This window comes from Rhinolophus hipposideros, assembly GCF_964194185.1.
Source record: "Rhinolophus hipposideros genome assembly, chromosome: 14".
In the NCBI taxonomy this organism is placed as follows: domain Eukaryota; kingdom Metazoa; phylum Chordata; class Mammalia; order Chiroptera; family Rhinolophidae; genus Rhinolophus; species Rhinolophus hipposideros.
In genome coordinates, this window is record NC_138060.1 from 63,981,863 (window position 1) to 64,053,951 (window position 72,089).

Here is a 72,089-nt window from a genome sequence, read left to right on the forward strand (position 1 = left end):
TCCCTGGGTTCCTCTTAGTTCTTGATCTTGGCAAGCATGGCCCTCCTTGTTTGGGATTGTCAGTCTTTTCAGAGCTGGAAGTCGAGACGAGCTGGTCTCATGGTTCTTAACGTGGGGTCCATGATGGCTTTGGGGAGCTTAATTTGCAAATATAACACACACACACACACACACACACACACACATTTTGGGGGATATATGGGCTGTGAGGAAGGCTCATAGCATTCATCATATTCTTACTGAATCTGTAATTCAAACAATTTTAAGAACTCCTGATCTAATTGAGATTCCCTCATTTCAAGGCACCTTGTAAATGCACAAAATGATGATTAGCCTTCACTTTAAACAAGCACCACATTTGTTGTGTGGAGTGTGCCAGGGGGTGCAGTGAGCAGTCACTGCTTTCCTATACCTTACAATATATGATTCATTTATTTATCAAGCAATTGAAAATTAAAAACGACATGGCATCCTGGGGCTCTTTGAACTGGGAATACAGAGGTAAGAGACACAGTTTCTGTGGTGAGTGACATCATGGTGTCGATGCAGAGCCGTGACCACACAGGTGTGTGTGACAATCCTCAGGGACTCATATGCCCCCCGCTTCCCAGACCACACGTGAGAAAACTACCAAAAGTCTGTGGAATCGGCTTGTGAATTGGGAAACTGACGTGACAATTTCATGTATTCTGCAACAGTACACAATCCACGTGTTTTTCCTCAAGAGGGAAAATGAAAACAGACCAAGCACCCCTGGGAAAGTTTGTGGTGGAGCTGGCAGTGTCCCAGGATTGGGGAAAACAGCCTCGTTCATCAAAAGAGTTCCCAAATTTGCCTGTCCATTACAATGCCCGGGCGAGCTTTTTCTTCTTAAATACTTGTCAGAGTAATTCACGCACACAGTTATAAATACCAAATCGCAGTCGAGGAAAAATGGTAGCCCTTGCGCCAACATTTTCCACTCCCTGGTCTTGCTTGAGCAGCTTTTCAGAGCATATGGGCCTCCCAGATCTCAAACCTAGACCCTTCCCTGATCCGCGAATTGTCTGGATGATTGGGGAAGGTCCCAGGCCTTTGTGTTGTGCTGGGGCAGCCCGGTAGCCTAGGTTTCCTGTGGACTAGCCCTGGCTGGCTGACGAGATTCACCCGGTTTGGGACCTTTCTACTCACCTAGACACTGCCAGCCTTTAATGCCCATAGTGAAAGTGCCGTGAACATGCTGTAGATGTGGCCTAAGCAAGGAGCGGTCACTTCAGTCATCTTCAGGGTCAACTTCCGGAACAAGGTGACATTTAAATGCCCCTGGATGAATAGGCCAGGTTTTGAAGCATAACCTGCTCTTCCCATCCTGGGAGGCCGGTGTTCATTGCTGGTCAGGTTATCCTCTGGAGGGTGACATGGTCACAACACACATTGCGTTTCTGGCCAGGTCTTCTTAAACATCTTCGGAAAGTTCTGGAGATTGAGATGGATTTCAATTTCTTCTCTCTCTCGACTACTCCAATGGATTTTCTGTTTACTCATATGCCTTACTCCAGTATACACCAGGCTTATCGATGGTTGCCTCCAGATGAAGGGAACATGAGATCAAAGGGCAAAGCATCCTCCCACTGCTGTGTTTCCTTGGAACAAGACTCACTGCCTTGCACAGTACAGTGAACCCAAAGGAAAGGATGCTTGTGACTAACTTGACCTATTCTCTTAACAATCTCTGAGTATTAATCTCATTATGTGATTCTCATGCCATACAGGAGGACGGGCGCTTTTAAAGGTCAGCAAGTGAATGTACTAAAACAGTCTCTGATTTATGTATCAGGTGAAAATTCAAGAAATGCAAGCTTTTTCTGTTTTCTAGGGACTTTATTCTCCTCTTCCCTCTTCCTATGCTGTTACTTTGACCTTAATGTGTACAGATTACTAATAATCTCAGTTCCTGGAATGCTTTGTGATCTTCAACAAAATGAAAACTCTTTTTGTTTTTTCCTTATAGTGGGAGTTTTTCCTTATCTGAGGGAATCCCTCAGCTTTGAGAACAATCTATACTATTCTTGGCTGAAAGAACAATAAAACTAAATATTATATGAATAATAAAATAATTTGAAATCCTTGGGAGAAATGTACTACATACAGTAGTGTCACAATTTTTCAATGGAGAATGAAGTGCAAGAGTTAGGTCAAGTCAAGGAATGGTGTAAAGAGTTACATAAGAGTATAGGAATAGAAAAATAGGAAATAGTTTATACACTGTAGGAGAAAGAAATATGCTTCTTCTTTATTTGAGTAGGAAAGGAAGCAAAGGACAGGAGATTTCAAAGTGCATTGATTTTTCATACTGGACAAAATGCTAACGTGCTTTGAAAATTGAAATAGACAAACGATGGCCGTCTAGGTTGGGAAGGAGGAAGTTACATAAGGGACAGAGTAAGGGGACGTTTTCTGACTCCTTTTAAAAATGATGTTCCAAGAAAGTTCGGTTGGGGGAAAAGAGGGAAACACCATCGGCCTTGAGAAGTCCTGCATTCATCAGATGTATACGTAGGACCTCTATTACACTGTGTTCGAAGTAGCGTCTCAATTTTGGGAGAAGCGGTGAGGTGATCGTTCTAGAAGGGGAAAGCCAGATGGGCAAGTTCATGTCCAGGTATCCTATGCAGAACTAAGTCAACTGCAATGGAAATTAGGATATATTCCAAACCAAGGCCGAGGGTCAGGATTAGAATTATGATATAGAGTCAAGGGTTTAGTCAGACGGGAACAGTAGCCTAGCACAAGCTGAGAGAAATAAGAGATTTTAGGAATCCCCAGGGGTATTTATGACTCACTCATACTGGGTTCCTGCAGAGGATGTGTGGTCCTTTGGAGTGGCTGAGTGGCTAAAAGAGAACCGTGCTTGGCATTGAGGTCCGCAGAGCGAGTGCACATGTTCAGATAGCCGCCATGAGCCCTGTCGTCTGCTGTCTGGTGTGGGCTGGCGTCATTGCAGAAGTGGCGCGTAGCATTTTTTAGGAAACAGTGGAGACCTCAGTAGTTGAAAGAGGGAATGTTTTACTTGTCAACCTAACTTTGATAACTAGAAATCATGAAAGCCAATTGTGCAATTAGACTTACTCTGCAATAGTTTGTCAAATGACTAGACCTGTTTCTTTGAGGAAGATAATACTAAAATCAGTGGCGTGCTGGTAAATGAACAACAACTGGCTTTCCAAAAAAAACACACAAGAAAACCCAGGTGTGCAAAGTGTGCATGTACTCACGTACACAAAATTAAACATTTTCCTGAAGTAAAGCACACGTAGCACACAATTTACAATTAATAATAAAATTAATTTATTAATTTTAAGGGTTCTTTCTTGTAAATTCCACACAGCCAGAATGCTGCCCTCGGTTTTCTTCCAAATTCTTACATCCGTAGCCAGCTGTGCCTGCAGCTGATGAGTGAGTGTAGTTCCGACATGAATGTTGGTTGATATTTTCATTTACCACGATGAGTGATATGAAACCGAAACACTGAGGACATGCTGGAAATTGACTCTTTCATCAATGATGTCAGCAATTTCTTTGCTGAATTGGATAGTACTTTCCAAATACTGGCAGACGAGTCCTTCAGCTTTTTGTGCTACTCACAGTGCAATGACTATTGCACAGTAAATTTTTGTTTAATCTGTATTATTAATAGTTTCAACAAAACAAGAAAGCAAGCCCTGATTCACAGCATTTGCTGATTTCTCTGGTATAAATACTCTCATCACCATGCTCAACTGCCAGGTACCAGTGTGGATTACTGCACATGACGTTGGGAAGAGACAGCCATTAGCACACTGTGATATAATAAATCCAGCGTACATGGAAAAGGCACATAAATAGCCTCAAAAGCATCAGACCAGCTGGCTACAAACTTAAGGGTTCCCACGACCTCCGGTGTCATCATTCCCCAGATCAACTCACACAAATGAGGAAAGCGCTCTACTTAGGGTTAGAGTTTGATTATAGCAAAAAGATACAAATCAGAACCAGCCAAAGGAAGAAATGCATAAGGTCAAGTCTGGGTGGTGTCCAAACATGAAGCTTCTGTTGTCCTTTCCTTGGGGAATCCTGGATGGCATTACCTCTTCCCAACTAGGATGTGTGACAATGCTCAAAACCCTCAGTATTCCCAACCAGGGAAGCCCACCTGAGCTTTTGGTGTCCCGAGTTTTTGTTGAGGCTGGATCACGTACTGCTCACATGGCTGACATTTAGTCTGCAGCCTCTCCTGGTGATTCAGGCTATTCCTTTAGTGTCCAGTTGCTCCAGAGGTTGGGACTTACATGGCATATCTCAAAGCTTCCGTCCTTCATCGCTGTTTAAGACTGTGCAGTGGTTAAAGCCCCAGGCAAACGAAGACACTTCTATCAGGCAGGACGTTCCAAGGATCTCGCCCTCCAGTAACTGAGGGCAAAGGCCAGACCTCTCTTTGGATAAATTTAATTTTTCAGTAAACAGATTTTAATAAGGATTATGTTGAAGCTGTAGATCAATTTGGATTGTATTGTCATCATAACAATATTAAGTTTTCTAAACCATGAACACAGAACAGAGTCTCTTTCCATTTACTTAGGTCTTTCGTTTCTTTTTGCCATGTTTTGTCACTTTTATTGCACAAGTCTTATACTTCTTTTGTTAAATTTATTCCTAAGTATTTTATTCTTTTTGATGGTATTACAAATGCAAGTTTTTCTTAATTTTATTTTAGGATTATTCATTTCTAGTGTACCAACATGCAATTTTCTGTATATTGAACTTGTATCCTGCAACCTTGCTGAGCTCGTTTTTTAGTTCTAACTGTGTGTGTGTGTGTGTGTGTGTGTGTGTGTTTATTCCTTAGGATTTTCTATATGCAATATAAATGACATCCTCATTTGCAGATAGAAAGGATAGTTTTACTTCCTTTCCAGTTTGGATCTTTTTATTTTTATTCTTTTCTTGCCTAGTTGCCCTGGCTAGACCTCTAGTACAATGTTGACTAGAAGTGGTGAGAGCAAATATCCTTGTCTTGTTCCTGACGTTAGGGGCAAAGTTTTAGTCTTTCGTCAGTAAGTATGATGTTACGTAGATGTGGAATTTTCATAGATGCCATTTCGTCAGGTTAAGAAAGTTCCCGTATATCTTTTCCTTGCTGAATATTTTCATACCTTCAATTTTAATAAGGCTGTGTTTAATAATAATAAGATTACAAAATTCCGAATCGTGTAACATTTGGCACTCTTGAGCCAGTACAAGCCAGCTCTAGCACCTGATGGTAAAGTTGACCCTTTCGCTTCCTTTACCATTGCCATCTCTAGTTACGGCAAACACTGGTCTCCTCGGTGTCAGCTGAATGAGTGCCAATATGGCTATAATGCTGACGAATACCTTTCAAATAGAACTACATGAAAGCATTCATTTCTGTAATAAAAATCAGTTACCACACATTTTTTTGAAAACACAATATATATTGTGTTAAATAAGAAGCTTGCTCTGAGACTATAGTCTTTCAGGTGCCTCGTATATCAATTTATGTAATTTAGTGAGATGTTTACTATGTACAATGAACATTTATTATCTAGAAGTCTGGCTGTCCTAACTCAAGTTTAATTTACAAAATACGCTATCTGTGAACATCATATCTGTTTCATCAGTGAAGTTTCTGTGGTTTTGAAAGTATTAACCACACAGCAATACTTGTAATAAGAATAAAAGCATTAGTGCTATATCTATGGAAAATACCTTATTAAAAACCACATTTCAAGGTGCACTGTCATTTTGCCTCATTACATGTGCAATTAAGTAAGAAACAATGAGAAAAAAAAAGTTTGCTACTCTCTTTTACCTCAGTCACCTTTAGGAAGTTTAATTAATTTAAGAAATTTGCAGAGGAAGTAAATTTAAATATGAAACTCTGTCATGTAGTCTGAAAGCATATTAGTGGAACTCCATACTGGTTTATACTTGCTATTATTTCCATGGAAATGGGGGGAAAATGGCATCAAGGAAGTGAGAATTGGTCATTTACAGTCTTGACTTAATCACTGTTTTCCGTGGCTAGATTTTATTATACCATCAATTTAATGATGTGAATTTGTTAGACAAAGGCATTTGGGAGTTAGTCATATTTCCTTGATCTAGCTTTTCAAGATATGTTCAGTTATTGAGACATTTGCTGCCTTTTTGTATTCTTACTGAAACTAAGTCACCCTTTTAGGCACATAGAAGGGCCGTTGGGGGAAATTCATTGATCCCTCTTAGAATTTGCAGTAGGGAAGAGAACTTTGGTCAGAGTCAGATGTGAACCCCAGAATTAAAGAAGTCAGATATCAAAAATCCTCAGTTAAAGGATTTTGAGATGCTAAAGATGGCTCAGGAGGGTTGACAGACTCAAAAAAATTTTATAATTATAATACTGTCAACAAGAAAAGGCATTAGTACCTGAAGAAAAGGGACGAACTGCAAAGAGTGCTCTCTGATCAGTTTAGGCATATTGGGACAAGGTGGATACATTTTGGGGATGTCTTTCCATCTTACAGGAATGTCCTTAGCCTTTTCTCATATCCATGAACAGGGCTTCCTTGTAATCCTCTTCACACAATGTGATTTTGCCTCTTGGGAAGAGCAAGTTGGAACTGGGAAGGGAATCTGATCCAACCATTCTTAGATTCCTTTTCCCCAGATGTTGATTTGTGAAGGAATGAATCTCTCAATGTATCTGGAACTGTAACACAGGAATGTGGGATTTCTGGGCAGCCATCTTTTCTCTGCCATAGAAAGCCAGACAGAAGGAAAGAAACATATATATGTAAAGGGAAGATGAGAAAGGGAGGAAAGCATATGCTCTTCAGAATGTCCTAAGGGCTTTTCGACATAAGATGGAACACTCATCACTGTTTGCATTTTGTTTAATGCTCAGTTGTAAACATCTTATTTATGTAGAAAACGATTTTTGTTGAGCAACATTTAGATATTGATTACAAATTTTGATTAAAGTCCTTCAAACAATTTAAACTGTAGTTACTAAGTTAGTGTGGCTGATTCTTTTCTTTACTTTAAATTCAGCACAAGAAATAACATAATCTAATGATTGTAGATCTTCTTAATACCCCTATACCAGGAATAGTTGCAAAATACTAATACCTTCTAATTAACATTGTTTCTTATTTTTTGGCCTCATCTCTTTTTATGGTTTCATCAACTACAGTTTCTTAGGGTTTCAGAAGTTCAAATCAGACTCAAGCTGTTTTTGTAATCTTACCAGAACAAAAGTAAAAGAACATTATTCCAGACAAAGTGGGGTGCAAGTTTTGTGCTTTTAATGGATTGAATCTTATAGACAAAGGTCATTCAGAATTAAGTCACAGGTCATTAGGTCAAACAACTGTAGCTTTTAAATCTTTTCATTGAAACATAGCATACATTCAGAAAACTACACAAATCATGAGTGTCCAGGCCAATTGCTTTTCACAAATTGACCACACTCATGTAGCCAGCATCCAGGCAAGAGACAACACACCTCTGGGAGTCCCCCACCAGCTATATCTCCGAGTTAACAATTGTAGTTCTTTTTAAAGCCCTTGCCGTCTGATGCCAATATCTTGATCACTCACAGGTCTTCTTTCATTGTCTATTTTTCCTTTGATTATAAGTGATATGATCTTGCTTTTTCCGTGTCTAGTAATTTCTGATAGTTCAATGGTCCAGTGCCAATTCTCTCATTCTCTGAAACCAACTGGGTATCTTATGATTCAGTTCAATTCTGACACTACCTGGAGTCAGTGCAGGCCCACAGGTCAAGGTCTCAGTCTCATAAGACTGCCTGTACTTCAGACACCAGTCCTCAGGCTCCCCATGCTTCTGCCCAGCTGACTACAAATTTGGGGGTTCCCATGACTCCCCTCAGGTATGATAATTTGTTAGAATGACTCACAGAACTTGGAAAGTGCTGTACTTATGATTATAGTTTATTATGATGGATGTGAATGAACAGTCAAATGAAGCACAGGGCAAAGTTTGGGTCAGGGGGGCACAGAGCGTCCATGCCCTCTCTGGGGGAGCCACCGCTAAAACATGGCTGTGTTCGCTACCCCAGAAGCTCTCCCAAACTTCCTGTTCCGAGCTCTTTTTTTTTACTGAGGTGTTATTATATAGGCAGGATAGACGACACCATCAGCCTTGGTGACTGAGTTTAATCACCAAGCTCTGACCCCTGGATGTCAGGATGGGGCTGAAATTTCCAACCCTCTCATTGCCTGGTTGGCTAGAAGCTATCTGGGGGCCATACCTTGAGTCTCCTCATTGGCGTAAACTCCTGTGGTCAAAAGGGGCCCGTTACGCATAACAAAAGACACTCCTATCACCTAGGGAATTCCACAGGTTTTATGAGCTCTGTGTCAGAATGGGACAGTGGTGCAAAAATAAAACATACATATTTTTATGACAGCACAGATGGTATTAGGAAGGCCATGCACAGTAGACCCCAAAAGACTAGGTGCTGCTCCCTTCCCCATGTGGGTAGAGGGCTGATCGCCTCAGTCCACACAGTCTTTTCTGAGTCTGGGCTGGGTCACAGTTTGGGGAAGACTCTCTGTTCGGCTGGTTCACCCATGTGTCTAGAGTGGCATTAATTTGAGTGCTTAACGGGTCTTTGTTTCCCCTGCCCAGAAAGACTGTGGGAAGTTCTGTTTTCAACTGAACCCTTTAGCTTCCTGCCCCATGCAGCTTCAACATTTTACAGATGTCTTGAGGGAGAGATACACCATGTGTTTCGGGACTCTCACGTATCCAATTTTATCATTCTAGCTCCACAGAAATATCCGAACTTCTGCTGCTTTCTGTTTTTTCCACGGTGGCCTTCTGCCAAGGGCCAAGCCTGGATTCTCAGCTTCTCGGTGAGCTGAGCTGATAAGTGCCGTCTGTGAAAGTGGCCATGGAGCTCAGGGTCAATTCATCACTCCTCCTGGGATTTTCATCTCTGCCTGTTTTGTTTGCAATCTCGCTCCTCCTGGTGGTTTTTCATTTCCTAAGCACTGCAGGATTTCACTCTGCCTTTTAGAGATTGTGACCTTGCTCTTTAGCTTTCCATACAAACCTCAGAAGTCAACAAGTATTATTGAGATGCATTTAGGCCCCTTAATTCTCCAGTTTCCCACTCCAGCCCTGTGCAACTGCTAAAAAATGATGTTACTTTCTTTCCCCCCAACAACAACTCTGTCTAGGCCAAACCTGGACGCTTAGTGGGTGCTCAGAATCAGCATACGCCCCCAGGGGAAAATCTATGCCCCACTCTTTAATTCACCTCTAACTAGTTCTCTTCTAGCTGGAATTGTAGTCCTTCTACTCCTTATTGGCCCTATGGTTTCATATGATTTATCTTGCTTTTTATTCGTTGCTGTCAGCAGGAGTGTTGGCCTAACACGACCTATTACACACAACCTAGAAGCAGAAATCCAGGCTGCAAAACTCTTTTTTCAGAAAAGTGCCACTGGTTCGTCACGGAACTCTTTTATCCCCATTTTTCCTACAGATTTTGATTTTTTGAGATTTGATTTATTTTTTTGACAAATGATCTGTTCTTTATTTTATATGGCATGTTTATAACTCATTGTATTGCCACTGATACACAGAGGGTGCCAAAAAATGCATACATGTTTTAAGAACTGAAATAAAGTGTTAAAATTGTAGTACAATGAATGACGCCAGCATTCATTTGGTTAACGCCATCTTTTGAGCGAACGTTATACTAGACATTGCTACCGTAATTCAATTCAACTTCGAAAAGTAATACATAGATAACAGCTCTTAGAATGTGTATACATATTTTTGGCACCCTGGTATTGTTAGATATGAAATGTGTATTTCTCATTACAATTTATTATAATTAGTACAATTTATTATAACTAGAGGTTCCATTCCCTGGGAGGTCAAGATATGATTATGTGCCCTTTTCTTGCTTCTTTCGGACATTTGGAACATAAATTGTTGCCAGAGCTAATCAACAGCAAGGTTTTCATTCCAGTTGGTCTTAAGGATAAACCACGTGGGTTAGTTTTTCCTGTTCTCGGTATAGATGTGACTTTCTCTAGTGCTGTTTGGCTCACATGTGTTAGTTCACTTTTTCCTGCTGATACACAGAGAAACTGGTATCACATATTTATATTCTATGGACAGACATATGCTTAACAGGAGCACAAAAATCCATCATCTGTAGTACTTCTTTCCTACTTGTTAAGATCAAAAGTTCATCAATCTATTATATTCACTCTAGATTTGTATCACTGCATCCTGGTATTCTTTCCATTAATTTTCCCCTTTTGAGCATCATTATGGGCTTATGGCCAATTATAGGCTTATACATCCTGCTTGTTTCAAATAATTATTATGATTTGCTCAAATAGACCCAGCTTGGTCAGTGAACGACCTAAATTGGCTCCTTTGTCCTCTGGAATTCTTGGCACAGTCCTTACTTTTTGGAAACAATGGATTTCTAAACCCATTGTAAGCTTGTTTTTCCCCAAGACATGGAATCGATTACCCTCCAGTAAGTGTTTGTGACATCTGGGGAAGAATACTAGAGATCAAAGTCTGAGTACACCTGACATGGAAGATGGATAAGAGTGCTGCTGTTTTCATTGAATCACTCTTGGTAGTGACAGGATGGAAGAATTTTGTTTTTATGATTATGAGTTGAAACACATCTTTTCAATTTAACTTATTGTTGTTTCCTACTTATACCATGAGCTTTATCAACAACTAATACTTTTGCCCTCTTTGAAATCTCATACTCTTTCTTCCTGAGAAGTGGTTGTATTCATACCCTTGTTTGGACAGGCCTATCTTTTTATGCTTTTTTTTAAAAATTAGTTTCAGGTGTACAAAACAATGTAATAGTTAGACATTTACACGTAAAGATGTTGTAGGGTGTCAGATGGGCACTTGTCTTATTAGGGAGACCACTTCATGGATGGTGTAGATGCCTGACCACTGCGGTGTACACCTGAAGCTGATGCTGAGTAAAACTGAATGTCAACTATAATTTAGTACATATATAGTCACAGGATGTGGAGTGCAGCACAGGGAATAGAGTCAAAGGTATTGTAACAGCTGTATACGATGTCAGAGGGGTAGTACATTGGGGGTGGAGGGTTATCACTTTGTGGGGGGTGTAAATGTCTAGCTATCCCTTTATTCTTAAATCCTCTTGCTCGAATGAGCTCAGGGGAGCTTCTGCTTCTTGCAGCCAAAGGTCGTAACTAACAGGCTTATTAACTAAGGAGGAACATAATGAGTCTGGCAGCTAGACAGACTAGAGGCTAAGAGTTATGGAAATCTGAAAATAAAAAGAAGTTCTGACGATAAAATGAACAAAATTCTCTTTATAGTTTTGTTTAGAAAAAGAAGATCAAGGGAGGGACTTCCAATGGTGTAACACTACAGGAAAACAGGAAAAGCTCAAGTAACAGAGAAAAGAGAAAAAGCTGTCAGGGAATCTTTTCTTAAACTTGAATAAGTAGAACATTCATGTAGAAGAAAGTGGAAATCCACAGGGACACTTCATTTTAACTGAGTTTAAAATTCTCTGGGATGGAGAAATTTGTCCATGGGCACAAAGAAATGGCTGGACTGTTGTCAGAGGTCTTTGAGGGGTCCCCAGACACAGAGAGACACTAGCAACAGCAGAGAAGTGTCTATAGTTGTGAGTTTTTTAAGTTGAAAGAGATTGATCGGCACGACACTGATTGTAGGTGTGACTGTAGAAGATGTAATTCTAGGAACGGTTCGTTCCTGCTTAGAAAAGGTGGCACGAGGGACTGGCATGGGTTTAATACTAAGTGCCCATTACAGAAGACCCTTCTAGCTCTGTTTCCTTGGACAGAGTTACAGAATATGTTACAGCAGACTATGGGCACTGGGGTTTCAGCAAGGCAGTTGATATGACTCATGACATTCTTATTCAGAAGGAGAAAGGTGGTGGGTTAATGGTGAAAAGCAGGTAGATTTGTAACTGGTTGAAAGCTGTACCCATGAGTGTTGATGTGTGCAGTGATATCTATTAGAATAATCAGTTGGAAGAATGAAAGCAACATTTCTTTAGGGCCCCATAAAGATAACACAGCCCAGTGCTTTTTTGATCCCATTATACCAGTGTTATCCAATAGAACTTTCTGTGATGATGGAAATGATGGTCTATGCTCCCAGTACAGTAATCATTGGACAGTTTTCTGAGCTTTTGGAATGTGGTCAGTGCAACTGAGGCACTGGGTTTATTTTATTTTTAATCATTTTAAATGAAAATAGCATGTGGCTAAGCGGGTACTGTATTATATAACAGACTTATAGTGTCTCCAAATTTTTAATGAAACACATGCAAAGTACAAGTATATATTTTTTATTAAGAGGTTTTTAAAAGATTCATCTTATAGAATCATAAAATGGTTTTACTGAGAGGATCTTCAACTATTTACATCTGTTTACAGCTGAGAAAAATGAGGCCCAAATGGATTTAATGATTTATTCAGAATCATACAATTAGTCACTGAACAGGGACTCAAACCAAGATCCTTTGAAGCTCCCTCAGTGCATTTTTCACGTGTGCCACATTATAGAAAATAGCCTTTCATGGGTTTATAAGTATGTCTTAGATACTGACTACCAGCGGCCAAGCAATAAAAATGTTTCCTTCTGATTTTTAAAAAAGTGTTAGGTAAAAATAAGTAGTCTTCTCAAGTCAATACATCGACTCTTTGTTGATACGGAATTTTAAAGCTAGGACTTGAGGTTGTGTTTCTCAGTGGTGAAGGCCATTGCTAAGTAATAGTAGCTTCCGATGAACAAGTGTGCATCCTTTCAGGGAAGACTATTTTTAGGCCCCTGAACATCAGAGTTGATTTTCTCTCTTTTTTTCCCCCTCCACTCAATTAAAAAATATATTATTCAGGACGGTAGCACTGTGCTAATGTATTTCTGGGAAAAGGAAGAGGTGACCTGCTGCTGTGTAAAATTGTAGCAAGAAATCAACGGGGAAGGGATTAGAACAATTAAAATCTTACATTCACAAAGGGAAGAAATGAAGTCTGATTAATAAGATTTACAGTCAACATTTACAGGAAAGGAGAACAACACCGTTTCAAATATTATTTGTATCAAACTGGACTCCATATCTCCTCCCACTCCCAAAATATAGAATTCCTTCTTCTAATATAGACTTGAATGTGTGTATATTTGTGCAATTGCAGTCTTGATGTCATTTTAAGGCAAATCTGTGTATTCTATGTCCCCAAATGCAGGGAGGTGATGTGCAAGAGCTAATTTGCTCATATGGGGGACGATTATTTTTCAGAGAAAAAAAAAACCCAAAAAGAAATTGATGTCATTTTTGACTCTGGATATTGGTATATGCCAATGTTTTATTTATCAGGTAGGAGTTGCAGATATTCTGGTAAAAATAAAGGAGGGAGGGAGCGATTTTATTTTAGAAAAGGAGCTGAATCTGAAAAGCACCAGGGAGATGCAAAGATGGGGAAAGCATTTGTGCCCCAGAGAAGTCAGCGCCTGTGTCCCTGTGGCCTGGCCACTGTCTGTGGTGCCTGGGTGCAGGCACCTCCCTCTCTGGTCCCTACTCCCCTCGTCCCGTGTGTCCTGTGGACCAGAAAGACCCCTCAGAGACTGTGTATTCCAATTGCTCTTTGTATAGAGGAAAGAGAGGTGCAATGAGTCGAAGAGACTTTCCTATGTCTGCATAGAATGTTAGGACAAAGCTGGGACCAGGCAGAGGTCTCCCAGCTCCCAGCGCAGGATTCTCTTCTCTCTACCGTGCTTCTGCTGATCTTCAAAGTTTGAAAGTGGCTCAATTCTAGCTTCCAACCATCTGATCAATATGGCAGGTATGCAAGTACAGTACACGTGTTTCACTCTGCGCCTTGTCAGACATTACATTGAAGTAGAAGAAAAGATGTTTCAGAGCCAGTGATTTGCTTCCTACAGATAAAATTGAAAACAAAACAACCCCTTTCCCCGTCATCACCACTAAGTAAACTTTTTGGATGCCACTTAGCCGATCCCTCTCATTCTGCTCTTCAGTAATGTTCGTTGTGTCCACTGTATGCAGAATATGGAGCGTAGCTCTGAAGGAGCCAGGCTGCGAGTGAAGACATCGTGCTAGCAGAGCCAGTCTCTGCTGTGTGGTGGTACATCTGCCCTCCCTCCGGTGACCCCCAGCCTCACGCGGAAGGTCGAGGTCCCACTCGTCCCTGTGATAGTGCCTTCTTTTCTTCGTAGCTCTGATCTTATCTGAATGTATCTTCTTTCTAGTCTTGTCTTCTGTGTATCTTCCTCCATATTACCGAAGTCCATGAAAACAAGGATCATCTGTGTCTTACCCACAGAGTAAAACCTGGTACAGAGGAGATGCTCGACACGCATTGGTCAAATGAAAGCGCTTGTTCGGGGAGCACACGTGCTTCCCCCGTGCCTGAGGCACAGATGTTCCGGCATCAGCCAAGCCCGCCTCCTGTCGTGGGCAGTGGTCCCCAGATGCTCCCCTCTGTGACACGCAGTTTCCCCTTTCCTCTGGGGTTCTTGCCGACCACTTAACCACGGTGGTAACCACTTTAGTTCCTCCCAGCAGGTATAAGTAGCTTTGAACTCGGGACAGATTGAGGTCTTGATAAGGACGTCAGATTCCTAAGGCCAGTTTCCTTCATCGTCATGTCCAGTGTTAGCTTTTCTCAGATCAGTAGGCATGAACTTTTTTCTTATTAAGATAAAATTCACGTAACAAAAAATTAACCATTTTAAGATGAGCATATCAGTGATGCTGCCACTTCTATCTATTTCTGAAACATTTTCATCACCCCCAAATAAAACCATGTATTTATTCAGTTAGTTCCCATTCCCCGCATACCCGCCCCCTGGCCACCACTTATCATTTTTCTGTCTCTCTGGATTTGCCTATTGCATATAAATGGAATCAGACAATATGTGGCCTTTTGTCTGGCTTGCTGCACTGCGCGTATTGTTTTTGAGGTTCCTCCGTATTTTAGCAGGTGTAAGTACTTGTCTCTTTTTATGACGGACTAAAACTCCATTGAATGGATTGTTTATCCACATATCTGTTGGTGGACACGGTTGTTTCCATGTTGTGCTGTTGTGAGTCTTGCTCCTACGAGCATACGTACAAGGACAAGTATTTGTTTGAGTTCCTGGTTTTAATTCTTCTGAGTCTATACCTTGAAATGGAATTGCTGGGTCCCACGGCAACTCTGTGTTTAAGTTTTTGAGGAGCTTGGTGTTTACTTTTAAAATTATGTGTGTAGGCTAGAAGGAGCCTGACAGGTGGTTCTTGGCTGGAAAACGATCTACCTTAAGTTGACATCGCTAACTCTACTAATTAAAAACACCTACAATTTTTAAATGATGATTATCCTTGCCAAAAAACCCCAAACAAAACAAAACAAAACAAAACAAGTAACACCCCCTGCCCTCCGCCAAATAGCTGCAGTGCCCATTATTAGAAGAGTAAGTGAGATCCAAGAGTTATACATGGAATGTACCATATGATAAGGGTTAATGTACCATCATTTCCATCTTTTGTTATTTATTGGCTACTTGACTTTGGAGAGTCATTTAATCATCTGGCCTCAATTGTTTTATTGTTAAAAAAATAATGTGATTCATGGAAGTGGGGGCCTAGAAATAAAAGTAGATGTGTGGAATCTAGAAATTTAGTGATGGCTGGAGAAACTCCTCCGCGGCCAAGTCCTGTTCCTTGAACATGTGAGCGCTCACCTCCCACAGAGCTGTGTAACGGCCCCCAGCCAGTGCTGCCACCGAGTTCGTTGGCCCGGGCTGAAGCCTGGTCCCAGTTTTCCCTCCCCTAAGGAAATCCTTCTAGTTCAGTTATTTCCTACTTGCTAACAGTGATTGATTCTCCAGGACCAGCTGGGGACTGGGCTCAGCCTCTGAGAAACGTACAGGACACCCCGTGTCCCCACAATAATCCTGCGTTTTACCAGCGAGGAAACCGAAGTTCATGGAGTCTTGGCAGTTTGCCCCTGGCCATACAATTAGTAAATGGTGGAACCAAAATTGGAAATCAAGTGTGTCTGACACCCAACTGTGGACTTCTCCTGACACCACAGTTGGGGACCTTGCTCAAGGCGGGTGGGGGGCAGTGTGGAACCAGCGGCCTGCTCAGTTTCCTTCTCCATCATGGCTGTGCCCCACCCCAAGGGACAGTGTTAGTGGCAACCGTACAGCCTGTGGGGACCCAAGAAATAAGGAGGAAGCTGCTTGACGACACGCTGCCTGCGCTCATGCTCCATGCGGCCATTCCTCTTAAGTTTTGTGTTTAGCCCTTGGCTAAACATGTTGAGAACTTAGTGGTGTGTGTGTGTGTGTGTGCGCATGTGTGTGTCCTCTTCCTGCAGCGCAGAGCCTGACATCTCAGCTAGGTCTTGAAGATTAGGGTGGGTTTCTAGTTGAAGAAGTTGAGGAGGGCATTCCAGGCAGTGTGAACAGAACGGAGTGATGAGAGGGCCTGAGGCATTTGGGGGCCAGCGGGGACTCCCCTGGGTGGCAGAGGTTGTGTGTATGTTAAAGCAACACTGACTGGAGTGTGGGTTGTGCTCAGATTGGGAAGGACTCTGAGGCCGGGAAGAGAAAATTGTGCTGATAACGAGCCCTTGAAAGGCTTTAGGCAGGAGGAAGATGTGATCCCTTGAAAGGCTTTAGGCAGGAGGAAGATGTGATCAGGTTTGGTTTTCAGGAGAGTAACGGGCAATAATGTGGAGGGTGGATTGGCATGGAGGACAGTAGTACCTGCAGAGAAACAACAGGCTTAAGATAAGCAGTGACGGTGGGGCTGAAGGGGGCCGGCCAGATGTAAAGCATTTTCTGATGTGAAGGTGAAGGGAGGAGTTGAGAAGACACGGTTTCTAACCTGGTTAAATCATTAAGCTGGACGAAAAATGGAGCAGATGGAGGAGATTTGGGTTTTGGAGGTGGAGGGAAATGGGAAAATAATGAGGTCAGTGTTTTTAGCATGTCGGGTAGAAATATAGACAGTTGGAAATACAGCTCATGAGATGGAGATTTGGCAGCCACTGGCTTACAGGTTGGCAACTGAAACTGGGCCGTGTGGTCACCCAGCAGTGTGCGGGGTACGAGGGGGATAACTCGATACTGAACCCTAAGGGGCATCGAAGTTTAATGTAATGCAGAAGAAAATCAACAATGGTGATGTGAGCTAAGAGCAGGAGAACTGCCGGAGAATGCCGTCCTAGCAGTTACGGGGGGACTGGGGGTGCTGACGTGCATGTCGGGCGTAGTTCTCCACGCGCCTGAGGACTGAAAATAGTGCAGTGGATTTAGCATTTAGAAGAGCAAGGTTGACTTAGGAAACATAGTTACTATGGGTGTTAAGGAATAAATTAGAAGTGACAGAAAGGATACAACAAGTATAAATAATACTTTAAACTTAATTTCTGTTGTTTTTCAAGGCAACATGTGTGCACATTTGAAAAAAATCAAGTACTACTAAAAGGCTCAGAGGGAAAAAACGGCAGACCCTCTTTGTGGAACTAGTACTAAACGTTGGACTTCCTGGATTCATTTTCTAATTTCTTTAACTTTTCTCTTTTATTTCCATTTCTTTGATTTTTTTTGTGGTGGGGGCGTGTTCAATTTTCTGGAAATTTCCTTGACTGAATCATTAAACTCTTATGTTGCACTTTAAATGTGGATGAATGATCACACTTTAAATCTATAAGGCTCTCCTTTGTTCTCTGATGTTTTTCTTTCATATTACCCTGTTCTTGTTTGCACATACACAATTTTCTTTTATCCTTCTGAGGAAGGAGAGGTTAGGCCAGAAGTCATGGTGCTCAGAATTCCAAAGAGAATTCAGGAGACCATTTCTGTGCCTTGTTGGGAGAGGCTGGTCCTGTTTCCTCGTGCAAATGGAATTCTCCTGGGCTGTCCTACCAGGCAGCCATTGTCCTGACATGATTGAATATTAAGGGTGGGCACCATTTAGGCTCCAGCTGAGAATTCTGCTACAAAGACACATATACATGCTCTGTTTTGTGTGCTGAACAAAATTTACACCCGTCCCAGACTCTTGGTGGGAGCTGTGTCTACTTGGGCACAGTGGGATGATTAGAAAGGCATAGCTGTTGTCAGATCCCAACTTGAATGTCACTTAGAACCAAGCAGTGCCTGGGAGTGAGATCTGAAAACCTGATTGGCTTCATATATCTATTTCTATTTCAGAGCAGAAAACCAAAGTGAAAATCTGGGTAGAAGTTCATGTTTAAGTTACGTTTTTTGATTTCTAACTCCATGCTCCACATTTTCCCAGGGAATTATCACACTAATATCATGAGTTAGGTATTTCTATCCTCATCGTTATAAAGCAATTGAGACTCAGAGACGTAGTGAATCCTTCCCAATGGAGAGTGGCTAGTAGGATAACCCAGGCCTTCTGACTCCAGTCCAAACCCCTATCTGCTTAACCACCTATTTGTTCCCAAAGCAAAAAAGAACGAGAACCAAGAAAGTCAGTTGCAGAAAACATGAGGAAGAAGCTGCCCTTAACTCTCCACTCACCTCTTTTAATTTTTTGAATATTAAATAGCATGTATCAATATTTTAATTTCTCCCCTGGAATAATTTGTCATTTGGTCCTATGTGGTCTTTTCATGTACATTTGTTTCACTCTGTAACCCTTCTCTTGTTTGAAAGATGGAAAGGGGAGGACCACAGATCTGTTAACCTTTGCTTTAGTTAACTTCCCACAGGTAGACTTTGACTTTTCCATTATTACAAGGCAAGAAAGATAGCATCATTGTAGAAAAACTAGACAGTATAAATAAAAATTAAAAAATTTAAAAACACAATCCATAATTCCTCTGCTTAGAGACAATCACAATTTCCAGACTTCCTTTTTTCCCCCCAGGGATAAAATTTAAGAATGGAGCCATACTATATACGGTTCCATAAAATGTTGTGAACATCTTGTGTTAGTAGATGGTGAGCTGTACCATTGCTTTTAATGACTGAAGAATTTTCCCTTGTATGATAAGTAAAGCTTTGTTTTGTTCACCCAGCATTCATAGGTTTCCTTTGTGTTTGCCATCCCACGTCCCTGACCTTATTTGCCTTCCAAGTAAGTAGTGACAGATTGGGACTCACGATTTTATAACTGCTAATCTCATGAGGCCTCGAACTGACTTGATAGAAATTGCTGGAGGTGTCCAGTGAGAAGTAAACAGTTGTGTAGTACTTATTTTCAGCATGAGACCCTAAGTGAAGACACTAGATAAAAAGTAATTCAAACACAGACCAAAGAGGCTCTGAGTGAAAAGCAAGGGTCACTGCTTTATTGCTTTTCATATAAAAAAGGGAATAAGAAGGAAAGACGCTCAGGGACAAAGGACAAATGAATTTGACTTGCTCACCCTTGAGAAATTTGGGATTTGAGTGATGAATCTTAAATACCTCCAGAGAATTGCTGAATTCACAATTTAATAGATCAAGCTGGGATGTAGGAGAATGAAAACCAAAGGCTTCCTCCTACCTCCATGAAATATATATATCCACACACACACACATACATATTTTTAAATTTTAGGTCATTTATGGGAAAACTTTGCAGGAAACCAACTACATGTGCTAGTGGTTGGAAACTGCTCACTCTGAGCACAGGAGAAAGGCAAACACCGGGGCGAGAGCAGCGTGGTCATGTTTCTGTGAGCCATTTGGGAGATGTGGTCCCGACACTGCGTAGTGAAGAGATGTGACTCACTTTGTGAAGGATCACATTAGCCACCGGTAGATCTGGTTCAGTCCCTGCTCTGCAAGCACTTTCCCTATTGTCTTGCACACGTCCCTGAACCGTTTTGTGTCTCAGGAGCTTCGTCTACACATGGTGTTAACTCGGGTCTGATTCACCTTGTAGCCATTGCAGGAACCAGGTGACATAATGAGTTTAAAGACACTTGGAAAAGGACCAAGCTCTGCAGATAAGGGGTTCACAAAAAGTAAGACTCACTTTCATTTACTCGTCATCAGTCACGTGCCTGGTTTTCTTGTTCCCAGAACACAATTTTTTTATGAGTTTCAGGTGTAGAAAACAAGGCAATAGTTAGACATTTCACCCCTCACAAAGTGATAACCTCCCCCAACCTACTACCCCTCTGACATCGTATGGAGCTGTTACAATTCTGTCGACTCTATTCCCTGTGCTGTCCTCCACATCCTGTAGGACTATATATATATATAAAATTATAGTTGACATTCAATATCAGCGTCAGCTTCAGGTGTACAGCACAGTTCTCAGCCATCCACACCGTCCATGACGTGGACTCCCTAGTGAGACAAGTGTCCAGGGCACAATTTCTAGGCACCGGAGCTGTTTCCCTTGACAGGGCCGTCCACTAGGAGACCTGCCAGCTCAAATAGGAAATCTGCCCAGAGGTAGATTTTTTAGCAGTATCTTTTTAAAATACAGCTTTATATCTAGAAAATCAGCATCAGGGCAGGAGACTAAAACATACGATCATGTCACTCAAAAATTAGACTCAAACTTGGAAACCATGTAGTTAGCCAAAAGAAAAACCATCCGGGAAATATAAACCACCCTCTTACCTAGTCCTGGGACTAGATAATTTCTCCCCACAAAAAGGCTGCGTATTTCAAATAAGTGGAAAAGATTTTAGAGAGGCAGTAGTTGTTCTTGTTTGTGAATGGAACTCTCTCTGTGCCGCTTCCTTCCCGTGTGTGTGTGTGTGTGTGTGTGTGCGCGCGCGCATGAGATGCATGTGGACAAATAGTTCAGTGAGGCTTGCAACTTCTGAAATTCTTGAAAGCTGTATTATTTCTTAGACCAAATTTTTGTTAGTAAACTGCTTTCCCAAATATTGCTACGTCTTGTGAAGTTAAAGCTCCCAGCTTAGTGCTTCTTACCCAGAGTAACTCCAGACCTGCTGCTGAAGTGCTTTCACTCCACTGCAGGTCTCATTAATCCTTATGTTGGCTGCTTAAGGCATCTGTAAAACATGAGAATATGGTGTGAACCGTCGTTCACACTCGTGCCATCCCGGGGCTGGACAATGAGGGCTGCACGCTAAGAACTCTGAACTCATGTGAACACTTAGACTTTATCTTTGATAAAACTGGGCTATTCTAGCATCTTCAGTTGGGAAATGACACTGTGAATGCAGAGGTCCTTTTATTACATGGGAGTCTAGACTCATTTCCCCTTTCTTTTGTCCCGGGAGTTTATCCTGTAGATTACCAGGAGGTGACAGAAAACATAAAAGCCTTGATTTCTGCCACTGAGAGCTCCGCATGGCACCTAACTCACCCCAAAGACTTAATGGCTTTCCGCGATGTGAGTACTTTTCTTTCTATTCAGTGGTAATATTTGTACTCGATTAACAAGTTCAGTACTGTCATGGAAAAGCTTGATCATGGTTTTAGGCCTTGGGACCCTCAATTTATATGTGGAACGTCTCCCAGCTCCTACCTAAGAAATGATCTTAAAAAATTCCCACCAACAATCAGCAGGTGAAGTTGGATCTGGGGAACGTCCATGCGGCATCTTTCAGAGAAGGAATAATGTTGAATCTGTTTGCCTCGGCTCTATAGGACATTTTGTAAAGTCCATATTCCAGAAGTCTAAAGAGGGCAGATGTTCTTTGTTCATCATCTCACCTTGGTGGGAGGCATTTGCACCTGCGGGGTAACTTTCAGTGGTTTGTTCCCACCCTGCTATTCCATGTCAAGGTCACGATGACCTTTTTCCGGACTATGATCTGGGAGTGGTGGTAGATCTTAGTGGTCCCACATAGAGAGACTGAGTTGTTGTTGTTGTTGTTGTTTTTAAGTAGGAAATCTTTCAGACAAACCTTTCTTAGTATTATTAATTTTAAAATCCTCTCTTTTTAATCAACTTTATGAAATACACCTTCTCAATCAGTGATGAGAACTAGAAGGAAATAAGTGGATGTGGGGTCAGAAGACCCCATGCTGCCACAAGCATTAGAAATTGTAAACTTTTATGAAGATTCACGTTCAATTAATATTTGATTGATTGAAGAAAGATCACTGCCACTTCTGTGGGCCAGCAGGCACTGTAATAGCCTTGACAATGCTTGCATTTGTGGGTAAACGTCTGCAGCTTTCAATGCATGAAAGCACAGGTTGCCGTCACTTTATGGAAGAGGGGAGAGGATAATAAGGAATCGAGCTGGTTGTTCTGCTTTCTCCAGCTGTTCCTCCTCCTGCTGGTTACAGCTCTGCCCCTCCTGGCCCCTCTCCCTTCCCAGCCCCCGAGATTAGCCTCTTCTTACCCAGACTGACTCCAAATCACTAAGGCAGCTTGATGAACAAGTTCAACTACAGGAGTCGTTAATCTTTATCTTGGTCACTTAAGATTTCTCTGTAAAGCACAGCCCAGTTTAAGCAAAATCCAAGAGGAAAACTGTAAATTGAAAAGACGTACTAGAAGAAGCTGAAGACAAACAACTCAGCATCTTCTAATGCCTCGTTGACAGTTTCCTCTCACCTTTTTAGTAACCATTATCCATTCTATCTATTCTTGACACATGCTGACTCTTTTATTGGAAAGGCCCAGGTACACTAACTAATGCTAACATGTAAATAGACAACAGATAGCATCATCTGTTATCCCTCCCACCCTCTGCGTGTGTGCACAGAAGGGGGTATGAAAAGACACATGTTTTGTTCCATCCACCAGTCACATGCACCAGAGTACGGACCTGGGGTTCTGCTCCCACTTGTGAGTTTTTATAGTACACTGGTCCCTTGCTTGCTTGGTGTGCATTTTGATTTGATTTCTTCACTAGAAGTACTGAAAGAGTCTAAGGCAAGTCTTAACTCGAGTGACTAGTAATTGCAGCATAGATCTGTTTGTCTCCAGTTAGACATGAAGACTAAAATGAGGAATGAGGACCGCATACATCTCCCTGGAAGGGCACTGTTTTCTTGTGTGCTCGTATCTTCCCTGTCTCTTACCTATGTGCACTCGTACTTTCTGTAACTATCCCCATAATATCAGGCCCACTTTCTGACCTACGTTTCCCTTAACTCTGTTATAACTATGCTCCAGGATCTCTTGCAAGTAAATTTTAATGAATGAATAATAACCTAGGGTGGTACCTTTCAAACAGTTTTTTTTTTAATTTTTATTTATTTATTTTTTTACCTTTCAAACAGTTTTGACCATGCCCCACAGTAAAACATATAGTTTATATTGTACTTGGTATACATATACTATAGATGTACTCACACATAATTAGATAGGAATAAAAGTTTCCTCAGACAATTCTTACCCTCACAAGGCATGATGCACTCTGAATTTTCTGGTCCATCTTATTTCTTATTTCATGTCATCCTATTTTCTTTCTTAACCAATTCATTAAAAAATAAAAAAAAAACACCTGCTGGCTTTGAGCAAATAAAATATTTCCTCTATGGATTGCAACCTGTGGTTTAAAAACCACCGTTCTAGCCTTTGATGTACTATTGTTTGCTCCCATACTGTTGGGCATTTGGGGAATTTTCAGTTGTTTGTCTCCCTTCCATCCATTCCTGACCTTTCTTTCCTTCTCTTGTTGTTATCGCAGAACATACCCATAGCTCATGAGTTTAGTAGTTTGCTTTGTTGAGTTATTCCCAACAATGGAATTACTAGGTCAGAGATTTTAAAAAGTGTGGTCCATTGTATTTGCACTTCAGTAAGGCATAATGTATTCTCACAGAGGGCTGAAGACCTAATCATGGAGTGTCAGGTTGTTCTGACAGGTGGTCAGAAGGCAGGTGGGATATACAACACAGAGGTCTCTACTTACAAAGATCCATTAACACCTACTAAGCGCTAGGCAGTAGTATCGTGGGGACAGGATCGGAGGCAGAGGCCCTGGATATGAGTCTCACGTTGTTATCTGACAGTGACAGTGGCAGCTCAGTGCCAGCTCCTCTCTGGGCTGTTAGGAGGAGTAAATAAAATAGTCCGTCACTGCACAGTGTTCTTGTTTATTATTACTGCCTCTTTCCCTAAGGCACGCGCTGTGCACGGCTCTCCCAAGCAAGATTCTGTTTCTCATTTAATCAGCTGGGGCATCAGCACATTCCTAATTGCTGGCCTCATTAGAAACGAGGTGGCCTTGTGCAAAGAGGGGCGGAAAATCTGGCAAATTGTCATTCCTGGGCAGCTTATTCCACGTCGACAGAATGAGGGTGACCTCAACTCAGGTTTTAGTGCCACCAGACGCTCTAGCTTCTGTCACCCATCCATGAAGCTCCTTGTTGTCCCTTTGGGGTACTGACCGGTAGAGCTGACAGAAGGATGAAACTGAGGAGAGAACAGAACAGAAAACAAAGGGAAACCCACAAAGCTCCCTAGGTAATTTTGTCCTTCCTTTCTGAATGGAATGGAGTAATGTCAGGATTTTTTTTCTTTCTCATATTTTGCCTCTGTTCTAAAACCATCGTGGAAAAATATAGTTTACCTGGTGGCATAGCTTTATAGTTAAGATTCTAATCCATAGGGCCCGTGTTTATCTAGAGTGAGTCCTAATCGATTTTACCTCCTGGAGTCACTGGGGACTCCTGAGGCAAGTTGGACATCCACAGTTAGCTGAAGAATAGATCTCTTTGCCTCAAATCAGGGAAGCCTTATTGAGAGGACAAATTAATTGTACGAGGTCCAGTCAATGCCTGACTTCTCCTGGGCTGACTGGTTTGTAGGTGATCCAGCTTCTACTTTTCCCCCCTCCTGCAAGGTACTAGTTATTTATTTGTCAGTGACTTTACTCTTTGTTTTCAATGGAAAAATGACTTTAAAAAAAGGATACACTAAAGAAAGTTGAACTTTCCTGCTTGTTAGATCATTCTGCTAAAAATTAGTAATTGTAGGGGAGTTTTAGGGCGGTGAAAATGCTCCGTATGACACTGTAATGATGGAAACACGTATATTTGTCCAAACCCATAGAATGTCATGTAAGCTATGGACTCCGGGTAATGATGATGTGTCAATGTAGGGTCACCAATGTGACAGATGTGTCATGTGTTGGATGGTGACAGTGGGGGGGGGGCTGTGTGGGTGTGTGTGGGGCACATGGGAAATCCCTGTATCTCTCTCTCAAGGTTGCTGTGAACGTAAAACTGCTCTTTAAACAAGTGTTTAAAAAGTTAGTTGTAGCAGAGATTGAAACTATTACTTAAAATGAGGCATTTGTGAATTTTGGTTATGACTTAAAGGGTAGGTGTAAAGAGTCAGGGAAATAAGATTACGTGAAATAATGATTGCAAGATTCCTGGTTTAGGGCCTGGTGAACAGTACTATTCTCAGCCGCTTGCTGAAAAAATATATAGCTGCTGCAAACGGAAATACCTTTATCTCCGTTTCTCCTTTGTTATTTTCTTTATGACTACTGCTAAATCCATTTTATCATCCAATCGTATAGTACCTCAAAGTCAAGGCATCTAAGCTCATTGCTTTTTCTTCAGACTTAGCCACATCCTAGAGAAATTTTCCTAAGGAGAGTTATTCAAGGAGATTCGCTGAAATCTTGTTTGTTGTAGTGAAAAATCCATCAATAGACGAACACACATAGAAAGTATGACACACTCATTTGATGGCTTATTGCCTAACTGTTAAATTTGTAATATGAATAGATCTCCAAAACATAATTTTGACTAAAAGTCTCGTTACCAAATGATGGAAATAGTAAATACAACACATTAAATTTTATAATTGTAGAATTATGAATAATAATGTTCTTGAGCTAGGATATAAATATAGGTATGTAAAGTATAAAAGTGGTTTGTAAGGATACATGTTAAATTCATGATAGAGATTTCTCTGGGAAATGGGGCTAGCAGAACAAAACTGGAGTGTAGAATGGCGGGTACTTCAATTTTATCTGTATTGTCTTATTTCTTTATAATAAAAACGGACTTGTAGTCCCTCAAACAAACAGACATTGCAATGAAAAGACAGATAATCACAGTAACATAAAAACTCATGACTTCCTTTATTAGTGCCCCTATTTCTATCAGTATTATCTTACCTGGGCTCAAAAATCTAAGAATGATTTTTGATATTCTTCTGTTCTATTACCTGCACCAGCCTTTCATATATCCAGGTATGTTCCTTCTTTTAGAGTGTATGCCAGATATGGACCTTTTCTTATGTTTTTAATATTACTATTTTAATTCACAAACTTATCACCTGGGTCAGTAAGGCTCCCTGCAGGAAACAGATGGAGCACTTAAGTTGTGTGATTGAGGAAAGTTTTAAAAAGGGACACTTCCTAAATGTGTGAGCATGGAAAAAGCAACAGGGTTGGTTAAGGCTGGTAACAGGAAAATCATACCTCACGCTACCCTTAGACATGAACGGTTAATGGTGGAAACTATTTCAGTGAGAGAGAAAGAGGTTGAGAATTACCCAGAGTCCTCTGTGGTTAGTAGAGGACACCCCCAGCCTTAGGGGCCCAGCAGTGAGCTGTCTGGGGAATACAGGTCCTGTATTCTTTCTGAATACAGGTCCTCTCCTTTCTGATCTCCTGGTGCTACATTCCTCTCTTAACCTCTGTGGGAAGCCAGGTGCATTGCTGCAGGTGAGCAGCTGGGCATGGAGTGGGGAGGAGGGGAAGGGTGGGGAGTGGGCCTGGAATCCAGTGTGCTGTCTCATCTTCTCATGACTGGGCTCCTGGAAACATGGATGCAGGATGTATAGACACAAGCTTAGGTTAACCAAAGTAAATTTTGCTCTGAGGTAAACTCTGTGTTATTAAAATGAAGAGTCCGTGAGGGAGTTAAAGGGTCTGTTTCTGCTTTTCTGGCTTTCTTAAGCAGCAGCGACCGCTTCCTGACTGTGTGGCCTTGATAAAGAGGCCAGCATGTCTCCCAGTTGTCTTATCTGTGGGGTGGACATAATCATAGGGGTTTTCTAAGGATGAAATTACACAATTTATGTTCAGCTCTTAATGATGCCTAATAATGTATCCATTAAATATTAGGCTTTATTCTCAATTGTGATGAAAATTATTCTCCAAGTCCAAGAAAGTCATGCTGTGCTATTCAAATCAGCCGTCACTAATTACCAGTGGCAAGTACAAGAAGTGAGGTAGAGTATCAGAGAGCATTCTGGGACTGGCCACCCTTTCCTTTGCTTTCCAAGTCTCCACTTTGAATTAAAGCAAAAACCCCCACAAACAAAAACAAACAAACAAACAAACAAACAAACAAACAGACAACAACCCAAAACAGCCCCCTTCCCCTCCAAAAGCCTTCTCTGAGTTCTGCCCCACAGGCCTTTCTCTCTGAGTCTCTAGAGCACCACGTTTAGAAGCCAAGTACCAGACCGTGTGGTTATAGCCCACCTCACAGCGGTCTCGCGGTGTACACAAAGTAGGCATTTCTGTCTACCCAGGAGATCAGAAGCTTTCTGAGGACAAAATCTTTCCTTTTTTAAAAAAAACATTTATAGGGCTCCGACGCGGCTCAGACACTTTGTATGCACCATCTTATTTGATCTTCACAATAGCACCGTGAAGAGTAGAATACAATTATCTCTGTTTTACGGATGAAGAAATTTGAGCCCAGGGAAGTAGAGTTACTTCCCTAAGGTTATATTGCTGCTAACATTGACTTTCGTCTTTGGCGCCAAACCCTAGACTGGGACCCCACACCACCTCTCGTGGTATCTCACGGGGGAGGGAGTGGGGAGTGTACAGCGACAGGGAAAGTCTGCGACTGCTTGTTTCCATCCAGCTCCTGATGTGGAAGGTAGACTAGTCAAGTCATGTGACTGTCCCGGGCAGACTCATCGTTCCTGTGCCATCTAGTGACTCATGGAGAATAGGTTGGATTTTGTGTTTGCTGAGGACGGTCGTGGCCAAAGTCTGCTTCACTGTCACCACTGGGTTAAAAAAATCCATTTTCTGGGTTTCTAGTGCATGAGATGTGAAGTGAATGCCACAAATCTGCTTAATGAGTCTTGAATGTGAATGGTGTACTGGTGTATTTAAGACAAATTGCAATTGTCAGAAATTCCTTTGTGGCTTCCTCTGAGGCCTGCAAATGGAGGGCAGTTAACTCTGGTTCTCTGGCAGTTTAAATCCTTACAATTTTTTTTTTCTTTTGATGTGAACCCACGAAGGATGAATTATCTGCAGAATGCTTCTTGGTGGTTGGAGGAAATATTCTAAAATCCTTTGCTCACATGTAGCTAACATGTTCAAGCAATTGCCAGTAAAAGAGCTACTGTACGTACAAATATGGCAATATTTATTACAGAAAACACTAGTGTATGTTTGGGGCCCCAGAAAGCTGTCAGAGGAAACAACTTCCTTTGCCTTCAAAGGCCATTCAGCACAGCATTGCCACGTAAAGGATGTTTCTGGAATCTGCAGAGAGAAGAATACAAGAAACATACATTTGAGAGTCCTCTTTGAAATGAAATAGAGGATTGAAAAAACAAAACGTAGGTGGAGCGAACAAATAATGTTTTAGGCTCTGCCATGTATTAAAATTGAATGCTGTATGTCCCTGTATGTCTACACCCTTGACATGTGTACGTTTGCTGGTCCTTCACCTCCCTTAGCAGAGGCACCTCCTGTTTGGACGCGCCTGTGCTTCTGGGTGTTGACTCCATTTCACAATTCTGTTGCTCCTCTGAAGCGATGTGTCCGGAATGGCCCAAGTAAGTGAAAGACTCGGCATTTCAGCGAGCAGTACTGCACGGGGGCCTCAGTTTCCCTCTGACACTCTCCCACTGAGCTCTTCTCGTGTTCACATCTCTGTGAACATCCGCATTAAAGATGAAAGGGGTGTTAGGCAGCCTGGGAGAAGAGAAGCTTTGTCATCTCAACCCCAAGTGGAACCTAGGGTTTCTTCTAGGCGCTTTGGCAGAAGCACTGTCTCGAAGGCAAGAGGCCAGAGGAGACCTGAGAGTCTTGGTCAGGGTGTCTGATGGCACTTGGAGCATTGATCAGATAAGCGAGACCGGCAGGCTATGCTGTGAGGGAGCCCTGAGAATTTCTGGGCACATGTCTCTCTTTGTGTGTGCCCCCGCCAGACCCTGGCCCTCAGCTGTTGTCATCCTGTTGGGTGGTGGGAGCTAAAGCTTTAGGTGCAAAGACAGCTGCAGGGAGGACACGGTGACACTCCTGAGACAACCCCGGTTAATCTAGGCCTATGCTTCTTGAAGGGCACTCAGAGATTTGGGAGAAATGGTACATGTTCTCCTGGAGGGTCAATTTTACTAGGAGATATGGGGTGAAAGTCATCTTTTTGATATTAAAAGGAATGACATAAATGTATTGTGAATTGGAAGGCAAAAGTCACATGAATTTTTAAGATAAAACCAGAGATTGTAAGGAAATAATAAGCTTTTAGTAGGTTAGATTCAGGCCACTTCCTCCACTTCCATCCCAATGAGCATGTGAAAACTCTGCTTTTAAGGGCTTTGGTCGGATGTTTTTGAGCAGTTAGATACAATCTGTGTGGAACTCACAAGAGATAAAGGGCTTGTTTAAACTGGAACTTTTAAATTGAAATTTGAGGTCGAAAATTGTCAGTCTACAGGGTGAACGTGACACACAGACCAAATGTAATCAATAGATGCGTTTACTTTCATCCACACTGTGTTCATTAGTTGCTAGCATTTATAAGTCAAATTCCTCATAATCCAGTTTCTTTTAAAAAATAAAAAGGATGATTTGTTAACAGTGAGCATAGTTTCTTGTATGGGGTCTTCAGCCAGAGATACATAGCGTTGCTCCCTTCGAGCTGCGTGCTTCTCGCTCACCTCACTCATCTGCCTAATCTCTGTAGACATTTCCCTTCGTGACCCACTCTTCAGCTAAGATACCACTGGGGTTTTTCTTGTGGCCTTATCATTACAGGAGTCACCTCTCCTCCGCATTTGAGTCATGTGCCCTTCTGTCACCCGGCGATCGCTGTCATCTGTAAAGAGATTTCAATTCCTTTGCATCCTGAGGGCTGCTCCTTAACTTCCCGATTTGAGATAATTTAAGATGGCTTGTGCGACCGCTGTGCGAAGACTGAGCCTGTTGTCTGGTGTTGCTCCCTCGGTAGCGACCTCCACAAACTGCCTGTCCCCACGTTTCACACATTGCTGGACTAGGTGACGGTAACTCTAAGTTGTCGTCCTTCATTTTAACACTTAATGGGATAGAAGCATGTGCCAGTTTTGGTTCGGAGGACAAAGTGTAGAGAGCTTGGTTGCTTGTCAGCTCTGGTGTTAGAGAAAGACCCTTAGACAGGGAATTCGGGTCTTTGGGTTGTAATCCCAGCTCTGTGCTCACTCACATGGTCAGGCATGACAACCAAGTTGATGACATTTGGCTTCCTCCTTTAATTTGGATTTTGTCACCTGCCTTTTCTATCTCATAAGCTCATTGAGAAACTGAAGTGTAATAATATAAATGAACCAGCTTAGAAGACTTTAAAAACCTTACGCATTTCGACATCATAGGAACTCCTAAATTGGTGGGCTATGTCTAGGTGATTCTCTTTGCATCGCGACCAGTAGAATCCCCAATACAGTCAGTTGTATTTCCTGATGATGATGTAGTTTCCATTTTTAAAGACTGAAGAGAAAATCCAATTATAAGAAAATATATCTTTATTGGCCAAGTAAGGACTTAAAATGATAAAAGAGTATCTTGCTCTCCCTTATTCAATGAATACCAGAGTTACTTACCACTAGCTCCAAACAAGAAATAATAATGTTGTATGAAAATGTGTCTGGTTTTTATAGGCTTGGAGGTCACTGGGACCCAACTTTATATTCATTATTTGCTAACACCATTTTTTTTTTCATGCACTGTGAATTTGTCAGGGTCTTTTTTCTTTCAGACATTCAGGAATATAAATTTGTGTTATATTGATCTGCTTACAGTAGTTGGTATAACTGCATCTTGTAGCAGACATGCTGCTGGTCATATCATATTTTTCCTTTTATAACAATTTTAGTATTTCTCGTTGGTGGCGAAAAACATCAATGTTTCTTCTTCAACAATTCTGAACAAGTCATTTGATGTTTTCTGGCTTAGCTCCTAAATCTTGTGTGGTGTGGATTATAAAGAAAAGAGACATGAAGGGATTCTGCCATCAATCTCATTCTTCAGAGCTTTCAAAAGAAAACTTTGAAGGGCACTAGATTTTCTGTAGCCGAGGACGTCTCTGGCATTTACATTCACGAAGAAGGCTCGCACAATAATCCTTTTCAACAGGAAAGCAGGACACCATTTGTTCTGTTACTTGTGGTGTCCCATGGTCAGAATTTTTAAAGCCATTTTTAAGTTTGAAACCTAGAATTTAGGACCCATGGATATACTTACAGGCCGTACAAAATCATTTCTTTTTAAATGTGATAAGTATGTCTTTGCAGAAGCCAAGAATTGTGGAGAGAGTTCTGTTTTAGATAGGTTTGTCCTATGTAAGTATGTACAAATTACATTGTCGGTCACCAAGATTTATCCTAGACTCTCATATCTATAAGTACCTTACTTATGATCAATACCCCAATTAGTCTTTATTTTTCTCCTTACGATGTCCCTGCCAGCGGGTCATAGGGTCCTGTGTTCCTTGAAGTGTCTTCTGTAGAACCCTTGTTCCACGAGACGCTTCCTCAAAGTGGGGTTCACTGGTGATATCAGTGTTTGCAGTCAGTGACATACTTTGAACACAGTCCTCTAACCCACTTACGATAGTTGGCGCCCAAAGTGAGTGGATGACTTAAGGACCAAGAAGAGCAGTGTCGTTATCTACTTAGCAATAGCTATTATCTACAGCTATTATCTTGTCAACGGCTATTATCTTGTCAACCAACGTTGGTTATGAGAACAGGCTGGCACCCATTCACCGTGACTTAGGGTGACCACATCAGGCATCGCCTAAACGGAGAGGCTTGAGAGAGTGAAAGGGGTGCCATTAATGACTGTACCTGACAAAAGGTGTCATTGGGATTGTGTCAGATAAATTGGGGTGTTGGGTCACCCTGTGTTTGATGCACTTACCTCTCTTTCAAAGCCTAGCTCCATCCTAACCTCTCCATAGTAACCATTTTTGTTTCCTCAATTGGAAGTAATTTTTCACTACACCCAAATCCCTCCTTTATTAATGTATTATTTTCTACCTGGTCTTCAGAGTTACTTAGGGAGACCCTGTTAGGCTCTAAGTTCATGAGGACGTGGTGTGTACTCACACCTCTTTCTATCTCCAGTGCCTATTCGCATTACTCTGTCATAACAAATATTAAGGAACAGTTTTGAAGGAGCAAGTGAATGAATGGATGAATGAATGAGCTCAACACCAAAAATCTGATAACCTTCTCAAATGGTATCATTTTTTCCCTTCTTAAAATAAATGGTTTACACTCAGTCTGTTCCACTATCACACATCCGTCACAAACCTTACTTCCTTCTTACCATTTGGACTCCCTCATTTATTTTCTATATATAAGTCTGTTAAGGTAACTCTTGAATTTGTTTCTTCGTCATTCCCACTCGAAAAACCCGGGTCCAAAGCCTTATTGGATTATTCCTGGGTGTATGCTGCGGCCTTCTAGCTAGTTATCTTGTTTTGAATTTTTTGGAATTCCTATTTTGGAAATATATCAACCTAATCTACCTAAACTAGAATGTCAGTATTTCTGCCCCATTTTAGCACTGGGAATCCCTCGCAGTAGTCCATAGGCTAACAGTCAAACTCTGTGACCTGGCTTTTCAGGCCTTTTATTAACTGGGTATCACTTATAGATTCAACTTTGCCTTTTGAAATTTTGATTTCTTTAGGCATCTTATTCCCTGTCACCCAATTTCTTTGTCTAAAATAGTGTGGTTCAAATGTGGCTCTTTTCCAGCCTTGTCCCTCGCGCTTTTCTCCTCTCCCACCACCAAACTACTCATATGGATCTACAGTTCTCAGATCCTTTCAGCCTCCATGCCTTTGCGTGGGTTTCTCCTGCCTAGAGAAACTTCTCTCTTTGTGGCTTGTATATTCATCCTCATTCTTTTAGACTTCTCATAACCATTGCCCTCTTTGTGATATTTTTCTTCACCCTTCCCTACTCCCCAACCGCTGTCAGGCACTTATCTTCCATGCTTTTACCTGCCTAGCTCGAGTATTGTACATATCACAGTGAATTATCGACTAGTCTTGTTGTCTTTCAGATTGAGTGTTTCTGAGGCCAAGGACATAGTTTAATTTATTTGTACCTCTTGAACCTAAGACTGATTAGTATATAATAAGTTCTCAACAAATATTAATTGCAAGGGTTAGCAGTATGACTAACATTTATTGACTACTTGCCACGTGAAAGCTATTGCCTTGTTTGAGTTTATGTAATTTAATCCTTGGAAACACCTTCAGAGATAGGCACGCTTGGCATCATCATTTTACAGGAGAGGGAATTTAGAGGCTCCGAGAGGTGGAGTAACTTACCCAAGGGCAGACAACTACGTGACAGGATCAGAAATCAGGCTACCAAATGACAAAGCTCGTCCTTTTAAACACCATACAATGTGTACTCATTTCTATCTCCACACATTGGCTTGTTTGTGGAAGAACTTCCTCCTCAGTTATTTTCTTTTTTATCAAATAATTTTTATATTTCAAGACCCAGGCCAACATCTAGTTCCTACTCATTTCTTCTGGGGCTGTGTCAGCCTTACCTATTGTACTCAGTTATTTGGCTGTATGTTTCACAAAGTTCAGTACTTTAACACAAATGGCGTGACATGTATCCTTTTTTAAATCCATTTCTTGACTCTCTTTGGACTTGGATTGTGTTCTCTATTTAAATGACACCTTACACCTGCCCCTTCCCCACCATACATACACATTTATTATAGTTCTGGACACTTACTTAATAGATCTTTGATAAAAATATTTGGTTTAATACCACATATAGTTGGTTGTTTTGTTCTTCTTCCCTCTCTGAGTCTCTATAAGATTGGAGGTCGTTTGGAATCTGACAGTGTTAACCAATTTGAAGACTCATGCTTGTCAAATTCTCTTCACTAAGGAAAGGGTTAAGTATTCCCAACAAAGAGGATACATAAAGGAAAACAGGCCTGACACATCAAACAATGATCTCTCTCCCCAATTGTGTAGACTCTTGGTGCTTGAAAGGATCCTTTAAAGTCATGTAATCCACCTGCCTCTGAAAACAGAAGAGGAAACTGAGGGAGACCCTTCTTTGCTAGCAGCCGTGCTTCAAATCCCCAGCCCTCTGGAAGGAAGCAAAACCCTTCAGCTCCTGGGCTGTTTCTGCTGTGGGAAGAGGGTCTACGAGTGAACATGTGGAGATCAAGTGCAAATGCTCCCCGCGTGGGGAGCCAGACTCTGTGTGAACCCTGCTCTGTGTGGGATAGCTTTGTAGATGCCACCGGGCAGCAAAGGGGATGATGACAGTGAGCTATGGGGCAGGACAAGCAGCCAAGCTGCCCTAAGAGAGAGTGAAGGACTGATTGTTGGTAGTTGGTCTGTACGGTGCCTCAGGCCAAGTGGAGGCAGCTGGCAAGGATGGAGGGAGGGGAGGTTTTTCCAATCTCTTCTTTTATTCCTTGCTGACTTGGCCTTTTGGGAGAAGAGGTGATATCTGTACAACTAAGGAACTGAATGTATTGCCGCTGTCCTTCGAGGGGTCCAGGAATTACTTCCTTAATGGTCTTCTGACGATGTTTTCTTCTTTAAATAAAATTACATGCTCAAAAAGTACAGTCAAAATGAAATTGGAGCATCTGAATAAGGAAAAGTGTTCTGAGTAGGCTGTGAAATTTATGTCCTTGTGAGAAAATAATGGTCCCAGACAAGGGCTTCCTACAGAATCGTTATTACCAGTCAAGATGCCACACAAATTGGTCCAGCCAAGCTGCCAAGTCTGGCAGATTTATGTTTTTCTTTTAGGTTCTGGTACATGCTGTTTAATTTCAATAAAAATGAATTTTTGTTCAAGTGGCAGAGGGCTATTATCCTATTTGAATTTGTTTTAAAGGCTGCAACAGGTTCTTTGTCAACAGCATAACACATTGTAATGATTTAAATTAGTATTCAATTTTAACATAAAAAAAGAGAACTCTTCTGTAGGAAGACAAAGGCCAAAGGCAGAAAGCTTTGATGAATTTTTTTTTATTAGTTTCAGGTACACAAGATAAAGTAATACTTAGACTTTTATCATTTATATCCCTCACACTGTGTGAACCCCCTCCCCCATCCACTATCCCTCTGACATCGCACACAGCCATTACATTTCCACTGTCTTATGATGAATTTTTAAGGGTGCATTCAATTCCCTATGTAGCCTGTCTTTTCCCAGTCACATACATCTTCATGCACATAAGACAGTTTTTAGCAAAATCTATCCAATCTAGTGTTTATCGAGCAGTTATGTACAAGGCATTAAACTACATGTAGTGAGAGGTAAAAGGAGCTCATAGTCTTTAGGGGAGACACTACATGTACACAAATTACATAGCATTCACTAATTTATTCATTTAGCAAATATTAATGGAGCTCCTGCTTTGGCCAGGACCTATGCTAGTCATAGGAATACACAGGGAACAAAAATGTGGTTACTCGGCTCATGGGGGAGAGAGTCTCAAATCAAATGTTCATTTAGACAAATGTGTAACTGCCTCGATAGAACATGGTTCTGATAGAACAGTATTCTATTGATAGAACATGGTTCCATGAGTACAAGTGGTACAGGAACCGGTGCACGGGAGCAGTGGTCATCCAGGAATGAAAGGACCTGGGAGCTGACACTGAAGGGCTCCCACAAAGTGGAATGGGGTGCATATTACAAGGAAGATACTAACAGAATATCATGTGATCAAGAGGCAGGGAAATGAGATTTGGGTTGGGAAAGTCAGAAAGACTTTGGTAGGAGGTGGTGGCTGAGTTTTGAGGAATGAGTTCATGAGTTGCATAGGTTTTGAGGCCTTTAGACTCTCTGGTACATCAGTTAATGACTAACCCATCATTCTTTCTTTGTTCTGCAATTCAGTTTTCATCAGTGGTTTATTTATCCATAAAACTCTGCAGTATATAATAGACTGTGCTAGAGAGGCATTGGGGAATTGACAAAGAGGAATAAAAGCTCACATGCTAGCGAGTAAGACAGACGCAAGAGCAATGTCCTGTGTTTTCTTCTGTACCATCCAAGGGTTTTTCAATTGCTTATTACATATTTTTCTAATAGACCAAGTAACGTTCCTCATTTGTCAAGCGGCGTTCCTCACCGTGTCTCCTAGACACCATGCAGTTGTACAGGCAGAGTTAAACATTCTGGAAGGTTGCCAGCCATTGTGAGTTGTGCTGTGAATATTCAATTACCGATCACAGTGAAAGTATTAAATCTGAGGAAAAATTGGTTTTCAAAATAGAACGGATTCAAGATTACTCCTGTGGGAATACCATGTTCAATATGTCGCATTCCTGGATCCTGAGCCACAGGGTGGAGTTTCAGGAAACAGGAGGGAGAATTGCACATAACCCGCAGTTCCTTTGATTGGCACTAGAGGTCGTCACATGGCCGTGGCTTTGGAACTATCTGACAGCCGTGAATGTCATGTGTCACATGGACCAGATTGAGAGTCACGTGGACCAGATTGAGAGCTCCTTGAAAGCATAGTCCGTGATTTACTTCCTTCTTTTTCTCTCTACAGAGACAGAGTTCTATGTCCATCAGTTCGTCCACTCACTCATTCATTCACAGCACAAATGAGTTTTGTGGCACTCTCACCTTACCTCCACCTGTCCAGCATTAGAGCTTGTGGGCATTCAGGCAGGTGAGGGATCTGACTCTGGCAGCCAATTTGGAGACATGCGCTTGTCAGACTCTCTTCAGTAAGGAAGGAGCCATAAGCAGTAAGGGCAAAAATAAGTCTCTACGTGTCCGGTTCCATGCTACATGCTGGCGCCTCAACCGTGAGGGCAGCTTACAAAACGATACCTGTCTTCATGGAACCTATGATTTAGTTGGGGAGATAGGAAGTAAATAAGATGACTAAGTGAAATTTTAAATATGCTCGTGATAAATACCGTAGAAAAATAAAGGAAGAGGAGAGGGAAGTAATAGGGAAGCTGACACATTGATGGAGCTTGGAATTTTAGATGGATGGCCCCAGAAGGCCTCGCTGAGAAGTTGGTATTCGCTTTACAGCCTGAAGGAGATAAAGACACACACAGTGTTTTGTTGTTCACCAAGCATTTGTTGAGTGTACAGAAATTCTGTCAGTGTGAAGTGAGGTTTTCCTGGTGGATCGGCAGGAAAAGGAGCGCAGAACAGTGTTGCCTATTTCCTGAGGTCCAATGTCAGTTTCATGGCATCGTAAAAAGCCGACTGGCTCTGCTTGAGTATGGGGAGTGGGGGGCACGGTGAGAAGAACGGGTGGCCCGGCACAGGCGTGAGGACGGAAATGGTGGAAGTAACCACAGGTGTTCAGAGAGAATGCTCACTTCCGAATACGGAGTTCAGAGGCTACCTGGAACTCCATTTTCTCAGAGCAACCAACCTGTCTCTCCCTGCCTTCTCTGGCCTACACCTGCTGTCGGGTTTCTCCCTTAGACCATGCTTCTGCTTGGAAGGATTTGTGTTAGACCTTCTTAGAATCAAATAGGTGTGTACATTCTTTTTTCTAATCAAGCTCTCAATCACTAATTTCCTTTCAAAACCTTTTTCAGGCAGTTAACAAAAATAAATTATCAGTAATTGCTAGTATTGGTTGATTTGTCTGAGATTATCACTGAAGTATAAAATGCAATTTAGAATCTCATTATGATTATGATTCCATTTCATTCACTGAATATGGTGACCTTCTAATTTAGAAATTTAAGATGCTTATTAGATTATTGTTAAAACGGCACTGGTATAATGGTAATGATATTTTTCTAGTTTCTTTTCCACTTGTGTATATAATATTTTGTTTTATTGCCATTGGAGTTGGTGGGGTTGGGAGGTAATGGCCATTTCTCTCACTGTCTTCTATGAAGCCAGACGTTAAAGAGACTTACAAAACTGAAAGTATGTCACTCTTCTCATTATTTTTTTTCACAAAATATTTTATTAATATGTAATGGGTTTATGATTCTTATTTTTAAATGCATCCGTAAAGTTTAAATTTTTCTTAATTGTAATTTCTAATATAGTAAATACAAATAGATTAACCCTGAACAAAAGCTCTATGGGTTGGTTCCTCAGTAGTTTTCAAGAGTCCTCAGACCAAAAAGTTTGAGAGCTGTTGGTTAGAGACCTGGAGCGTGGACGCTGACGTCAGACTGACTGCCTGTTACTGAGCACCAGGTGGCCCTCAGCAAGTCACATACCTGCAGGGCCAGTTATCTCCCCTGTAAAAGGAGCATGTTCTCATTACCTGTTTCATGGCACTATCCTGAGGTATAGCTGGAAGAAGGCGTGGGAAGAGCAGCATGGGAAGTGCTGAGCGGTCAGTAACTGTTAGGCCTTGTAACCTGCCCGGTTTCTGACCTGTAGGAGCCGGAAGCTGAGGGGATCACATTACGTGCCTTGCTCGAGGTCACAGAGAATCTGTGTTGGGACTTGTCTTCTGATTCTCACCACCCCACTTCAATAACTTCATCAGCCATTGGCTTCAAAGGTGCTGAGAGCAGTAGAATCATCATTACGTTTTCCTTTTGGAAATTAAGAGGGAAAAAAAGATTGTTTTCTATTAGATGTTAAAGTGATCATAATCCTTGTACTTCATTATAATTGCATGCTGTTTATAGTTCTCTAACCACCTTCAGTCCAATTGTCTTCAGCCCTATAAGGTAGGCAGAGCCGGCCATTTTTTCCGTATAATAGGTGAGGAATTCTGGGGCTCAGGCAGGGTTAAATGACTTGCTAACATTTCAGGGCAGATCAGGCATACATGCCAGGCCTTCTAACTCCCCTGTGTTATATTACACAGCCGTTCATAATTGTAAATGTTCTCTTAACCCAACTTTGTCATTTCACAGAGGAAAACGAGTCCCAGAGAGGTGGAGTGACTCTCCCAGGGTACGACGTTCCCAAATAAAGGGAAGAAGAAGCTAAAATAGAAAATGTGATTTAGGAATTCTTGTGTTTCTTTGTTTTAGGTTGTAGTTCACATGGATTTAATGACGATTCCATTTTATTTTGATTGTGGGTTGTATAAACCCTGTGGGGGATTGTTTCCGTGTCTTAAATGTCATGGTTTGGGTAATGCATATTTTGCCTCATCAGCTGGGTCGTTGAATGGCCCTTGTTCCTGGGGTCTCTGTGTTTAAAACCTCTTTGTGCTGTAGCTCTTGTTGGAGGCAGTGACATTAACTTGCACCAAGGGACTCATCGATTACTTCACAGGACTGAGCTTTCCTTCAGACATCCTCCCGTTTTAATGTGATACACAGTTTGTGTTTGACTAGGTGGTCTGTGTATTTGTTGATTGATTTTCTGGGAGAGGAGGAGGAAAGGACATATGGATTCCAATGTCAAATCATTGGGGCATCACCTAGATTTGTAGAAAGGATGTCTAATGTAACATCCAAAAACTAATATATTTGTCCCTTTATGGGCTTTGTAGCAAAATAGCTCCATGTCTCGTATTTGTAGTTCTTTCGTTAAAAAGGAATTTAGAAGATGAAGGAGAATGAAGGGCATCAAGCCTCCTTGGCATTATTGGTTTTTCCCATGTGTTGTCACATGGCTTCATCTCGTCCAGGGCGGTCTTAGAATGGTATAAGGAACATGGACATGATTGGATGACCGAGAGAATGAACTTCCTTTTACTTATGGTTCCCAAGACTTCAAGACGGTATAGTCCTTCAAACAGGACTACTCACAATTTAGCAAAACAAGTGGGTATCTCTTGCAAGCTAATAATGTGATGCCTCTTGGAGTAGATGTCCTTTAGTGTTCATTTCGTGGGGAGTCTGAGCACCGTGTGGGGTGAGGGTGGAGCAAGACCAGTACTTGCAGCAGCCCTCAGCCTCATCTCTATTACCTAACCTCTGGCCACCAAATTTATATTTTCTAGTCAGCAGAGCCCAAACCCTGAGCTTCTCACATCACCTGCCACAGAGGGCGCTCGTTCTGGATGTGCCTTTGTGGGGGTCTCACAGCACCCAAAGCAATTTACTAAGTTATCGTCTCCAGCCACACATATTTGTTTCCTGACTTGGAGTTCTGGTACGCACGTGTTTCTTTATCTCATATGTTTATGATAATTTACTGCCCTGAGGACCTTGTTTCAGCTTCTCCTATTTGTTGGTGGCCTGATTAGTGGAGGGGTTGGTCCGTCCTAACCTGTGACCAAGTCTGTGTTACAGGGACAGACCTTCTACCTTAAAATACGTGGAGTAGGTAGGCAGTGTCTAGTTCTTGAATGAATATAGGAAGACACATAATAGAAGACATATTTTATCAACTTGTACTCACTTGAAAAGGTCTGTTTGACACCTGACCTGTTATGTTGTAAACCAAGAAAGATGTAGAATTGGCATTTCTGGAGGAAAAAAGTCCTCATCTTTAGACGTGATAACCATATGCTATGCTTTTCCAAACTCTAGACATGATAACTATAATCCCTTGCTTTTGAAAAGTACAAAGCACATCAATAAAAGCATTTACTAGTCTCTAAAATAACCTTGTTAAGTACTACGAGCCAGGTGATCGCATTCCCAACTTGCAGAGTAATGTTGCTAATTGAACTGGAGAGGCTCCTCGCATCAAAGGTTACATGTTGTCTACGTGCCGACATCTGGAAGAAATTTATGTTTTCTGTTTCTTAGTCCTGTGCTTTCTCTACTTTATCATCTTGCCTTGTTTCTGGAAAAGATTTACTTCTTCCCAGTCAGGCAATTTAAGCACACCTTGTTTTGTTGTACACGGATTCTCTGCAGCAGAGGCGACTTACTTCCTCTGAGAAGACATTATTCCATGGCTGCTATGACCACTGAGTTGGTCGCTCACAGCCACGTCAGAATCATGAGCCAGTCTTCACTGGCTGGTGTTTGCTTTTTGGCAAATCACAACATTTCTCCAAGCACTGTTTCCTGTGTGGCCTCCTCTGTAGTCATTTTGTTGGGCCTGGAGGTTTGAAAAGAGCCTTGACTTTTCCTGGAGGACAGCTATTTGCATTTTCCTGGACTTTATTGGCAGAATAATTAGGAGCAAGACGTTGGGAGACGTGAATTTGCCCAAGCCCATGGAAGAGGTGTCTTTCTTCCTGTAATGATTTCCAAAGGAGGTAGAGTGGGGGCCGGGTACCCCCAAAATTCACTATTACTCTCCCAAGTTGCATCCATTAAAAAAGTGCCATTTCCTCTTTGAAGTCTCTTCTCTTTTTGAAATAACATTGTTGTATTTCTAAAAACTTCTCATACTTGCCATCATCATGCAAACAAGCTGCACAGTACAAAGGAGGAGGCTGAAGTCATCCCAGGTCCCCCCACTCAGAGAAAACACGTTCATGTTTTGGTGAACACCCAGAAAGTCCATTGTAAGCTCCTGTTGGCTTTGGAATGACTCTGTGCCAAAGGCCATGTCATACTTGTTGCTGGTTTTTGCGTCCTCTCTCTCCCCTGGATCGTGAACTCTCTCGATGGTGAGACAGCGATGGGGCCGCGTGTGTCTGTGTGCAGTTTCTAACAAGACATCGCATGCTTGGAGGGCTTTCGAAGAATACTCTGAAACATGCAAGTCATAGATACAAGTCCTACTTTAAGGCCCTCATTTTGCCTGGTCTGTGCTCTCCTTGGAGCAGATTGCAAATGGAAGACAGTGATACAGAAGACTGCGGAAATGAGATGAAGTCACGAGGCATGTAGATTTCTCTGTTTCTCCCGGGTGTTTCACCGGCACCCTGGTGGTGCGGTCTGCTCTGCTGAAGCATCTTCCTAAGCTAATGGGACTCCTCACCCTGGGTGCTGATCCATGACAAGCAGCCTTCGGGGTCCCATTGTTGAATTTTGGTGCCTTTTAGAGTCCAGTGATTTTTAGTAATGTGTGTCTTGGTAAAAGGACAGGATGTTAGCTCAGGTGTTACGTTTAAAGGGTAGGCGGCCTGTGTTGAGCTTCCAATTCTGTAGCCGCCATCAAAGTTTGAATTACAATTTTAATGACAAGTCAGTTTGGGATCTCTTAATCAGAAGTGAGGTGTTAGAACAAACCGCGTGCCCGCCAGTGGCCTTAGGACCTCAGTCTTTTCAGTCTGGGCACAGTGACCAGTGGCTGTGCTCTGATCCAGCCCAAGGGCCGAGACCCAAGAGACAGCTCGGTGTTTTCTAAATAAACTGCTTAGCACTCTGCCTGGAGGGGTAACTTTTAAATATATGGACCCCGCTAGGCAGTGAGCCAGTCTGGTCACTTATCTGCTGGATACCTAATAGATAGACAAAGAGTTTAAATTGACGTGGATTTTATCATTGAAAGTAGGCCTACTTAACGTAGCCTGTTTCATTTGCCCGAGCGGCCCTTCTTTCCTACCTTTTGTTTTTCTCTAGTGAAATCGTACCCCTTCTCCCTCATTCTCTCCAAGCAGAACGTAATCTCTTTCTCGTTTGCAGCTCTGTTTATCAATAGTTCACCGAGATACTATTGCACAATGAAAACATGGGCAACTGAGTTGGCTGGTCAATAGTACCAGCAGCTTTAAAACAGGATACTCATCTCTTTAATTCCACATCAGCAATCCTTGCCTCAGGCCTTTGGATGTCACCAGAAATAAATCTGTTGGAAAATAAAAAATTTACTTTAATTCTATTAATTTTCATTAGTAAAACATTTTTGCTTTTTCTTTTAAAATAATTTCAGACACAAACAAAGTTGCAAGCAGAGTGCAAAGAATTCCCATATTTCATTTACCAGGTTCCACAAATGTAATATTTTCCCATATTTGCTTTATCATTATCTATCTATATACAGTTTTTCTACTTACTTGTTTAAACATTGCAGGTATGATTTCCTTCAGGAGAATTTTAGACAAAGACAAAAATATGTTCTTACACTTACAGTCTTTGTGATGAAGGGTTTTTCTACATGTCCAATAAATAATAATAAAAAAATAACAAAGGAAAACCAACACTATTAGCAGTTAACATTCATCGAACAAATGCTGTGGGCCAGGTATGAGCTTTACATATTGTCTTAATCAGGGTTCTTGCAGAAAAACAGAGGCCAAGTTTATCTGTAAAATGAGAGGAAATAAATAAGTTGATAACTGAGGTCATTGTCCCAAGAGGCTGGAAGTCGCCGTTGTATTGAAATATGTGCAGTCACTGGCTGAGTCCTTAATGTATATTAATTACCTCACCAAGTCCTCACAACTCTTATGAGGCAGTCATTATCATTCCCATTTTACAGATGAGCAAACTGAGGCAAGGCTATTTAATAACTTGCTCAAGATCACCAGCTAGAATGTGGAAGAGTCTGGCTGTGAACCCAAATAATATGGAGTTTGAGTCCAAATTCTTGGCATCCGAGTTATATTTCTCTGACATACATTGAGAAGGTCTTAGGGAAATTTGAATATGCGGCCTCTGGTTTACAAAATCAGTGTTTGAATAGTCCTTCAGCTAGGAGACTTCAAAATGTTTACAAAGTCAAGTACAAATGTGTACTTTACGACATACGTATGCTTATTATAAATATGTCTATTACGTGTGTATGCTTAGTGTTAAACTATACTTTGTTTTTCCTTTCTTTCTATACCATTGTTTGGGTTCTTAATTAGAATTTAATGCCTCTCAGAAAATGAATAAAAACCTGGATTTTGCCCAGTGTTTACATTTTGCCTTGGATTTCGAAGCAGGTCACCCATTCACTGTGCTGGACTCAATCAAAAAAAAAGAAAAAAAAGTTGGTTAACATATTATTGTAGGTCCAGTTATTTGTCAATTATACCTCAGTAAAAATAGTTTACAAAGGTATTATCATAGGCCTAGAAAGTCTGGACTTGGGGAGAGAGTTGGAGAAAGTTAAGGTGGGAGGGGAACCTCAACACCACCTTGGCTGAGACTTGGGAGGGAGGTGAAAAGCTGCTGCTGTGAGCACGTGGGGCATCGCCCACTAGACCCCTGAGGCATGCTGGGAAAATAGTTGTGCCATCTTTTGGTGCCCAGATGTGGTTTTCATTACTCCAAAACTGAATTTTGAAAGCAAAGCAAATGGAACTTGCATTCTGGGAAAGGAACTCTTGAGTGGTTGGTGAACCCCAAAGCTGTCAAACTGGAAGGGAGGAAGTGGTGTTGGCAGCACACACTGCCGTTGGGGAGAAGTGGTCCTCACCTCCTGGAAACAGACCCGCCTGCGGGTCACTGCTCGGCGGAGGTCAGTGGATCCGAATTCCTTGCTTTTACGAAGGAGGAAGTTGGGTTCCAGAGAGCAGGATGGGCCAGGGTGCCCGCAGACCGCGAGCAGAGACAGGGCAGGTGTGGGAGGGAGACAGCAAGTCACCAAATTGTCACAGCTTCGGTTTCTCTATCTGTGTGTTTAAAGATGGGGGACTAGATCAGAAATGGCACACGTGTGGCACTGTTGATGCCCTGTCTCCTCTCGGACCCATGCCAGACCCACTTACGATGTTAATATAGCGAGTGATTATATAGTATGTCAATCACACTCTATCTCAATGAGCTTCAAGAATGGCCTCCAATCCTCGTCACCATCTGGGCATCTGCCACCCATCGATCAGACCGGAGTGGGCGTGCGAGATGAACCTTTTCATTACCCCGGGGTTGGATGCTCTCTAAGGACTCTTCTGGCTCTGAGATGCTAGTATGTAATTTTAACGATTGAAGGAAGGTATTGGATAATAATATTTCCAAAAGCTGGAGCACAAGGGTGTGTGAGTTGGCTGAGCCGGTGTCCTGGGCATCTGTTTTTTGGGCTGAGTTTGAACCTCTATGGCTTGAGTGGGAAGGGCTGAAATGGGTGAAATTGCTCATCAGACACTTGCTGAAGTGGCTCAGGGAGCATTGCCTGGGGTCCAGGTGCCAAAGAATGTCCCTCGGGAGGAGGCCATTCTCCCTGAGCAGTGAGAAACCCACACCACCAAGGGCATCCAGCTGCGGCGTCTTGGGCAAACGTGATGGACAGACACCTTCTGCAGATACCCTGGCAGGGCTGGCAGTGGGCTCCCAGCTGCGTTCAGCTGCGGCTTTGCTCTGGCTCAGCAGACGCCTGGACCCCGCTTTCCTCTCATGTGGAAACGGGATAATCACAGTACCTACCTCATAACGTTGTCGTGTGGACTACATGAGCTGGTGTACACAAACCACGTCAAACAGTGTCGGGTGTATAGTAAGTGCCATGGGAGTGTTGGTCAGTTTATTAAATTACACCTTTTGTTTTTTAAAGGTTCCTTCTCTAATATAGTTAGAAAGAGCTCTAACTCGTGGACCATTTCTGTAACTAATGAGATGTGATTGAACCACCTCATTTATCAAGTTGACTTTTCTTATGGTGTTTTTTTAAATATACTTACTTTTTATTATTTTATTGGGGAAGGGGAACAGGACTTTATTGGGGAACAGTGTGTACTTCTAGGACTTTTTTCCAAGTCAAGTTGTCCTTTCAGTCTTAGTTGTGGAGGGCGCAGCTCAGCTCCAGGTCCAGTTGCAGTTGCTAGTTGCAGGAGTTGCTGCCCACCATCCCTTACGGGAGTTGAACCGGCAACCTTGTGGTTGAGAGGATGCGCTCCAACCAACTGAGCCACCTGGGAGCTCAGCTGCAGCTCAGCTCAAGGTGCCGTGTTCAATCTTAGTTGCAGAGGGCGCTGCCCACCATCCCTTGCGGGACTTGAGGAGTTGAACTGGCAACCTTGTGGTTGAGAGCCCGCTGGCCCATGTGGGAATTGAACCGGCAGCCTTTGGAGTTCGGAGCACGGAGCTCCAATTGCCTGAGCCACCGGCCAGCCCAGACTTTTGCTATGGTGTTTGATACGTGGAGAGGGGTGTGTGGGTAGTTTAGCGAGCTGGGCCCACTGTTGACCTGGTGTACACCACCAGCGTTTGCTTTACCTGGAATGCACCCTTCTCCTAGCTGCATGACTTAATTTGGGGGGATGTTCATAGATTAGCTTGTGTGTCCACTCAGGTCGCTCCTTGGAGCATGGCTTTGAGAAGGATTGTGATGTCATATTTGGGCTCAGTGGGACACAGAGCCATATTTAGTCAGTAATATCTGCCCTAAGTGGAGGGAAGGGAAGTCTGCAGGCTTGACATCAGGGCTAGCCACTTAATTTGTGAGACTTAGTACAAAATGAAAGTGTGGGGCCCCTGGTTCAAAAGCAGGAAGAAAGTGTCATTACGTGCCCTAAAATACAAATCATTTTCCTTTCCTCCACCGTGTCTCGCTTTCTCTCGTCATGCTGTTTTTATTTGCCATTTAATGTTATTCTAAATAAAGAAAAGTAAACAATTTAAATTATTAGCATGAATTTTACGATTCATCTTATATTATCCAATGCCAGTTTTAAATGCAAATATAAAAGCATTTAACTTGTATGCAGAATCACCAAAATTAGTCAATTTCTTTTTCATAGCTTGCACATACACATTCTCCTCTTACCAGAACAGTGAAAATGCTGTAAGAAACTGAATTAACTCTTGTTATTTACTTCTGATATGGACACATTCTACCAACACTTACGGATGAGTAAGAAAGGACTGAGAGGAAAAGAAACTATGATTAGCCCTACCTGTCCCTTTCCTTTTTTGTCCTCGTCCTTTTTTGTCAGCATGAGTGGGTAGCAAACACAGGGAAGTAACCAAATAAGCAAGGACGTGATGGGGTTCATTGGCGTTGGCGTTTCTTAGAATGCTGCCGTCTTTGTGCTGTGTTCTCGTGAAAACTGGGGCCTTGTGGGGCGGTCTCCTTTCTCAGTGGTGTCATCACATGCTTGCTCGGAGTCTGGCTGCACTCCTACCCGTTGTGGATGCGCTGAATTCTGCACGTGGGGCCTTGTGAAAGCAGCACGCAGTGGGGGCCACGGGACATGGAGGTGGACACTTGCTTTGTCGCTCACGTGCATTTCTTCTGCTCACGTACGTCTGTGTTGTCCCAGCACACGTCACTTAACAAACACAAGTGCAAATTGCTTCAGAATTTCAAGGCAGTGAAACCAGATCATTACACCAAGAGCAGGGCCCTTGCGAGCGCAGGGCTCTGTGTGATGACAGGTCACTCATTCCGGACGTAGACCTGCGTCCATCACTGGTTGTGTCTCCTCTCTCCCTTAGGCGACCCTCTGGGAAGACTTGCATGGCTGTGACAGCTGGTATCGCTCACCAGCCCCACAGATTTCTGTAGAGCTCGTTTTACGTGCCGGCTCCACGCCAGAAACCGCTTTTGGTGATGAGTTAGCTCTTCCCACGCGTTCTTTCTCCCCACAGCATTATAAGCTTCTTGAGGACAGAGTCATAATCATGGCTCCATTTATCATGTGAGGTCGGCCTTGCTGATGTTTGAATCACGATGCTATTAACTTCTTGGGTATTAAAATACAGCAGTCGGTAGCCGTTCTTGTTATTGCTGTTACTGTTCTTCTCATAAAAGCGTTCAGGCTCTGAGGCCAGCTTGCCGGTGCTCTAACTTACTTCCTCACTTCCTAGGGCAAGACGCTTAGTCGTCTGATATTCCTTATATTTTGTTGTAAGAATTAAGTGCCGCAAGTCCTCTGCAAGTTAGCAGTCACATGACAAATATATGTTAGCTATTTTTATTACTATTGTTATTTTATGACTATGGTTGTTATTCATTTGAGTCCCAAGAGTACCATTATCGCCATTTTTAAGATGAGGGATGAAAGCGGCACTGAAAAGACAGCCAGGTGAGCAGAAGACCTTCCTGTCTCCAGAATGGAGCCATCCAGGACAGCAGGCGGGAGCCGCGTGGCCGAGGACCTCCTGAAATGCGGCTGCTCTGAACTTCGATGTGCTCGTAGGAACCCACACTGCGCAGCGAGGGCTTCGTGGGACAGAGAATGTAAAAATCCCATGACTGTTTTTATGTTGATTACATGTTATCATGATCAGGTTAGGGACATATTGGGTTAAAGTACATTATTGTAGTGAATTTCATTTGTTTCTTTTTACTTTTAAAACGGTGGCGACTAGAAAATTTAAAGTGACTTCTGTGGCTGCATCGCAGTGCTCTGAGATGGCGCAGCTCGGGGAGCCGTGGTGGGGGCACTGGCCATGCAGGGAAAGCCATTTCTAAAAAGGTATTCCACTGAGCGAGCTCGTAAAGCTCTCCGAAGTCCTTGCTCATCATAATCGTTAAGATTGAATGTTAATGACCACACCGGGAACTGTGGATTTTACTTATCCGTTTAAAACATCTTTTTAAGCTGGTAATCGGTTTGCATCTTAGGTGAAGCTAATTCTGGACAGGAAGCAGGGAGGCTGTGTCTTCCTCCACGTGGTGTTAATGGCCTGAGGAAGAGCCCAGGCTGTAGAATGGAAGCTTTGACCTTCAGCTCCCTGGTCCAGCTGTGTGGCTCTAGGAAAAGTGGTCAGCCTTTCGGTGCCTCGGTTTCTTTATCTGAGGAAAGGAACAAGGGTACCTGCTGAGCAGGATACCTGCCTGCGCCCTCTGGATACACTGCCCATCGCTCTGCCTTTGTCCCACACTCTGGGAGGATGACCCGTGAATGACGTTGGTTGCTGCCCTTGCCCACTGGTTTCAGATTCAGTGGGAGTGGGCACCACCTGGACATTAGAGTTCTGGAGACGTATGTGGGGGACTCTCTTTGGAGTGAGTGTAGATACTTGTGTGCCATGCTAATGCCCACAGACAGTCCGGCGGTGGGCGAGCTGCCCATTCTGTGGCCGCCCCAGCGCTTGCTCACTGGGCTCCCGTCCGTGGCCGTGGCACAAGGACAGATTATTATTCATGGGTCAGCAACACAGACCCCCCTCAAAGAGGAGATGTGCCACCTGCCCACAGCAGAGGCTAATGCTAGCTTCCAGCTCCATGTCACCCTTTCCCGAAGGGAGCAGCTGGCCGCTTGGTGACAGATTCTTTCTGTTAGACCTCCTAGTTCATGGAGGGGACTTGTACTTGTCCCCATAGGACAGAGACATATTTCATGTATATGTTTGCTTTCCCTGCTCTCTGGTCTTCTGCATCAGTGTCATCCAGTGTCACCTCTGACCCAGGGTCACAGTCTCCGGCTCATACCTCGGGAATTCAGGGGTCCTATCGTGTGTGTGTCGACTAGAAGCAGCTACTTAACAGAGTCGTGGGGTGACCTGGTGAAGGCTCGGTTAGGAAGCTTGTAGGAAGCAAGTGCTCCACACACCTGGAGGGCTGTCCTTACGATGTGTGCTGTACGCCTGCAGACCAGTGGCCCAATTACGGTGTCGCCCCATGCCCGCAATGCCCAGGTCTGGGAACTCTTAAAGAAAAAAATTATTTATGATACTTGCAAAAGTTGGCCACGAGTACTTTATTCAAGGAGACTACAATATGTGTGTATTTATACATATGATATACATACACATGGACGGGATGATTCAACAGATATGGAAAAATGTTAAAAATCGGTGAGTGTGAAATATTCAGCCATCAAAATGAACGAAATCTTGCTATTTGTGACAACATGAATGGAATTTGAGGGCAGTATGCTGAGTGAAATAAGACAGAGAAAGACAAATACCGTATTATCTCACTTATATGTGGAATATAAAAAAAACAAACTCATAGATACAGAGAGCAGATTGGTAGTGGCCAGAGGCAGGGGGTGCGCGTGGGGTGTGGGCACAGTGGGTGAAGGGTCAGAATGCACAAACTTCCTGTTATACAATAAGGACGTCACGGGACGTACAGTACAGCATGGTGACTAGAGTTAAACACACTGTAGTGAATATTTGAAAGTTACTAGGAGAGTCGATCCCCAAAGTTCCCATTATAAGAAAAATAACTTTGTAACTACATGTGCTGACAGATACCACTTGACTTCTGTGGTGATCATTTTATAATATATACAAATATCAAATCATTATGTTGTACACCTGAAACTAAGGTAATGTTATAGGTCAATTATACATCAATTAAAAAAATGGTGAACATGGGGGGAAAAAAGAGAGGCTGTTACACTGGGATTTTGTAGTAGGGGAGAGAGAGATTCAAATACAACAAGTAAAAGTGGGAATTTATAGCCAAGGGGCAGGTGGGGGCCAGTGAATGGAAAACGACTAAGTGGAAAGAGTGGGGTAAGGAGCGCCTCTGGCTAAGCCGCCCTGACACAATTCCTGCTCAAGCTGCCTGGGGTGGGCGCGGTGCCGGATGAGGAACACGGTGACTAGTGAGGGTGATGAGATATGGAGGATGGGGGAGTGTGGCTAAAGTGCCGTGGCAGGGACAACGCAAGGTGAGGGTGGAAGCCCACAAGTCGGGGTCCAGCTGAGAAGAGCATTGAGGGCAGCTGGCTAAGGTTTGGTCAAGGAGAGGCTCTTTGTCATAACCAAGGGTGACAGCGGGCGTGGCCTGTCTGACCAGTGACTCAGGGAAGAGCTCATGTTTCATGAAGTTCGGGTCCCGGAGACCCTGATGCTCAAGAAAAGAACGTGTCTAAATGAGATACCCCTGCGGTTTCAGGGAGCTGGATGCTGAGTGCCCCTGGCCAATTCGAGCTCCTCATGTTGCTGGACCAGCAGGTAGAAAACGGGTCACTGTATCAGTGGGGTGGCTGGTCCTGGTCACCGTGCTGCCACACAGTGGAGTGAGGAGGGGAGTCTGGGACTGACAGTATCCAGGGGTGGTGGGGGGTGGGTGCCTCTTGTCCAGTGGTCCAGGTCTGTGGACGCCTACACAGCCCAACAGAGAGAAACCTGCTGAGGATTCAGCTTCTTCTGGAATCCGTATTCGGTCAGCCTGTCCGTCAGGCCACTGTCCAGCTGAGACGCAGGCAGAGGGCCAGGGAAACAGGCGGTACTGGTGGAGCAGTGAGGAAGTCGGGCTACTATGCTTATAAATTAGGCCTTAGGCTCGAATACAGAAGCTAAAGAGCTGTAACAGTCATGGTTTACGTTAGCTATGTAGCTACCCCCCTTTACCCCCACATCTTTTGTGAAAGCACCGATGATGGGTCTTATATTCTAGGTTTCAGGTGGGAAGATGACTGAACTGACATCATCCCATCCTGATTTGGCATCTTTTCAATTGGCTCAAAGATAAGAGGAGATGATTGGGGGATGGTAGAGAATTGTGTTGGATTTCTTGTTTTTCTTTTCAGATCCACTTTTCACCCTTTTCCACTTTGCTCTGTGTGCCAGGAGGCTCACCTGAATGGGCTGCTCCCATGGGCTCCCTTACCCACTGGTTCCACTTGTGTTCTGCCAGTGGAGGAGGGACAGGGGAAGACATGGCAGCAGATCAGAGGCAGGTGGGCACTCGGCCCTCTGCAGCCGGTTCTGCGTTTGCGGTTGTGGAGCCCCGACTCACAACTCGAGTATTTGTGGCTTTTGGTATCTGCGGGCTTCAGGGTACTGGGGGACGACTGTACACATTCCCCTGGCTGTCTTCTGAACGCATCATGAGGGCCGACTGCTGCACTCCACGGAAACCTGTGGTTCCTGCTGCCGTTTGCTGGCCCGAGTTCCCGCGTGCGGTGCTAGCTCAGGTGACTGACTGCAGCAGTGCTTGCAAGGTGACTTTAAACTCTGCTGGATGGCAATTCGGGGAACGTAATCAATAATGTTGTAAAGATTTTGTAGGGTATCCGATGGACACTTGTCTCGTTAGGGAGACCACCTCAGGGATGCTGTAGATGCCTGATCACGGCTCTACACCTGAAGCTGAAGCTGAACAATGATGAATGTCAACTACAATTTTATATACATATATAGTTATAAGAAGCGGAGTACAGCATTAGGAACACAGACAGTGGAAATGTAATGGCTCTGTGCAATGTCAGAGGGGTAGTGGATGGGGGAGGGGGGTTCACACAGTGTGAGGGATATAAATGATAAACGTCTAAGTATTACTTTATGCACCTGAAACTAATAAAAAAGTTAAAAAAAAACAACCGCCCAAAAACCTCTGCTAGAAGGGACCCTGACTGACGAGCCAGCCGCGCTGGGTCGTTTGGAGGACTGGAGATCGCGAATGCAGATTGCTCAGCACAGGGCCGAGGCAGCACGTGGCAGAAACTCAAAATGATCCTTCTCTCCTCCCAAACCCTTCGAAATCCCCCATTCCAAGGATTGCTTAAAGAATTAGCACTGTTTCAGGAAATAAGTAAAGCAATGCATGTCAAAGTGCTTTGTAAAACGTAAATCGCTATGTGGTGCAAGGGGTCCTTACACGAGACTTGCTGAACCTTGAAAGCAGCATTTTTTGGAAAAATATGGTTCTGTCTGTCTTGCCTTAATAAGATGCAATTAAGTTTCTCTCAGAACTGGAGTGGGGCAGAAACTTCAAGTGCAGATTCCCATGCAAATCTCAGTGAATGAAGCACTTTGTTCATCTCCCTCAGCTCTAGGTCTCTGGTTTTGGGTTTCCCATTCCCATTTCCTGTTCTTTCAGCCCAACAAAGCCTGAGTGTCAAGATGAGCTGACAGACAGGTAATTGCTTGTGTGTCTCATTGTAGGGGGAAAAAAAGCAATCAGAAAAGCATGTGGGCACGTGGAAGAGCCTAAGTCTGCATTCTGTGTTCCACAGAGCCTCCTGACACAGCAGGGGAAATGGTGAGGCCGGCAGACAGGCGCTTTCCTTCTGCTCTAGAACTTTCTGTGCCATCAATCAGCATTATTACCGTGTTTCCTTGAAAATAAGGCCTAGCTGGACAATCAGCTCGAATGCGTCTTTTGGAGCAAAAATTAATATAAGACCCAGTCTTATTTTACTGTAATATAAGACAGGGTCTTTAATAATAAAATATAATAAAATATAATACCAGGTATCATATCATATCATATCATATCATCATCATATCATATCATATCATATCATATCATATCATCATATAATACCCGGTCTTATATAAGACCGAGTCTTATATTAATTTTTGCTCCTAAAAACGCATTAGAGCCGATGGTCCGGCTAGGTCTTATTTTCGGGGAAACAGGGTAGGAGGCCCTGAGGGACAGCGTGGCGCACGGCTCCGTGGCCCACGTGTTGCTTTTCCTCTTACACGTGGTAAGTCATCATTAGAGTATATCTCTCTGTTCTTGCATTTGCTCCCGCAGTGTAATGAAACTCACCACTTTGTGTTGTGTCCCATGCTGTTTTATTGTCCTTCCAAATGAAATCATTTGTAGAGGTGATCTGAGCAAAGAAATCTAGCATTTGCTCATTAAAACCCTGGTTGTCACGCAGCCCTTCTCAGCATTGCAGAGACTGTGTAGAGACTGGTGGTTAAGAGCACACAATCTACATGCACAGCCCCAGGTTTGTTTGATTCCCAAGTTCCCCACTTGCCAGGTTATCGCAGCCTGTTTGCTTATCTGTCAAATAGGGCTAATAATTGTATCTTGTTGGAACAATTAAGATCAGCAGTGAGTGAACAAGCCCTTTCTAAAATGTCAAGGGTGTACTGATTTAAGGGGTTATTATTTCTAAGCTAACAATCTCTTACAAATGAATTAGACTTTCATCAAACTGTATTCGCCTTGAAATAAAGACCAAGCAACACTCAGTGACTGAATACAGAATCGGATGATAATGTACGCAGAGGCAAGCTTTCCGATTAGATAACACGTCTAAAAGTATCTAGAATCGTTCCTGCCATATGGTAAGACCTCAATAAATGTTTGTTTTCTTCTTTAATACTGCATTGAAATGCAGAATTTAACTTTTCTGGGGGCACTACCCATTGCCAGGCCATTTTTCCCATTCGGAAAGAATTTCAGTTACAAGGCAACAGGTGACCATACCGCAGCGTGTAAGGCAGCATTTGCTCGCATCACCTTGTTTGGCCCTCAGCACCTGTGTGACAAAGGCAGAAGAAGTTCTCTATTTACTTTCCTGATATTCCATATGAGGGAGCCAAGGTTCGAGCAGTCACGTTTCTGACTTTCCCAGTCACGTGGCTAGACTCCATGATTCTAACTTTGACCCTTTCCCCAATACACCTGAAGGCAGGTAGAGTGAGAAGAGCGATGGGCTTCTGTTTCCCAGGCAAGAGTTGTGCGTGACTCGGAGTTTCTTCTTTCTGGGATCTGGTGCTTCACACTGGTGATTATGGAGCTTAGGGGCCGATTGCAGCTGTGGTCAGGCGCTATGAGGAATGGGGGTGACATGGCCCTGGGGACATACAGAATGGGGTCTGAGTGCAGCAGAACTGCTCGATGGACAGAAGAGGTGTGTGTGTGTGGGGGGAGGCAGGTGTGAAATTGCTGTGGCATCATCGTTACCTGGTCAGGAGTGGATTGACCTCTGGCTTCTCCACAAAGCATCTGAAACAGACATTCTTGAAGGCATTTTGAGATCTTACGGAATTTGAGAACTGAAAGGACCACGGAGGTCATCCTTCTCATCCCTTGCATTTTATGAATTAGGAATTCCTAAATTTATGCAGCTAGTAGTTTGGTACACAAGAACTTTATTTATTTAACATGCTTCTATAGCATTTATGTGCCAGCACTGTTCTCAGGACTGAAAACGATTCCTTTATTCCTTATAACAGCCCAGGAAGAAGACACTTCAGGTCCACAGTCCTTTATTTGCAACTTTGAATATCAAAAGATTCTGAAAAATATAACTTTTTTTTTTTTTTTGAAAATTGGTGCAAACTCATTGGTTGCAAAACCTGACCAGAAATGACGGTTTTGCAACCAATTTTTATGTATCCAAGGTTCTGTTAATAATCATACATTTTTGTTTCAAAAATGTATCAATGGTTTGATTATGGGATCCTGACCAGGAAAAGTTAGCTGGAAGCCTCACAAAGTACTTAGTCTAACCTCCTAGCTTTCAAAAATCCAAAAAAGTTCTGAATTTCAGAGTGCATTCCCCCTGAAGGTTCTGGATAAGGGGCTGTGGAAGCTGTGTTGCTGTCCCTGCTTTATAGATGGAAACCTGAGGCAGAGAGCCCGCAGAACTTGTCAGGGCGCACAGAGCCGTTCCTGGGGTTCTAAGCCAGGAAGCTTAGCTGGCAGCCTGAGCGTGTGACCCACGCAGATGCCTGGTCGCCAGCCCACAGTGTTCTCCCAACAAGGCCAACCACAGCGACAGAGGCCACCATTCAATGCTCTGCCCAGGCGCTCTGTGTGCACATGACGTCACCTGAGTGTAGAAACCCCTTAACCTCCATCGAGACCCTCACCGCTTGCATTCTGCCATCATCTTCTGTCTCCACCCATTTGCTTACTACAGAGCAGCTGGGGTGATTTTGCAGAATGCAAATCTGATTCCTAGCACACCTGCTGTACCAATCTCCCCGTTGCAATTCTAAGAACCCAAAGCTTCCACTTGGCGTGGGGTGACCCCGCCTGTGTCAACTCATGCCACAGCCCGCAGGCTTTCTGCGCGCCAGGCACCCCGCCCTGCTTTGTGACTGCACTGTTGTCCCTCTTGCCGCAGGGCCTTTGCACATGCTGTCGCCTCTTCCAGGCTGCTCCTCACTCAGCACTCCCGCCTCCCTCGTGTCCTAGTGACCTCCCACTTACTTTTCAGGTCCCCACTCAAGGTTACTTCTACAGGGATGGGCTTTTTAGTCGTAACAGTTGCCACATGCACTCACTTGTGTGATTATTAGATGAGTTTCTGTCTTGGCTCTCTGTAGCAAACTCCATGAAGGCAAAAATTATTTCCATTTTTGTTCACCATCATGACTTCATATACTCCGTGCCAGTCATCTAGTAAGAGATGAATGCAGCTTTGGTGAATAAAATGAAATAATGAGCTTTGAATAGAATGCAAAGATTTATTTCTTCATTTTGTTGAGACGTCTGTAAAGGTTTCAGAGATTCGTGTATTCGTTCATGGAGCTATGCCTGCCATCTTGGGTATCACGGAGCTAGAATTTCAGACTTGTTTTTGTTTTTTAAGTAGAGGACTATGTGGAGGATTTAAGCTTTCATTTCCAGAGTTGCGATTTCTGAGCACCTCCTCGTCTGCTCCTACTGACAGAGAAGGGACAGTTGACATGGGCAGCAGTAGACAGACCGTACTCTGCTTTCCTGAAAACTCCGATGACAGCCCAGGCTGTGGGAGGGACTGGGCTGGCTGTGGCCCTCACCATCCCAGCACTGCCAGTGTTGTGAGAGGGGCGAGGGCAGCTCTCTTCTGTCCATCTGCGAGCCTTACGCTGAAATTGGAGTTCTCTGGAGGAGGTAGTGCTGCCTTTTTGTTTTCCAAATACAAGTATATTTGTGGGACTATTATAAAGGCTTCTAGGAACCTTTCACATAAAAGCTCACTGTATATTTGGAGTGATCAGCTTTTTCAATATGTCGTCCCAAATTTGGTCTTTCTCTATGGCTCATTCCCTCTAAGGAAAAGAAAGGCATTATGTATTTACAGGTTTATTGAATGCAGTAATCCATTATTTGGGAGTAATTGCTAGAGTAATCCTACCTCTTTGGTTTCCAGAAAAACCTCCCAGACTGACATCTCACAAATTGTAAATTAAATGCCTTATAAAAGCTATCAACAAGACCTGACTGCCTGGTAAAGGAGCATTAGGTTAATGATTAAAACTGAGGGTTTGGGTTTTTTTGCTTTTATTTCCTTGAATGCAATTTGCCCTCACCCCCATTGGTGGTTTCGTTTTCCACAGTTTTGGTTACCTGCAGTCCACTGCAGTCTGAAAATACTAAATTGATAATTCCAGAAATAAACAGTTTCTAAGTTTTAAATTGTTTGCCATTCTGAGTAGTGTAATGAAATCTCGTGCTCTCCCACTGTGTCCTGCCTGGGACGTGAGTCATCCCTTTGTCCATCGGATTCGTGCTGCGTATGTCCCTGCCCGTTGGTCACTGGGTAGCTGTCTCATTATCAGATCGACTCTTGTAGCACCGCAGTGCTTGTATTCAAACAACCTTTATTTTAGTCCTTGTCCCCACGACCATTCACATGACTTTCATCACAGGATAGTGTTATAATTGTTCTATTTTATTATTAGTTATTATTAATCTCTTACTGTGCCTAATTTACAAAGTAAAACTTTATCATAGGTGTGTATGTGTAGGAAAAAACATAGTACACGCAGGAGTTGGTTGTATCTGTGGTTTCAGGAATCCACTGGGGGTCCTGGAGTGTATCCCCCTTGGATGAGGGGGGACTGCTGTGAGTATTGAAAATTTTTCTTCTCCCAAAATGTCTTCCAAGGAACCATGCTTGTCCTAGTTTAGTTCCAATAATGCTACTTTTCTTCAACGTAACATTTTCTTTTATATAGTTAAAGATATTAGTTCAAAATATTATTCTGAGGATTTATCACCTAGGTGGTCACCTAAATGGCCTCCCTAACCCCACCTTTCTCTTTTGCCTGATTTGCCTCTTACCTTCCCAGATGTCTTTCAACACAGCGACTCCCCGTCCTGAGAGGATCCACCCAGTTCCCTGGTCCCTTAACCTGGGGACCTTCTTGACCACATGTCTCTTTGGTTTGCTATATCCAGTCAATGAGCCAGAATGCCTGTTTCTTTCTCCTCACTCCTTATCAGTTCCTAAATATTACTGCATTTCAAGGCCTTTTCTGAAGTTATTTAACAAATATATATATATAAATATATATATAATTTATTATATATATATATATAATTTATTGGGGTGACAACTGTTAGTGAAATTACATAGATTTCAGGTGTACAATTCTGTATTCCATCATCTATAAATCCCATTGTTGCTCACCACCCAGAGTCAGTTCTCCTTCCATCACCACAAATGAGAAACAAAAACTCATAGACACAGACAATAGTTTAGTGGTTACCAGAGGGTAAGGGATTCGGGGGAGGGAGATGAGGGTAAGAGGGATCTAATATTTAACAAATATTTAAGGAACATTTATTATACACACTTTATAAGTGGTACGAGGGTGAGGACAGCGCTTACGGGGGTGCAGGGCCGTCTGGTGGGACGTATGTGCACACCTGCTTGGGAGCCGTGTCGCCCCACAGTCACGAACGCAGATGCTGGTGGATACCGCCTGGATTCACGTCTTGGCTCTTTCATCTATTGTCTGTGTGGTCCTGGGTCTTAATTGAATTCCTTGATACCTCAGTTTTCTGATTTATAAAAATGGGGACAAAGACCTCACATGGTTATGGAAAGGATTTGATCAATTACTATTTACAGAGTGTACGTGACAGTGTGCAGCACAGAGAAAACACTCAAGTATCAATTTTGGCTCCTGAGTTTTGATAGCGGGAGTTCCAACAGCGAAAATGCAGACAGTCAGGGGTCCCTGGTGTAACAGCTTGAGATGGATGTGAATTTTCTTTTGGAGGGGTCAGAAGACAGACTTTAGTGGGCAGCATAATGACCCCCAGACGTGTTCCATCTAATCCCGCAAACCTGTGAACACGTAAGGGTCCGCAGTCTGGGAGGAGCTAGGTTGCTGATCAGCTGAATATAAAATAGAGGATCCCAGGTCGTCTGGGTGGCCCAGTGTAATCACAAGGGTCCTCAAAAGAGGAGGAGAGACTTGCAAAACAGAATCAGAGGGACAACAGTCGTGGAAGACTTGGCCAGATTGCTGGCTTTGGAGATGGGGGAAGAGGGTCAAAGCTAAAGGGTATGGGTAGCCTCTAGGAGCTGGAAAGGTCCAAGAAACAGACTCCCCCTTAGAGCCTCCAGAAGGAATGCAGCATGGCCATCACCTCGATTTGAGCCCAGGGACATCTGCCTCACGTTTCAGAACTACAGAACTGTAAGATAATACATTTAGGCTGTTTGAAGTGCTAAGTTACAGCAACCATAGGACACGAGTATACCTGGCCTAGGCACGTAAGTAGAGCTGTTGAGAGGAACCAATGATTACTACAGAGCAGTAACTCAGAAAATACCTAGATTACAGTAACCAGGAAAGGCTCACTAACGTTATTTTGCACACTTGCAATGTTCTGCAATCTGCTTTTTTCCTTTTCACATTCTTTTCGTTTTGTTATATTTCTGCTCTACCATCATTTGGACCGCAGCACTTCTTAGCCATTCCCCCAACTCTTTTTCGTTGTGTAGAGATTTCGTTCAGCTGATGGGTGCCAAGCACATGCTGAGTAAAGGAAGGTGTTCACGCTCCTCAGCCTTTGTCTGGCCAGCGCACGCTGAGGAGAAGGGAACTGGTGAAACCATGCAGTCTCTTCTCCATCAAACGCTGTTCAGAAGGTGTTGGAATCGGAAGATGCTGGTTCATATCAGTTGTGTGGTCTTGGGGATGTCCCCTAACCTTTCTGAGTCTCAGCTTTCTTCAGTGTAAAATGGGGATAATTATAAAACCTACGTCACATACTAGTGCCAGTGAAAAAGATTACAGGTATGAGCCCTCAGCACAGTGCCTGGCACACAGCCAAAGCTTAGTACCTGTTAAGAGGACTCATTATTGTTTATGTACCGATTTCTCTGGGATTCTGGGTCAAGAAAGCTGGGTATGGAATGACAGACTTTCCGTGTGAGATTTGCAATGAGCACACTCTGAGTGTCTCATAAATATCACATACTATTGGACCAGGCACACACTTGATGCTAAAAGATTGCAACAGATAAATGGAGGGCAGAGCGTAACAGGTCTTTAAAAGCAGACGAATAAGCATACTCTTGAATAAAATATTTTAACTGTTTGCTGCAGCGCATAAAGGACACATTTCAGAGGATGGGCTACCGATGCCAGCTGGCCAACAAGGGCAATGTAATTGGACGGGGTGGTGGGTTTCACGGCATTTTTGCTGCAGTCAGCAAGCTTTTCGAGTTCTACTAATCGTACGTTTCCTTTGATGATTTCTGGCTCCAACATTGACGTTTCAAAGCATTCTATCATTTACGTGATAAATTCTTTACACTGAAGCTGTGTTGTTTCAGGTGGAGGCATGGCTGCTTTGAAAGGCGTATTAGGGATCTGCCTTAAAATTATGCTCTCAGACTGTTCTATCACTACTGGCCTGCGTTCATTTATTTAACAGTTGTTTATCTTCCAGAACGTCAGCTAAACAAATGGTATTGCTGAAAAGGTCACGCTTGAGTTTCCTCTGACGTGATTAGTTTTATCGGTCTTCATTATTTTTCAGACATTCCTTTCTGAATGGGTTCCTATGGACTGTTTTGGAAATTGATTTGGCAGACACTAATTTTTGTGGAGGATGGCAGTTTTGAACCCACAGAAAAGGTAATTATAGGATTTGCAAATTACTTCAGAGCCAGTGATTGTGGTAAAACTTTACTTTTCATTGTAAGGTGTTATATTATTTCCTAAGCTTATGCATAGTTCATATTTTTCTTATATGGGAAGGTTGAAATTATTAACGGACACAGATCACATGGAGACAGTGGCAGTTATCTGATGCTTTAGTGTGCGTCTGAGGAATTGTCCTCCACTCTCCCTTCTGTACTACTTAATAAGATTCATTTTCTTCCAGTTCTGAAATCTTACGAGTGTTCCTTTTCCCAATTTCAAAGGCCATGTCACAGGTTTGGGAGGACAGTTGGGGTCTGTGGGTTGGGGGAGGGGATTTGGGATTCTAGTCCAGCTTCTAAATTGAGCTGTCAATCTGTACATTCCTCTTAGCGTCTTTGATCCTCCTTTTCTCCTTTTTCAAATAATAATAATTGCTTTGCCTATCTCTCAGAGGTATAGTGAGAGGCAGATTGTGTGCAAAAATAGTGGACTGAAAATGCAAAGAAAATGATGGATTGTTAAGTAGCAGTTTCAAGTTAGCACAGGGCGGGCATATTGCATTTGAGAGGGGAGCGTGTCTGCTTCCCCAGTAGTTGGTTAATTTGCTGGGGCGCCTCTGAAGCATTCAGGACCTGTGAGCCCCTGGGAAGCACCATCGGATGGGAGCCTGTGCACAGCAGTGGCCTGGCCTGAGACTAGCACTGGGGCAGTTCCAGAACCCATAGCTACTGGTAAACTCCTCATCTGGGCACCTGCCTTCCTCTATCTGGGATGCTCATGCTTTCACCAAGCGTGGCATTTGGAAAGGATCCAACGGGAACTCCACCTGTCCCGTCAGCCCAACCTGCTGAATCGGCAAACGGGGAGCAGTGAGGTGACCTTCACATGCCAGATCACCCACCATTCCCCATCGACTGCCTTCACATCGGTGACACCCCCGGGACACCGGGGACGTTGTATCATTTCTCTGAGTTCGTTTTCTTATGTATAGAATGAAGAGGTTGGACTATAGATGTAGAAATTTCAACCCACGAATAATAATACCTCCTGAAAACCTTATGTGTAGGGTTGTTTTATGGGGTGAGTTGTGTCCCTGCCTTGTTAGTTAAGATGAGGTCATAGCAGAGTAGGGTGGCTGGTGTTCCTATGAGAAGGTGACCATGTAAAGCCACAGACACACAGGGAGAATACCGCGTGGTGACAAGGGCAGAGATTGGAGTAAAGCTGCTGTGAACTGAGGAAGGCTAAAGGTTTCCGGCAAACCACCAGGACCTGCAAAGAGACAAACAAGGATTGCATCACAGCTTTCAGAGACAACACAGTCCTGCTGACACCTTCATCTCAGACTGTAGCCTTCAGAACCGAGAGACAGCACATGTCTCAGTGTGGGGGGCTTTGACGCGGCCGCCCTGCCACCTCCTACACGTTGCTGGGCAGATACAATGCCACAGAAGATGAAAAAACATTTTGAAAATTAAAATATCACATGGGAATGAGTTGTTTTGTATCAGTCATGATCCAAAGTGCAGCACCGACCTTACTCTGGGCCAGTTCAGCACATATGCTACAGAAAGAGAAGAGAAGGAAGAGCAAGAAAGCCAGGCCGCTTCCATGTGGGAGCACGTCCATACGCTGATCGTTCCAGCAGCAGGAAAGAGAGAGAGCAGAAGGGAGCATGTCTGCAGTGGTGCCAATGCCTGGAGGCCCCCGTCCCCTGGCAGTCACGGCTCAGGGGTCCACAGTCAGCCGTGGCCTGGAGGAGTTTCAGGCTCGGCAGAAGGGGAAACGTGGACAGCTGCCTCTCTCCGGTAGTCACACAAATCTACTTACGTATGTGGAAATAGGACTTGAGCATGTGGTGTCCTCTCGTCCCAAGAACATTTGTGTAAAATTTAGGAGGAGTGGGGTACAATAACGTTTCACTTGAGGGAATTTGCCTTCTGAGCTCCGTCAGTCACACACTTGGGTGAGTGAACTGTAGGAGGGAGATGCCACTTGTTGGCCCTGGTCCTGAGTCTCAGCTCTAAGGAAGAGCTGGGGGTGTGCAGCCCTGGTCCTCCAGTGAACCCCACGTGGGGGAGGGGAGGACATATAGAGCAGGAGGTCCAGGGGTCATGGCCACCTGTCTAGCCCACTGGATGGAAGTGCTCAGGTTGGCCTGGGATGGACGGGTAGTTACTAGTTATTTTGACAGCTTTCTTCCACTGCCTTCCTTCCTCCAACCTTCATCTATGTACCACAGAATATGGTACATATAGTCCTTTTCTCAGTATTTGAGTACTTGTAGTTAAAGGGATATGTGGTGATTGAATGCAGTAAGTCATTTTAGCAGGTAGACAACCAAAAATATTAGCCACATAAAATTGTCAAGCTTAAGGGAAAGTGAGCAGTTTTGTCTTTTTCCCACATTTCAGAGATAATACTTGGATTTGAAGATTGTGTTTCCCAAAAGACTAATGTTTAGTGATTGACTGTGGCAGGCCCTTGATGGGTGCTTTTCTATGTATCATGACAGTTTACAAAGCAGCTCTGAAATCCCGTTTTTATTCCCATTTGATGGAAAGGGACACTGAGGCCCAGAGAGCAGCTGCTCAAAGCAGATGGAAAAACTATCACCTTCATCGTTTTTGTCACAATAGATTGCCTTGAGGATAGCTTTTAGGCTGAGATATCTTTTTCTGGATGATATGTCAGGTTCTAACTACGTCGTTTCTCATGGACAGGAGGGCATCTCCACATCTCTTTGAAGGTAACCAACGAAATGTGAGCAGAAGTGCTGCAGCGTTACTTCCGGGAAGAAGCCGCACGAGCTCTCGTTTTCCTTCTGCCATGGCAACCACTTAAGTTCTTTGGCTTGGGCCTGGTGTTAGGATGATGTGGAGCAATGTCCTCAGTCAGCCTGCAGTATCCGTGCAGTGAGAATGAAAAAGAAAACTGTTCTTTAAGCCACTGAGATGGCAGCATAACTGAACGCTTCCTGATTGATACCGTTGTATGACCTGGGCTTTACCTTACAGTTATTATTTTTTTCTTGGCTTTCAAACCTATACCTTTAGATGATAAACCTCCTGTAAAAGAACTATGTGCTCTTCTTACTCTGTGATTTTTGTCTAGTGCCTACTTAGGAGCTTTCGATGATGGAGGTGTTGAAATGGTACAGTCAATAAGCAAAATCCATTTCTCACATGTCCATTGCGTTCCTCCTATGTACAGAGCAGTATGAGGGATCCAGAGATGAGTTAGGAGGTAGCCGCCTCAGGGAGCTCACAGTCCGCCAGAAGCCAGCTGAACTTACACGTGAGATGCGCACAGGGAGTTACCCTCCTCCTCCCGTGTGATTGATTCCACGTGACCCGTGCAGCCTTCCACTAGACCTTTATGATGCCACGGCCCAACCCAGTGCCACGCAGACACGGCAGGGAGAGGGGAGGAGGAAGATGGCTCTGTCTGCAGGTCAGACAAGTTTTCATGGAAGAAGTGGCATTTGAGCTCACACTTGAAGAGTGGAAAAGGCTTTGATAAAAATACCGTATCTTGCTGTGTAGAATGCGCAAAGTGCACACCCACGTTTTTGGATGAAATTTTCAGAGAAACAATTAGAACGACCCACGTATAATGTGCATCCTTCTTTTCCCTCACAAGTTTGGGCAAAAACGTGTGCATTATACACGACAAAATATGGTTGTTGTGATCATATGATGAGACAATAATGATAAGAATAGGCAATATTAGTAGCTAAGATCGTGGGATTCAGAATGAGACAGACACCAACTCCAGTCTAGTTTCCATCCCTTATTAGCTCTGTGATCTTGGGCAAGATGCTACCTCTTTCTATGTGGCAGATTTCCCATCCATAATACGGGGGTGACATTAGTACCTATCCTTGAGGTTTGTCATGAAGAGAAAATGATAAAGGCATGTAAATATTGATTACAAATCCTGACAACTAAGGAAACGCTCAGTGTAATTAACGGCCAGCGTTTACTTTTACAAGCAGGGAAGGAATAACCTCTGGGTTGTGTTTTGTGGTGTTTCAGATTCAAACTCCTGATGCTTTGTCTGACCGCAAGGGACTGATGTCATTGAGTCCGGCGCGATATTGACTGTCTCCTTAGAGAGTTAATGCCACGATTTACTAGTGACAGTCACTAGACACTTAGTTCCCAATGAGCTGCATCTCCTCAGTGTGGGAAGGGCAAAGGAGCTGTGTGGTTCAGCTCACCAGACCTTCCTGCTGGTGCTCCGTGACCTCCCCACTGGGCTGGATGCCTGAGGGCTGACTGCATTTGAAAAAAACACATTTAGAAATGTCAGGGTTTGGGACGCCTGCGCTCTAAAAGCCTCCTTAGAATGTCAGAGTCAGTCACTAGTGAGCACCTCGTCTCAAGTCCTCACCTTAAAAATGGGGAAAATCGGGGTTCAGAGGGGAACGAGAAGACCAGGGTCACACTGCTGGGGAGCGTGGCAATGGCGACGTGAGGTGAGGTCCCTGCTTTTATGGAGCTAGGGATCCAGTGAGGGAGACAGCCGAAATGCAAGACAACAAATAACTCCAAAGTGAACAGGGTGTAATGATAAAGAACGATGAATTCAGGGGATAATGTTCCAAAGGTAACTGGGGAGTTCTCACTGAAGGTGTGATATTTAAGCTGAGACCGGAAATATGTCGAGGTACCAGCCATGCCGAGATGCGAGGCAGGAGTGTTCCGGACAGAAGGACTAGGAAACCGGCCATTTGTGAGGCAGGGATACCTTTGGTGTATGTGAAGCTGAGTGTGGCAGAAGCCCAGTAAGCCCGGGGAACACTGGCCACAGAGAAGAGAAGGCAGAATTTGGAGGGCTCTGGGCCACTGGAAGGAGAGCAAATTTGTCAGTACAAAAGGAGGAAGCCTACTGGAAAGTTTCAGGCAGTGGAGTGACAAAATTTGATTAATGATTAAAAGCAATCATTCTGCTGTGGAGAATACACTGTTAGATGATAAGAATAGAACCTGGGAAGCCAATTAGGAATGTATTTCAATAGTCTTAGATGAAAGATGGTGATGGAGTGAACTAAGGTAATGAATGACTGGACGAGAGGGAGGGAGATGGGCCAACTGGAGATAAATTGTGGGAGGGAATTGATAGGATGGTGGAGGGAGTGAGGTGAAGAGAATGTATAATCAGGATTGACTTTTTATTTTTGCCATGAACAACTGCATATATGGACAGTCATTTACTGAGATGAAGACGGGGAGAAGAGAAGGCATGGGGACATATGGTTAAGAGTGCAGTATTAGATAAAATCAGTGTGACACGCCAGGGTGGCAAGCGAGAGGTGTCGTCAAGTAGGCAGCTGGCTTAGTTTTTTTGTTTTGTTTTGTTTTGTTTTTGCCACTGGCTACCTGAGTAAGCCAGCGCTGTGTTTTTGTTACAACAGCATGCCAAACTTGTTAACAATTTTTGTTAGCAGGCTGACCTCACAGATAAACCCCCCAGTCTCAGTGGCTTAACACAATACCAGTTCATGTCTTGCGAACATCATAATCTGATGCAGTTGTACTCAGTCATGGCTCTCCTGGATGCCTCTCCTCCAGGCAGTGATTCAGGGACCCAGGCTCTTTGCATCTGGTGGCTTTTCCATCTTCTATAAGTGGCTCTTACAGCTTCCCTACCTTTGGGTTCCATTCCAACCAGACAGCAAGGAAAACAGCAGCAGGAGTTGTGGATGGGAGGGGTTTATGAGCCAGACCCATCAATGGGAAGCTCCACCCTCATCCCACTGGTTCACAGTCTTATAACCAGATATCACTGCAAGGGAGGCTGGGTGATAGAATTTAGCTGTGTGACCTGAAAGTAAAGGAGATGGATTTGGTGATTCTCTCTTCCACAAGGTGATACTCATCACCAGATTCTTAGATGTGAGACCTCCTGAGATTGAGGGTATTTGGCATACAACTTGGACCAGGCGTCTTCCCTTCCCAGCCTATCACCTCCCCTAGCACTGGGGGGCTGAGCCAGCCCAGATTCAAGTAAGACCTTGGCTAGTATCTGCAGCAAGCTCCCATCCCCCTACAGATTTCAGGTAACTTTTTTTTATCTTTTACCTCTGACTCTGGACTCATTCTTTATGTCAGGCTTGTCCAGGCTCCTGTTTGAACACCGAGCTTCCCCTTATGCCTTTGCCTTGACCTCTGATACCCATGCCCACAGACTCTGTTTCAAGTTCATTATCAGTCTCCTGTGAAAAGTACCACATCTTGATGCTTGTGGCTTCTAGTATGATTGTCTTAGTCTTTAAGACTGTAAACCAGAGTCTGGTAGTGTTAGAAAGCAGCCTTAGAATGTAAGCAAAAATTCACAGTATCTGGAAAACACAATGGCTTGAAAAGGCCTATTAGGAGGGTGTGGTGTTTGCATGGAATCATTAGCTGGATTGGAGTCAGTCACATCAAATGGGGATACTACATATACTTCCTTACGTTCATTTTGTGTTAAAAGACTGTTTATGCACATAATCTTATTCTCATAGCACTCCTGCAGGATAAGCATTATTATCCCTTTGTATTGGTCAGACACAACCAAAAAAATAGAACCAGTAAGATAGATAGATAGATAGATAGATAGATAGATAGATAGATAGCAAAGAAGGAATTGGTTTAGACAAGTGGGGGCTGGCCAGACAAGCCTGAAATTTGCAGGGCATCCTGTTGGGAAGGGGAGATTGGAAGTCCTGGGCATGAACTGAAAGCACAGGTCAAGTCAAATTATTTTATTCAGGAACTTCAGTTCTGCCCTTGAGGTCTTTCAATCGATTGATTCAGGCCCACCCAGATTATCTAGGGTAATCCCTTTACTTAAGTCAACTATGTATGGATTTTAAGACGCTAATGACATCTATAAAATATGTTCATAGTAATTCCTAAATTACTGTTGGAATAAATGAGGGTGGAGCCTAGCCAATTTCACTTGTAAAAGCGACTGTCACAACTCATTTTACAGATAAGGGAATAGAGGCTCAGAGAAGTAACAAGTTGCAGAGCTGGTCATTTGGGCTTTTTCTGCCCTGCTAAAATGTCTTCTTATTAAGTCCTTCATTTCATAGAATGTTTGCAGCAGGATCCAAAGAAAATATATAGACTGATTTACCGAGAGTGATCCAGTTCACACCATATTCAAAACACAACAGTGAAGAAAGTCATTCATGGCACGGCAGCCAATGAAGTATGAGAATGACTGACTTATTCTGCCCTTGTCTAAGTGTCCAATTATGAATAATTTCCAATGTGCGTAAGGCCCCGATTTTAATTCTTCATTCAGGATTGCAAGAGACCTTAACATCTATTTCCAGCCCTGAGGCTGCACAACTTACTGGCTTAATTATAGAAAGCTGAACTTTTGTCTTTCTTTAATTGAGCGTGGATAATTTGTACCTATGATCAGTAGCCAAAAGGTCCTAAAATCACTTTCGAAGGCTCATACTCTTGAACTGTAGTGAAGATACCCAGTTATTTTGTAGACCTGTACAGTTATCATTTTGTGCATCCGTTTCAATTTGTTGGTCATTATTGTCAGCTCTTCGTGACTAATGTGGTTTGGAAAGTATCACAAGAAGTACGATTTCCTTTTTGGTGACAGCCAGTCCATTAGGGGAAAGGAGGCCAGTGAGGTGGCAGATGCTAGCTTCGTGGGCCCACAGTCTGAGTGACAATCAGGGATCAACAGATCATTATTTTGCACAGCAAGGAGAGGAGGAGGGCATCAGAAACTGTGAATGAGACGTCAGGGCCCGGATGCTTTGGTTGTGCATTCTAACGTAAGGAGGCCAATGCGTTTTCATTGTTCCCTCCCCTGCAGCCACACTGAGAAGACAAAGCTATCGTTACAGGTTATGTCTAACCACCGAACTCACGGTCCTTAGTGAGAAAGCACCCCAGAGACCAAAATGACTTTTGTACCTGATTCTGCCATACATTTCTATGCTGGAAAAGAGAGTGGGGCCCCTGATGTATTGCAGCCTTGGGGGTAGTTTGCAGCCCACATGCCTAATAACAGTTGTGATCTAGTCTGAAAGAAGATGGATGAGGCTGTGCGCCAGTGTAGGAATAGTCTATCACCTCGAGGGCAAAACTGACAGGGTGGTCAATTTTTTATCCCTTTCAGGCAGAATTATGTTTTTTTTTCTTTGTAAGAATAGTTTACAAATTTAGAGGTGAAAGAAACGCATGATTTGAATACAATGTTTTCCCTGAGGTTCTCAGAAAGTGTTTTAATGCTGTTCTTCCACTTGAATCATATAGTGGGCAGGTCAACTGTGGGGAAAGAAAATATGAGACACAGGTAGAAGAGAGGCTGGGTACTTTGGGAGCCAAGGAGAGGGCTCAGCAGCCTTTCAATTAATAAGGACAATTGGGCGGGGCAGGGGGAGGCCTGTCATTGCCGGAAGAAGCATGGGGGAGGCCTGGGGCTGCCTGCGGAGTCTGGGGAAGGCAGAGTAGGGCTGAGAGAGGAGTTGGAGACAGGTGGTAAACGTTTCCTTGACAGCCTGTGAATAAGCAGTTGGGGAAAGTGGAGTTTACAAGTCAGGACCCCAGAAGAAAAGAGGAAGCATGCCTCAAGGAACTTTGTAGAGCATGTAAGGAAGGGCTGTTTAGGTATGTGTCTGCAGGGCCCAGGCTCTTGGGAATGGACACTGAGGAGCTGGAAATGGATGCTGAAGAGCTGGGCATGGACGCTGAAGAGCTGGGCATGGACGCTGAGGAGCTGGGAGTTGACACTGAGGAGCTAGGAATGGACGCTGAGGAGCTGGGAGTGGACGCTGAGGAGCTGGGAGTGGACGCTGAGGAGCTGGGAGTGGACGCTGAGGGGCTGGGAGTGGAGGCTAAGGGGCTGGGAGTGGACGCTGAGGGGCTGGGAGTGGACGCTGAGGGGCTGGGAGTGGACGCTGAGGAGCTGGGAGTGGAGGCTGAGGGGCTGGGAGTGGACGCTGAGGGGCTGGGAGTGGACGCTGAGGAGCTGGTAGTGGAGGCTGAGGAGCTGGGAGTGGAGGCTGAGGAGCTGGGAGTGGACGCTGAGGGGCTGGGAGTGGAGGCTGAGGAGCTGGGAGTGGAGGCTGAGGAGCTGGGTGTGGAGGCTGAGGAGCTGGGAGTGGAGGCTGAGGAGCTGGGAGTGGAGGCTGAGGGGCTGGGAGTGGACGCTGAGGGGCTGGGAGTGGAGGCTGAGGAGCTGGGAGTGGAGACTGAGGAGCTGGGAGTGGACGTTGAGGAGCTTGGAATAGCTTCAGTGCAGAGCTGTTATACCACGTCAAGCTGAGGAGCGAGGGGTGAGGGTGGGGTCCCGTGTTACTGGAACCGCCGGGACCTGTCCCCGTAGAAGGAGGCTCTAGACACGAGTGGTAGATGGACCCAGGCCTTGCTGGAGCCGCAGTGCTGGGGCAGGGAGACAGCGTGGAGGAAATACCCCAACCTGACTCCCTTCCCACCTCTCATCTTTCTGTTGGCCAGTTCCACCTGAAGTCAGAGGGGTAGGAGCCTGCATGATGAACAGAGGACTGAGAATGGACCTGGGGAAATGGCCCCAGAAGCCAGCAGCCCAGATGGAGCCAGGAGTTTGGGAGGTCCGTATCCTGGTCCTGGCGGGGTGACCGAGTGCTGCACACCTCCGAGGAGGCAGCTGAATCCCTTCTGCTTCTTTTTTCTCCCCATCAGTCAGTGGGGCAGCAACTCTCCTGGGAAATGACCAGGGACCTGAAAGTACAGCCTGCTGGGAAATGAAGAATCACATCAGCTTTAAGACTTGGGTGGGAAGAGTCTGCACATTGGCTCCCATTGCTAAACTCTGCCTCAGTCTACCTGAAAGCCAAGTTGCATTTCCTGAGCTGCCGAGGATTGGGGTTGGTTTCCTTACTGAAAACTCCGGTGCTTGAGGTGCTCAGCAGGTCCGTGGCTCGGACAGCGCCGATCCTTTCTGTCTCTGAAGCAGTTGTGAGCTCTAATGTTTCTGGGCCCTCGCTCTGTCCCCCTTGACTTCAGAGGGTCCCTGCTCTGTGGCTCTGGGCGTTGATAGAGAGAAAGGGTCGCATAAGTATCAACGGGCACTGAAGAAACACCCCTTGTGCTGTGTTTCTGTCTTTGGAGACTTTGTGAGTTTTCCTTCAGCTGAGAAATGTCTTATGTCCTGGTGGCTTCTGCATAACACACTCAGAGCAAGTTGTATGAGAGGAACGAACGTGTCTCCTCTGCGTTCCAATATCTTCTTGTGGAAACGGGGACGAGCTGGTCTATGTCACAGGATAATCGTGAGGGTGAGATAAAATAATGTGCTGACAGAAAGCGTCCCACACGACATCGGACCTCAGGGAGGCCTCTGCGAGTCACGCTCATCTTCACTGTCCTGGTCGTCCTGCTCAGATCAGCACCCTCTTCAAGTTGCTGCATTTTGCTTCCTGGAAACTTTGTGTCGAGCACAAGCACTCGACATTCCGAATCCCTTTTCCGTTGCTGCTGTAACATTACCACAAACTTAGCAGCTTCACACCACCCCAAGTTTCGGTCTCAGTGTGTGGGTCAGGAGTCGAACACTGGGCTCCCTGGGCTCACCTCCAGGTGCTGGGAGAGCTGCGGTCCTTTCTGGAGGCTCCTGGGGAGAACCTGTTTCCTGCTCCCCCAGCTTCTGTTCTTGGCAGAATCCAGCTCCTTGCTGGTGACAGACTGAAGTCCCCATTTCCTGGCTGGCTGTCAGCTGAAGACTGTTCTGGGCTCTGGAGGACGCCTGCGTTGCTTGGCTTGTGGCCCTTTCCCTCCATCCTCAGAGCCAACAACAGTGAATTCAGTCACCTTCACACTTACACTTCATCTCTGACCAACATTTTGCTTCCCTCTTCTCTTTTAAGGACCCATGTGATTAGATTGAGCCCTCTCAGAAAATCCAAGACAATCCCTATGTTAAGGCCTGCAACCTTAATTCCATCTGCGATATCCATTTTGCCACGTAACACAACATAGTCACAGATTCTGGATGTGGACATTTGGGGCCGGGTGAGGGACATTAGTCTGCCTACCACATATTTCATTGTCTCATTGAATTCTCCCAGTGTCTCTCTGAAGTGGATTCATTATCCCCATTTTACAGATGAGAAAAGAGAGGCTTAGCAAAGTTAAAGAACTTGCCTAAGGTCAAATCGATAGTAAGTGATGAAGCCAGGATTTATATCTAGGCACTTCGCCCCCCAGATCTGCCCCATTTACAATCATACGAGGTTGAGCTGTAAGATGGGCTCTGACTCGAAGGCCAGGGATCCTTGTGGCCCAGGAGGTCGGAGACGCAAATGAGATCTCTTATGTCTGTCTCTAGGCTGGCTGTTTGTGACCGAGTCTCGTTGACTAGGGCACAGACACCTTCCTGTAGCTCTTTTCACAGCTTTCTCCCAATTTCAGACCTTTTTCACTGTCACATTCTCACCACCAGCTCTTTCACAAGACGTTGGAGGAAACATGCGGAGAAACAACAGTGTGTCTCCGCAAATAGGTAGTATTCTTTGTGTGGGCCTCTCTACTACGTATTTACTAATTACTCTATGCAAAGTGCCAGTGTCACTTAGTGACCCTGTGAGGCAGCTACAGTCAGTAGCTGGCCATTACGGACAAGGAGACGGAGGGCTCCTTGTGAGGAGCGGGACTGAGGACTTCGGTATTGTTTAACGTGGGGTAGATGAGACTCCAGACTCCTGAGGTTTAAGTGCAGAGCCTAGAACTTTCTCTCAGTTCCAACTGGATCCTTAT